The sequence below is a fragment of the Dipteris shenzhenensis genome, chromosome 12 (assembly GCF_047967505.1).
Source record: "Dipteris shenzhenensis isolate YYH24624 ecotype China chromosome 12, Dip_SZ_1.0, whole genome shotgun sequence".
Classification (NCBI taxonomy): Eukaryota; Viridiplantae; Streptophyta; class Polypodiopsida; order Gleicheniales; family Dipteridaceae; genus Dipteris; species Dipteris shenzhenensis.
In genome coordinates, this window is record NC_141607.1 from 56,214,878 (window position 1) to 56,286,966 (window position 72,089).

General features: G+C 43.6%; 1 protein-coding gene and 1 pseudogene across 2 annotated transcripts; both read left to right on the forward strand.

Annotated features, from left to right (window-relative positions):
- The first annotated feature begins 17,944 nt into the window (after positions 1-17,944).
- Positions 17,945-24,527, forward strand: LOC147896438 (pentatricopeptide repeat-containing protein At2g34400-like). Of its 2 annotated transcripts, none has more exons than XR_015541846.1 (3): positions 17,945-18,258; positions 18,385-18,461; positions 24,479-24,527. XR_015541846.1 is itself a non-coding variant. In XM_087382104.1 (3 exons), the coding sequence occupies exons 1-3, from the start codon at positions 18,030-18,032 to the stop codon at positions 20,408-20,410; spliced, it is 2,172 nt and encodes a 723-aa protein (XP_087238230.1). In that variant the 5' UTR covers positions 17,945-18,029; the 3' UTR covers positions 20,411-21,905. The 2 variants fall into 2 exon arrangements, 1 of the variants encoding a protein (XP_087238230.1); XM_087382104.1 differs by lacking the exon at positions 24,479-24,527 and adding an exon at positions 18,545-21,905.
- A 259-nt stretch (positions 24,528-24,786) lies between these two features.
- LOC147896439 (cytochrome P450 716B2-like) lies at positions 24,787-55,597 on the forward strand (annotated as a pseudogene).
- Positions 55,598-72,089: the final 16,492 nt, after the last annotated feature.

The following is a 72,089-nucleotide window of genomic DNA, read 5'->3' on the forward strand; positions in this document are numbered from 1 at the left end:
TCCCAATTACAGTGAGAGAATTCTTATTAGAATATGCTAGAAAAGCTAATTCCAAGATTAGTGGCATTGTCAGGTATGCTTACTATCATATCACTTTGATTATAAAAAGAGATCTCTGTATTGAGCATCAAGAGGGCTAAGGTGGACTCCATTGAAGCTGTGTGCTTGCGTGATAAGCAATATCCCTCAAGCATTATGATGATTGAGGTACACTTGCTTGTACATGTAGTTGATGAGGTTGCCATTGCAAGAACCGCCGTTCAAAGTCGTCGGATGTTTTTCCTTGAACGGTTTATGGAAACTTCGAAGGGATTTGTAAGGCAAAGAGCTAGACCTGAAGAAAGCATGGCAGAGGTGGTATGGCTTGTGTAGGAGTCATTAGTATACATAATAGAGTTTCTGGCATCCATGGATCTCGATATGCCACATGCTTGGAACATCAAGGATGATGATCGTGTCATTGCCGAGGTTCCCCAAGGTAAAGAGATTGAAAGAAAGATGAGCAAAGAGAAAAGGGACATATTCAAAAAGTTCTATATCCTTCATGGTCCTCGATGTAAACATATTTTTGAAGATAGTGATGTGGATATAGAGATGCTACTAGATCCAAATAATGATGCCAATGGATCTGGGGAAGAGGATGAAGATGACAATATGGGCCAGGAGGGAAGGTGGAGATCATGACACTAGGGAAAAAGAGGCAAAATTAGAGGGTGAACTCGAGGATCAAGTCTTAGGTAGACATACAATAGAGGATGATGACATAGGTGATTAATTGTATGTAAACCTAGATATAGACTTATTTTAATTATTTCAAGAACATAACGAGATACAAAGTGCACACTAGTACAATAAGGAGATATCAATTCTACTGCATATCACATACAATCATATGCTTGACTCTTGCATGACTGATGCCAATCTTCTTTCTGACTAAAAGTCCATCTCAGTGCAATGCAGATACCATTTCTACATTTTGAATGATAGGAAACAAGATAGGTTATTTCTTCAGCATGCTTTTCAATTGCATTGGTAATGGCTAAAAGATGATGATCCCCATGTATAAGAAAATATAAAACAACATCGTGTGACTAGATGGTGACTCCTCTCAATTTAAAATAGCTCGTGGATTCTACGTTGTCTTGAGGTTTAAATCCTACCCGGCCTAAACATGACATTGAATTTCTTTGGGTCTAGACATGGCAAGGGGGAACATGATGTATGTGGTGCTATTATTAAGTGAGCTCTATTCAGACACCAACTAGCATTCCCTTAATGAAAGCTCAATGATGCCCATGCTATTGTAACAAGGCTCACAACCAACTTCTCCATGATGGGGGCACAGTCAACATACAATAAACAAAGACTCAAGAAAAGTGTTGCACATAGAGTATTCCATGAAGTGAAAGTGAATGAAGTGGAAAAGAGAAACATAGATGATTGTGAGGCCATTAAAGGAACTCCTACTTTGCATAGTATATGGGATTTTCAAACAACCATGTCCTCAAAACTAGAAAATTTTATTGCTTTGGCAGTGCATGCATCACTTGGGATCATGAAAATTGTGAGGACATTGCAATTGTGAAGAGATGGGAAACAGTTCAAGTTTTCCCTCTATGTGAAGATGGAGTGACAAACAATGTAGAGACAGACGATGAATCACCACAGTTTGGGGAGTCTTTTTGATGACCTCACTGACTGTCTAGAAGAGGGGGATAACTTTGTGGTTGTCGTCGCTAACTTTGGAGAGAATGAGGAAGATGACCCATAATTTGTGTTGCACCATACTAAGCCCAATCACAAGGTTGAGCAAGAATTAAAGGATCATTGGGAAACAAGCTATGAGAAGTAGGGTGTAGTAGTTTGAGCTATCTGTGGTATAAATGAACATCTAAGAGAGGCCATAATTATAAGCTATTACACAAGAGTTTGCAAACATTTATGTACTCTTTTCTCATAAGAGCTATTAAGTTCCAGTTTCAAGCTAGGCCTAGACAAAAGAGGGGAAAGAGTGTCTTCAAAATGGATTTAGACATGCATGAGCACATCATGGGGTGTCTTGGAGTAGCGAACAACTAAGAAAGTACAAGAAACTACATTCTAAGGAAAATGTATTCTAGTTATCCTGGAAAAACAGAAAATGTATTTATAGTGGGCTTGTATTTAATAGTAAATCCAAAACCTAGCATGCTTGTTTTACAACCACTATGCTTCTTTTATTGAAATCCCAAATAGTAAATCCCCCCGCACTTGTTTTACAACCATTGTGCTTGGTTTTTATAGTAAATCCCAAATGCACCATGCTTCTTTTAGTAATCTAAAACAAGTGGATATATTCTAGTCTTACATACCAACATATAGGGCATGCCGATATGGCCCTTGTCCCTCAAGGAAACCCCTTAAGGACCCATAGATTGTATGCGACCAATCACCGCGTTGGTGACCACTTATCCTTTACTACCACTAGGCTAGTTACGATCCTAAAACAGCTTGAAAGGAAGTTTGTATCATGCCTTCCGAGATCCCCATAGAAGATTTTCAAGGGGAAGAAGAAGTGTCCAATAGATAGGCCACCTAGGAGGGTACAACAACAACTGGTACGCCTCCCTCGAGATCAAGAAAGTGCACCTCGGCTCCAATAGTAAGCAAATACAAGGTCGTGCGCTCCCAATTGCACTTAGCACTTCGAGAAACATGGCTCCAAGAATTGGACATGTGCATTGTGTGCTTCGCTTACAAGGGCCATGACTACACCCTCCACTACCATACAATAGCAGCATATGCAACATTGAAGGAGCCAGTGGTGGAGGATGCACTTAGAGTCGCTGGCCTGTGATCAGAGTGGCAGACCGTATCCCATGCCACTTAGACATGAAGCTGTTGGCAGAATTCCTCCAAGCATACAACAGCAACACGAACATCGGCATCCTATGAGATGCAGTAGCCTACCACTACCAAATCAATCAAGATGTGGTACATGCAGCCTTCGGCCTACCGGTCGTCGAGCGAGAAGTACTCCATGAAGAAGCCGGATGCCCTTAGCAAGGTCTGCCACTAAGACCGCTAGAAGAGCAAGGGCCGACTCTAGTTCGCTGCCATTCATAAGATAGAGGTTAAAAGGCTGGCAAGAGCCTTGCAATGGCTCACACAAGTCAAGCACAAAGACCACCATCAGTCCACCGTCGTGCCCAATATCCTGCTGCGCTTGGTGGAGCCCAAGATACAAATTGGGCAGACTACTTTTGCACCCAGATGAGGGATGACCTCAAGACACATGAGGAAGTAATCAGCAACCCCATACTATACATGATGGTTCTCTACTACTTGCTGTAGTAGCAACATCCACTAGTCGGCTTTGGGTTGGCTGAAAAATTTGCCACAGGGCCAGCACAGATAGAGCCCAAAGAGACAGAGGTCAAGCCCAAGCGAGCGAGGATAACACTTAGCGCCACTTGCAGATGGAGTACTTTGGGAATCTGAGGGGCCAGTGGCTTGTGGGGTAGGGCGGGGGCGAAGTCCCAAGTTTGTTTCAAACTCAAAGATCTCATGTTCAGGATCTATCGGAAAGAGTGATGAGGGAGTTGGTGGACGAGGAAGAGCGGGAGGACATAAATAGGCTGTCTAGATGGTAGTGGAAGAGGGCAGGAGGCTGTGAGAATTCTAGGCAAATTTTGCAAGAGTTTGGGGAAAACTGCTATGGCGATGACCCGGCGAGATAAGGCCTATTTATATACATTTTACATCCCGACGGCCGGTGGAATCCTTTTATGACGATGGTTAGTGGGGTAAGTCATTGGTGACGGTCGATGGGGTAATTCTTTAGCGATGACTGGTGTGATACTCGATGGAGACGATCAATGGGGTACTTCTTTAGCGACGGCCTGTGTGATATGAAAAAAAGACCCCGATCGATGTGATAGGGGATGGCGACAGTTCGTGTGGTCTGATGATGGTAGGCAATCGATGGGATTCGGGATCATGACGACCGGTGGGATCCTTCTTTGGTAATGACTGGTGGGATCCTCGATGGCAACGATCAGCGGGATATTCTTTGGCAACAACTACTGGTGAGATATTCTTTGGTGATGATTAGCAGGATTCTCGATGGTGATGGTCGGTGTGATACTGATTATGTAGAGAAAAAGAAGATAGGGGGGGTTGTGAAGGTGAATGGGGGAGGGGGAGTGAGCGGAGTGCATTTGTGTGGTGTGGGACTGATTGTGAGGCCAGCGTGTAAGATGGTGAACAAATGCACAAATGGACGTATTGACCCTAATCACCTAGTGCTGACCATGGATGTGTGTGTGCGTGTTTGGTAATGACTTGTGGGCTACGGGTGCATCAAGTGAGATGCCTACCATACAGACTCATCTAGACCTGGACTTGATGATTATGAGGAATGTGGTGTGGGCAGATGTCGTGTTGCCGCATAGCATGTTAAAAGCCATGTAGAGTAAGAGTCCAGCTTGTGTTTTACCTTGGATGCCAAAGGCACATTGGCATTGTCACAGCATGGTCCGTTTTCTTGGGGGAAGCAGGTTCTTGTGAGATCCCCACCCTTGGCACAGACCCTTGCCTACGTGAGTAGGTCGATATTGTTGAAGGTGGTACGATCGCAATTACTTTCGTGGGTTTGGCTTCGATATCAGAGGGAGGTTCTTGTGTAACACCTCATCCTTGGCTGCACTTGGCAACATTTGCATTGAGTTGTCCTATTCGTGGTGGTAATCATGCATACTCGGTACTTTGGAGCTGGCCTGCTGCATTTGGTTTGTCGTCGGTAGGTTCTTGTGGTGTTGCATCTTGGAATGACACAGGTTCTTGTGTTGCTGCCTTTGGAACCTTCACAGCTTGTATGCTTGTCTTCGTGACCTAGGCGACCTACTTGCTTCGATTGCCCAAGTAATTGGTGCTGACATAGCTATTGGGGGGATGTGCTAGTGGATGAGGTGGATTGGAGCTTGAGGCTTGAAGCACGAGCTAGCGGTGTGGTCTTCTTCTTGTAACGGATGGTTTCGAAAGAGATGTTCCTGAGGCGATTGGGGTCTTCTGTGGAGGATGGTAGTGGCAGTGGAGTGGGCAATGGCATCGCGGAACCTGTAGTTGAATAAGCAACCTAGCTGGCCCTACTATTAGCTCCTCCATTAGTTGCATCTGTTCAATCATTACCTTAAGTAGTGTCATGCTTACGCTGTCGGAGCTTAGCGTTATGGATTATGGCTTCCTCGATGGCTTGGTGTTTCATCATTGCCACCTTGGCCTTGAGTTCTTTTTCTCTATGCACTGCTTGAAGGGTGGAGAGACATAGTATTTTTTTAATTAGCTCCCATTAAGGTAGCCATCCATTTCTGTCCCATCAAGAGTGGCTATTTGGCATGACCCTTGGGGAGTGATCTCAACCACGTGGTAGGAACCCATACCTTGGTACTTTAGCTTGTGTTTGGTATTATGGACGCTGTATAGGAGTGCCAAATCTCCCTCTACCAAGTCCTTATTCTTGAGGTTGCAGTCAAACCACTTTTTATGCCGGGCCTTTTCTACCCAGAGAGAGTTGGCTACATGCAACCTTGTCTCTTCTAACCTTTTGAGGTCAACTAGCCATTCTGCTAACACGTTCTATGTAAGTATTTCTTTAACGGTAAGGCGAAGGCTAGGCACTGCATACTCCATTAGCATCACCGCCTCCACCTCAAAGGCTAGGCTAAAGGGGGTATAGTGTGTGGCCACTTTGTAGGAAGTTTTGGAGGCCCATAACGTTGCTATGAGCTTATGCTCCCAGTTGGTATGACAGGCTTCTACTGTACAGGTGATGATCTTACATCACGTTTTATCGGAGCTCTCAGCCAAGCCATTTGCCCTAGGGTAGTATGGCATTGACTTCCTATGTATGAACATAAACTCACTAGTCAGGATTGCTCTCGTTTCATTGAGGAAGTGGGTTCCTTGGTCTCGTCGACTAACTCCAATGGACATCCAAACCGCGTGATGACTTGTTCATATAAGAATTTCACGGTGGATCTCACATCGGCCTTCACTGTGGTGGCTCTCCCTTCTACCCACTTGGTGAAGTAATCGCTAGCCAGGATGATGTATCGGGCATCGGTTCCCTTAGCTGCTGGGCTTATGGGTCCAATAAAATTGATGCCCCATTTTTCAAAGGGTTGATCGGTTAGGATTCCAGTCAAGGGCATCATGTCCGTTTTGTGTGAAATTTGGATACGCTAGCAGGGGTCACATTGTTTGATGAATTCGACCACATCTTCAAAGAGTGACTGCCACCAAAGACCTGCTTGCAGCACTTTACATGCGGTAACATTAGTGACAAAATGACCTCTTGTGATGCCCGAGTGGGCTTCTTCTAGCACATCGATGTATTCGTGTTTGCACACACATCTTTGCATGATGCCATCCTTGCCCTTATGGTATAGTTGGCTTGCTATCAGTTGGTATGGCATTGCATCCTTAATGAGTTTATGGGCTCAATCCTTCTTAAGGGCCTAGCCCAAAGGTAATTCGTTGGCCAAGTAGTGATCGATTTCTGTGGCCCATTCGGGGATGATGTCGAGGAAGAAGAGAGAAGTGTTTGGGAGATCATTATCTACTCCCGTTGGGGCCTCACCATTTGGGATTCTTGACAAGTGGTTGGCCGGGACGTGGGTTTTTCCTTTACATACAATGATTGTGAAGTCAAAATCTAAAAGGATTAACATCCACCTGGTGATGCGTCCAGTCATGGAGGGCTTGTTGACTAGGTAGAGCAATGCTTGGTGGTCCACGAAGAAGACAAACTTGTTAGCTAACAAGTAGTGCCTAAACTTCTTAACAGCATAGTAGGCCTTCCCTGTTTGTTGTGGTGTAGTTAACCTTAGCCTTGTTTAGTTGGCGGCTCGCAAAGTATACTAGCTAATTGAGATTATGCTCCTTGGGTTGGGCTAACACACAACCGATGGCAAAGTTGGAGGCATCAATATGGACGTGGAATATAAAATTCCAATGAGGTGACCTCAACACTGGTGCGGTGGCTAGAGCTAGTTTGAGGGTTTTGAAGGATGTCTAGCATTCCTCAGTCCACTCAAAGGATACTAGCAGTTTGTACAATGGGCGGGCTATGTTCACGTAGAACAAGATGAATCTCCTATAATAGCCCATGTGGCCAGTAAATCGTTGGACTCCCTTGGCATTGGTGGGGGTGGTAGCTCCAAGATGAGTTTGATTTTATTGTGGTCCATAGAGATCCCATTCCGGTACACTATGTGGCCTAGAAGGACACTATGTTTGACCCAAACTTGACACTTAAGGGGATTCAGGGATATGCAATATAAGTGACATTTCTCAAGGATGAGCCTGAGGTACTTTAGGTGGTCATCCCACTTCGAGTTCATGCAGATGTCATCCAAGAAGACTTCCACAAAGTCTCTCAGATACTCCTTGACTACCGTAATCATCATCCGTTGGAAGGTGGCAGGGCATTAATTAATTCAAATATCATCACCCTAGCTGTATACACAGCCCACTCACTTGTGAAGGCGGTTTTATGTTGATCTTGCAGAGCGATCGACACTTGGTTGTTGTAACCCAAAAATTCATCTAGGAAGCTATAATCTTTCTTTCTGGCTACCCTTTCCATAACATGTTCTGTGAATGGCAAGGAGTAGTGGTCATGTCTAGTGGGAGCATTAACCTTTTTCAAATCCAAGCATACTCTAATGTTTCCACTTTTCTTTAGGACTATTACGATGGGCGATACCCAGTCCGTATGCTCAATCTCATAGATGAATCTTGCATCTATGAGCTTCTGGACTTCTTCCCTCACTATCTGTATTTGGGATTCATAGGGTAGGGGCATTGGCGTACTGGGCTAGCATTGTCTAGCATGGGGATTGTGTGCTGCACTACTTCGGCAGGAACCCACTTCATGTTGGTGTACTTCCAGAACATGTAGTCCTTGTACTCTTTTAGGAGAGCTATTAAGGTGTTCTCCTCGTTGGAGGTGAGATCATCGGCGAGATGAATACGAGTTGGGGGTCTTGCCCTTTAGGGGTTAGGTTTAGCTCCTTGACTCGGGTTGGCCCGTCATACCCTTGGGAGCATCTGTCTTCTCAAGACCTTTTGGCCTATTGGTATAGGATCTTACGATCCTCAATCATGTAGGCTTTGTAATGGGCTGGTACCTGATGTAGGTCCTCTTTTTCTTTAGTTTCCTCCTTTATTTTTGCCAGAGCAGTGGTCCTTTTGGCCTTAGCTGTGCTTTTGGATACAAGGGGTTTGGGACCTAAAGTAGGCTCTTCCATTGCGCTTATAGAGCCGACAGGGGAAGTTATCTTACTCACCTTGGTTTCCCAATTGGAGGAGAATTCCTGGTGAGTACTTGTGGCACCCATGTATGACAGCCAGTGGAGATCTGATTTTACCCTCACAGTTCCCTTGCTTACCTCTCGGGGTTTAAGCATGTTAAGCATTCTTAGGGGAACCACTGGCATTAGACCCTCGAAAACTAGGGTGCTGATCTAAAATCCTACTCTCTCTGGGACATCTATATTGGCTAAGATGTGCATCCAATTCTGCAAGAATTCTAGCTCGTGAAGAGGTGCATACTAGAAGTCATCAGACTCCTTCTCATCCTCTTCCTTGTCATAGGGTTGGAATAGCTTCACGGAAGTGGTTCGGGCGGTGGTATCAGATTTTGCAGAGCAAAGACGTGTCTTGATAAAATGGGTGGGCCTTGTAGGTGTGCAAGTCCACTCTCATGGTTTGCTCCTTGTGTTGCAAGTAGATGTTATCATTATGCCAGTCGTGCACGAGTTTGGTCATTCACAAGAAGGGCCTGCCTAGGATAGCTTCATATCTCGACTGCCGAGTGAAGCCCATGACTACGAACCTGATGGGGTATGTGAATCCAAATACCTTAATGTTTATGCCAGTGAGCACTCCCAAGGGCTCGGTAGTTCCCCCATCGGCTAACTTTACTACTAGATGGGTTTGCTCGAGTGCGGGTTTTCCCCATTTCACCCGGCATGCCTTAGTGCAGACACTCACTCTTGCTCCCCCATCAAGGATGGCTTCAACCTTTTGGTTTTGGTAGATTATGGCTATAGTGGTGTTCATGTCATCACCCTTGAAGTACTGGCCTAGCTTGTTGATGGGAACATTTGGTAGGTTCTACCCCTTTTTTGGCATCGATTTGGCTTAGGGATGGCAGGGACTGGGGGCAAGAGCGGTCTATTCATCCAATTGGATAGATCGTGCCATAGCATTGGATTTCCTCTTAGCAAGGAAGCGATCAACATTTTTACCTCTATCAATAGGAAGGCAGCCAACCTAGCACTATCGTAGGGTTCTTGTGAAGCATATTCTTCCATGGACAACAGGTCCTCGAAGCCATACAAGTCTCCTTCTTCCTAGAGGTTTTGCAACATTAGGTCTTCCTGGAACATTTTTTGCATTAGATCCAGAGCTTCTAATTGCTCAAAGTTGAGGTGTTCCTCTTCCTCCACTCTTTTCGGCACCTTGAGCAATTTTGCCCCTCAGTGGCCCATCAGGTGGGCTAGATGAATAGTATCTGACCCTCTACTTGCCTTAAGTCGATGCTCGAACTTCTCTTGGTAGTCCCGTACCAAGTTCTGGGAATCTTTCACGTATTTCTTTTCTAGGACCAAGGACAGGTCTCCTTATATAGGAGGGCAAGGGTGCTAGGCCTTGGGCCTGCACGGGATTGTTTACCTTTGGACTTGGTGGTACCTTGGGGTCACCTTGGGTGGAAGTGTGTTCAAAATCAGAGGAGGTGGCGAGAGTGGCTGCCTCCTCATTAGAACCATCCTGGATAAGCACCTGGTTGGAGCCGTCACCTACCCGAATGGCCTTCTTGGATCGGGTTTGGGGATGTGGAGGGATCTCAGGGTCAGGCGAAAGGGACCCTTTATCCTTCCTTGCTAGCTTCCTCATTGCTTTGACTAATGCCTTAGCTTGCATCCTCCTGATGACTTGTAGGGGCATTGCGGCCACCTGGCCTTATTCAATGCTAAGCATATTAAGGCTGGTACTCTTTGGCGAGATGATTAGGGTTGTCGGTCTCCTCATGGGATAGTCTTGGAATAGATGCTCGGTCCCACACCCCGCATACAAGAGTGTGGGTTTAGTCATGGTTGGAGCGATGGGGGTACGATCCTTGTATGGATAGTCCTTCAAGAAATGCAGTCCCTGGCATTTGACACCGAAGGGTTTGAAGTACCTCGGTAGGGGCATTCACTTGCTCTATGGGGACCTTGGCAGATGTAACATTGGAGCGGGGGTCTCCAAGCCATTGAGTTTAGTTCTCTTGCCCTTGCGTTCACGGGGGCGATCAAGAACACGAGGATCCTTTGGCAGGAGGTAGTGGATCAGGGTGCCACTTCCCTCCTCATAGGGGTAGTAATCATGAGGTCCGTGATCTGGATTCGTCTGCTCCCAGTCATTGGGAACTTCCTCCACCAACACTTGATTGACTAGGGTTATAGGAGGTAGTGGGGGTTGTAGACCCAATATGGGTGGTGGTAATGGAGCTAGCTGAGTTCTGTATTGGCTAGAACTAGCCACATGGCCACCCTGTGTGATCAAGGGGTTAGGTGGGGCTATTAGGGCTAATGGGGGTCTCATTTGATACATGGGTCAGGGAAGGGACATCAGAAATCAAAATTGGTACGTATCATGGTTTCCCCACCTATGGTAGTGTGCGCAGTAGAGTGCCGGCCTTGCCCTTAGGCGCGGACACTCACTGGAGGGGTGGTTGCCATTGCATACCCCACACCAAATGTTGTCTCTCAGTGGAAACAAGTGGGGGCTCGGTGCCTCCTTGGAGGTTCCTATCCTCCACTACTGGCCTAGCTAATCTAGCAAATTGGAGGCTAGGACACTCATATCCAAGCCCTTGGGCTTGTTGGTCTCCTTCTTGATCACTTCTACACTCAAAGACCTAACCGATGGAGCTAATTGAGGGATATGGGGTTTTATCCGAATTTGCCTTGTCCATCATGTTCACATATGAGGATGGCCACCTTGCTGCATAGATCAAAGGAGGTAGGATTCATCACCATGAGGTGGTTATGTAGCTTTGGGTCTGCCAATCTAAGAAGGAAGTGGGGCAACAGTTGTTCGTTGCTCATCCTCTCGTATGATTCATAGCAAGCATTGAGGTTTTTGATCCTGACAATGTAATCCCTTAAGGATTCCTTATTGTTCGACTTTACCCCGTGCAATGGATTAATTAGGCTCCATTTATGGCTGCTGGAGGTGACCCCACAATGAAGGCCTTTCTCAACATCTCCCAGTTGATTTTCTCTTTTGGGGTGAGAGCCCTATACCATTGGCTTGCTTTGCCATCCAAGCTAAGACCAAATGCATTGGCCATCTCTAGGTCTCCGGGAGCACCAAAAGCTTCGCAAATTTTCTCAAATCGCTCCACATGGGAGACCAGGTCTCGTTCTCCAAGGAACTTGGTCATTAACTTGGAGATTGCTATGGCTCCTTGAGGGATTTGAAATCCCTACGGGAAACATTGGGGTGGGTGGAGGTGGTGTGGCCCCCCTTCCTAGGGCATTCACGAAGATGCACATTGCCTCATCAGTTAACATTGTTTGAGCAACTAGCGGGGGTGGTGTTTCTATGGGCCTGACGGGACACAAAGCTGGCCTTAAGCTTGGCTTGGTGGTGGTATCCACGTACTTGCTAGTACAGGCATTGGAACTGATGTGCCAAGGCCTACATTCATCGATCTGACAGGTATGGATGGAAAGGGATGTACTCTCGAAGGAGGTGGGTCCTAGGGCATGGGAACATTAGTTCCATGCAATGGGCGATAAGGTGGAAACTGTGGTGCCCCATAGTTGACGAAGGTTGGTGGCACTTGGACTGTTGGGGGTTCATAAGGCATCTCTCTCTGGAAATTCATAGCATCCCCTCGACTGGGGTCTTGCCTTCGGAATTCCCTCATCCATGGATTTTCATCATCCATGTGTTCCCATTAGGGACATCTTGCATAGGTGGAGGGTCTTGGGTCTACGAAGGTGGTCTCTGTCCCGGTTTATGGTTTAGGGGCTAGATGTTCTTGACCTTCCCTTCCTGCAGACATGCCGACTAAGGGGCTCTCCATGTCTCCGACTTGAGGGGTCTTGCATTACTTCATCTAAGATCTCCGTCTCATCAAAGTTAGATAGATCTTCCTGTCGGGGTCTTGGGTGGAAGCTAGGAATCAAACTTCCAGATTCCTAGCTAGGGCATAGGGTAGGATGAGCATAGCTCGAAGCACTATCTTTCGGCACGAGATCCTTGGGCGAAATTCTCTCGGACCTCAAGTGCATGTGGGAGACCTCTAATTAGGCACACTCATGCTGAACTGAGGTTCTGGGATTTTTTAAATTCATGGGTTACCTGAGAGGTATCCCAATGATCGTGGGGATCTCTATGGTGACGATCGTAGGGATAGGGTATCACACCAGATGAAGGGATATTGGTATAGCGAACGGATGGTGCAATGGGCGGTGGAGTAGAAGTATCACGCTGATCAGTGGAATAAGTCTTGCCACGTGTCAGCGGGATAAGATGCAAGTGGTATTCCTATGGGCATAGGGATAAGGTTAAGACAACGTACGGCAGGATAAGGAGTCGACAGGATAAGGATCAATGCGCTGGTCAGCTATATAGTTATAGCGATGGTGTGGGGATCAAAAATGGCAACGAGTGGAGTGAAAGGCGTATCGCGATGATTGGCGAAATAAAAATAGCAATGGGTGGCGGAATAAAAATAGTGATGGGCGGCATGATAGGCATAACACGATGAATGGCAATATACGAATATGACCACGGGCATGGGGGTGGGCTCTCCATGCCGGCGGCGAAGTAGCTAGATAGCAAGGATCGATGGAACAGCTCTAAAGCCATGGGTCAACGGTTGTTAGGTCAGCAAAATAGTAACTCTGACACGCATTTAATCCAAGCAATGGGTTTGTCGGATAGCTATGTAACAATGGTAGCAGAGAAACTCCTCAATTGAAGAATGGTTGGCAAGAAGGACAAAGATCATTGCATGGAGGAGTGCATCAATGTACAGGTGAAATGTGTAGTGGATAGTGCAATTAGATATTTGGTCACAGATTAAGATATCCACGTTGGTCAATGCAATATTGACCCTAGTATTGTGAAGCATATAGCCACTTTATCCACAGCTAAGGAAAAGGCATGGGCACATAAGTGGATGAAGAATTAGGAAGATGGGTTTGAAGTAGTCACCTCATTCATGAGAGCCCGAATCCCACCACATGTGATTGAGTATGTTGAGAAGCTTGCGAATGAGCATAAAATGAGAATATCAAGGGATGATGTCAACCATGGCTTTTAATTCAATGTGAACATCACTTTAGAATTTGGAAAGGTTGTAGCGTACAGGGGCTTTTCAGATGAGGACTTTTTACTTGATGAAACAAGTTGGGATACACACTAAGTATTCTTTATTAATGAGGTTTCTTCTAATGATATTCGCCAATTTATTGATAGAATACTATACCACCATTAGTAGAGTTGGAATTTGCAATATTGTCATTTTTGTTAATAAAGAAAACAAGGAAGAGATGCATAGCACTTTGGAGAACGTTTATGCCTCTGATTTCAAGATCTACAATGGTGTGTATGCAACCAAGATAAGCAAGAGAGAATGTGGATTAAAGATCCAATGTCTCAAATCATTCCTCTTATGCATGCAGAGTGCATATCATGACCACTCCCTACAACATAACTTAAGGGGGACTTCCAAGAGTTTGCATCTTATGCTAGAGGAGAAAGAAATCCATAGGTCCTCTCATCATCATGTGCACTCCAAAATCTATGAATGTCCAGCAAAAAGTGAAAGTCTTTTGATTACTATATTGGAATACTTGCAACCCCCTAATTGGGAGGTCACCTTATTATGGATGGGATCTTTTCAAAGATCTTCTAAAAAAAGGATATTCCACTAATATTATTGAAAGAACGGCTTGCATGGCACACTTTTACTTGCAAGTTGATCTAACTATCGGCTAACGAGAAAGAGATGGAACATAAGAGGATCGGAGATGATGACATGGATGACCTTGATGGCTCCCAAGATAAAGAGTATGCAAATAATGACGAAGAGGATGCATGCAATGATGTAGAGATGATCACAGATGATAACATGGATGATATTCATGGCTCACAAGATTATGCAAAGAAATCATGGACGTATATCCTAGTATGACAATTTAATTTTCTTTTACACATTATATTTAACTATAACCTATCAATCTCACAAGCTTTTGTATTTTTTATAGACGATAGAGGGGACGGACGAAGAAATGATTAAACGTGGATCTGAAGTCGGGAAGGCCACAATTTTCCCTTCAAGTTTAATCGATATGGTGATTACTGGAAAAATTGAAAAGGAAATATTTGAGACAGCAAGAGGATCACCGAAAGACTAAATTCCTAACATGGAGAGTCAACTACTTGGCTTATATGGAAACTCACATTTTAACTTACATTTAAAATAATATGAGATGAGATAAGACATTAATGGCATTAAACAACACATGAACATCATGAGTGGCATATGTACAATGTGAGGGATTTGGTTAGTCACATGTTTGGATGTGAGATTGAGGTGTGTGTTCATTGGTTTTCTTTGGGAGATGCTTCTTCTAAAATATATTTGCCATGTGCTTTGGAGTAAAGAAATTCTCATGGAAATTTCCAATCTCTTGGAGATTCTCCCCTTAAATATGTAGTAAAATATCCATTTGCATATTTGAAATATTATCAACCTTGCAAATTTTCATCCCAACCTTTCTTCATTTTTTGCATGGAATTATAATGGTCATTAACATTACTTTTTAGCATGGAAATAATAACTACTAGAGATTATGATTAATCAAATTAAAATTTCAATAAAAGCAATTGAACGGAATAAGGGGAAATGTTCAAGAGATACCTATGGGCAAAAGAGCAAGGAATAAAATTGATTGTGAATCATGGATCTCTACAGTTACCAAGTAAGCTAGCTAGTTGCCCAAAGTTCTAGCCAATGATACACCTTGGCTTGTCATGTTGGTATGCAACATGTACATTACTTTATGTATTTTTAAATTCTTAAGATGAAACAAATTTTAGTTGCTTGTACATATCTCACATGGCCTTTACAATAAGACTTATAAGTGGCATATAATTATGTGAAAGAATTACATGCAAAACATAAACCCTAAGAAACCACAAGAAATTTGCATGCTGTCTGCTCAACCTAATAAGCAAGAGACAAAGCTAGAAGGGACAATAGGAATCACGACAATGTTGTTGGTGAGGATCAAGGAAGATCCCCATAGTCATAACCCACCTAGCCTTGAATTTTTTTAAGCTTCACACCCAAATCTCTCTTATGATAGGGCCAATAATTCTCATGTTTTGGCAACTATGATCATGAAGTGGAGCTAACATGGGAGCTTGGGGCACAACTAGGTCATTAGAGTGGACCTCAAGGGAGTGAGAATCGGGGACCTTGTCTAGTCTTTCACCAAGTCAAAAATTTTGATATGGGATGGGCTCAGAGAATTAGTGTCTTATCTCCGTTCGCTATGCGTTGGATCTCGAGGGCGTTCACCTCCTATACCAACCTGGTGAAGTTTTGGAGAGCATCCAAATTGGGCTTTTGAAGAGCGAGAGAGGGGCTCTCGCAATGTGCTGCAGAGGGGGAGGAAAGATTGTGTGAGGAGCTCCCGGACTGTACAGGGTCCATTACGAGAGGGGATAGAAGTTGCAGGAAGAGTGCAAGGGAGATAGAAATGGTTGAGAGGGATAGAAGATGAAACAGTGAAGGAAATGACTTGAGTTTGCAGTTCAATTGCAAGGGAGAAAGAAATAGTTGAGAGGGATAGAAGATGAAACAATGAAGGAAATGGAATAGTGGTGGAGGCTTGAGATTGCAAGGGAGAACGAAACGGTCGAGAGGGATAGAATAAGAAATGGTTAAGGGAATGGAATAGATGTTTGTGGCCTAACTACACTGTCAAGGTGAGCAACCGCGGTGGTTGTAGCTGGACCATACTGTCAAGGTGAGAGCCACCGTGGTGGTTGGCCTAAATCTTGATTAATTCAAGGTGGCAATACTGACTTGCATGGTAATTAATGATTAGAGGTGGTGGCATCTAAGATTCCCAGCCATGTCTTTGGTGGCGACTACGACACACTGGGCTGGCAGTTAATTACCAGCCACCACAGTGACCCGCAATTACTTAGCTTCCAGTTACCACCTCCGGGCTTGCATGCATGATTACTACGAGTGCAGTAAATTACCAATCATCGGGCTTGCATGCTCAGGAGAGTACTAGAGTGCATCGTAATGCGAGATTAGAGGTGATTAGGCTTCATGATTTACTTTTGTCGGAATTACCGTGCGATGGCGGTGGCTATCATTAGCCACGTCTATCATGGCTATGATTCCACCGGGCTGGCAATTAAAATTACTAGCCACCATCTTCATACATGATAACAAGAATATAGCATAAGTTATGAGAGTGACAAAGAGAATGTATTCGGATCATACAGAGGCTCTGAGATGTCATCCCAGAGAGTAAGATCTACATCTACTTATTACATGGGATAGTCAAAGAGAGGATTGATTCATGTGTAGTGAAGATGCATTCCCTTATAAAGATGGTACCCTGCTAGGACATCAAAAACGTGAATCCATTAGATTCCAAGCATAAAATAAACAAGGATTCATGAGAGACGTATGGATTAGGTACCGCACAAGCAACAGACAAAAATCAATCGAGAGAACGGAAATTGATTTGCAAAATGCCAATCTACATCTACTTATGACATGGATAGTCAAAGAGATGATTGATTCGTGTATAGTGAAGATGCATTCCCTTATAAAGATAGTACCCTACTAGGACATCGAAAACGTGAATCCATTATATTCCAAGCATAAAATAAACAAGGATTCATGAGAGACGTATGGATTAGGTACCGCATAGGTAACGGACGAAAATCAATCGAGAGAACGAAAATTGATTTGCGAGACGCCACAACTGATTGACCATCGATTGAGAGGGAGGAGATTGATTTAGAAGGTGGTGGAAAACCTTGTATATGCCACATGAACGAGCATGCAGTCATTGCTGAAATTAACTCTATGGTTTTGGGAGATTGGTATCCTTCTTCAAACTAATTTGTGAACATTGCCACTCTAGATCATAGCCTTGGGCATCAATACACAAAACTATGAGCTAGGCATTCCCTTCATGAAGAAAGTAGTACACCACAAGATTGACTTTAGGGACAGAATCGGTATCCCGTTGTAGGAGGAGCTCACGAAAGACGTAAGTGCTACTTGAAATATTTATTGGTTTCCGTGAAAATTAGTTGCTTGCAGCAACTCATGTGGCTTTGAAATAGCTAATAAACAACTAAGAGCGCGGCCACATGGAGCCCGCTTAACCTCCAAGAACAGAGCTGAACGGAGTTGCACTACTGTTTGTAGAGGTGAGGCGTATCTGAGGACCAAGGCACATGTAAACAGATGTAGGGAAGCTTTGACGGGCACACCGATCGATGCAAGGGATGGCCAAAGCAGGAGGATGGAGCTTTGGAGGTCCAACAGAGGGGGGTTTTGGGCATCGCCATAACTCCATTCTTTTGAGTGTGTGATAAGGGTGGACTCGAGGCACTCATCAATGCTCTCAAACATGATGCTATCTCTCCTTCGCCTCCAAACATTGAATTTCGATGAGGGAGTTATGTTTTCATGTGACTTGCATTTCACCCACAAAAGAATCGTTCTCCCTCTAAAGCATTGTGCATGTGACCGCCCTCTAAGGTGGTTTACACACTTTGGGCGCCCAAGATGCAATAAATGCATCTCACCATGGGCGGGTGGGTAATCTATATGCATGGGGCAGTAGTCAGGAAATGGATCGAAGAGGCAGCCCCATGAAGCAGGTGGGCATTTTGACGTTCCGAGCTTTGAGGTCGAGAGCCTGTATTTCTCCTTTATGCTAAGCCCTCCCCTTTTCCCAAACGTTCATCCTTCGATGACGACCAACAATTTAACTCTCTCATCTGACAGAGACCCCTGTTATACGTCTCGCGCAACCGCAACGAAACTCCTTAACCCTCTCTTCGCTGAAGTTCGTATCCTTTTGCGGAGGGGAGAACCACACTCCCACTGGATGGCAGCTCGTCTGCGCAGGCAATCAAGCTTCAACTCTCCCATGGCTTCAGGTATTTCTGTCCTCCGTCTATTTTTTGCAACAGTCGTTTTCGAAAAAATTGAAATAGAACCTGATCTATTTCCGAGCTTGCTGTTCTTTTCTGACACTCGAATTTTGTTGTGGTCATACTTCGCAGGTAGGTCAAGGACCGAACGCTTATGGAAGGAGTACTTCACAGATCCCTCCCAGTGGTGGGACAACCGAGAGAGTAAAGTAAGTTTGCGACGAGTCTGGGCTGAAATGATTTGAACAGGTGAAGCTATAGATTGGCTAGTCTGACGAGGCTCTTGACACAGACAAACCCAAGATCACCAGATTTCAAGCATAAGATTATGAACGACTGGCTATGGGTAGACGGCTGGAACAATCCAGGTTGGGTTAAAGACATGCTCGAGAAAAAGGGGAAATTATCCACTCATAAGGCCCAAGGCCGTGCCTTGGGGGAGGACTGTGGCCAGGCTGGCTTCAGGTCTGAAGTAAACGTGACCATACCACAAGAAGTTTGCGAGAAGAGTGGCTGGGAAACCCTCAGCTTAGAGGATGCACTGACGTCTATGGAACGGATGCCTGAGCCTTCAGTGGAGAACCTTACATGCATCTTACTAAAGTGCAGAAGAAGGAAAAATCTGCGGTGTACCAGGCGCTTATATGCCTACATGTGCAAAAATGGGCTGGAAGATCATAGATCTCTTGGGAATTACCTCGTCCCAACGTTGGTTGAAGTTGGAAGCATATGTGATGCTCAGCAGGCTTTTACCAAGTTGGCTGATCGGAATGTCTATTCGTGGACTTCGCTCATCATTGCTTACATTGAATGTGGTTCCCCACAGCACGCCCTCAAGCTTTACCAGAAAATGCAAAAGGATTCTGTAGTTCCAAGCAAGTATACATTTGTGGCCATATTGAAGGCTTGTTCTAATTTGAAAGATGCAGGAAGAGGTCTAGAAATGCATGCCGAGATTGCCAGAATGGAGCTAGAAAGAGACCATTTTGTTGGCAACACCTTGGTGGATATGTATGCTAAATGTGGCTTGCTTGCAGAAGCAAGGGAAGCGTTTGCCAGGCTGCCAGTTCGAGACATAGTATCGTGGACTGCACTAATCACAGGATATGCTGAGCATGGGCTTGGTGAGGAAGCGCCGAACTGTTTCAAACAAATGCAACTGGAGGGTCTCTCTCTAGATGCTGCCGCATTTATTGGCAGCCTTAAAGCTTGTTGCAGCATAGGAGCCATAGAACAGGGCCAGGAAATACATGCCGAAACAGCCAGAAAGGGGCTGCAACAAGAGCTGTTTGTTGGCAGCACCTTGGTGGATATGTATGCCAAATGTGGTTCACTTGCAGAAGCATGTGAAGCTTTTGACAAGCTGCCCATTCGAAACGGAGTTGCTTGGAATGCACTAATTGCAGGATATGCTGAGCATGGACTTGGCGAGGAAGTGCTGTACTGTTTCGAACAGATGCAAGTGGAAGGTGTCTCTCCAGATGCTGTCACATTTGTTTGCAGCTTGAAAGCTTGTGGCAGCATAGGTGCCATAGACAAGGGCCGAAAAATACATGCTGACATTGCCAGGATGCAGATGGAAATAGATCTTTTTGCTGGCAACACCTTGGTGGATATGTATTCCCAGAGTGGCTCAATTACAGAAGCTCAGGAGGCATTTGATAAGTTGCTAGTTCGAGACATAGTCTCCTGGACTGCACTACTCGCAGGATATGCACAGCTAGGAGAAAGTGAAATTGTTTTCCATATGCTTGAGAGCATGAGAGGAGAAGGCATAAAATTAGACAGGGTCACATTATCTATTGTTCTTACTGCATGCAGTCACACAGGGCTAGTGGATAGGGGCCAGAAGTACTTCGAAACCATGAGCAAAGAATATAGCATCACTCCGAGTATTGAACATTACACTAGCATGGTTGATCTCCTTGGCCGTGCAGGCCAATTAGACAAGGCAGTAGTGATGGTAAAGAAGATGCCTTTCTGTCCTGATCTTGTGGTGTGGCTTACATTGTTGGGTGCTTGTCGAAAGTGGGGTAATGTGGTGCTTGGAAGATTGGCCTTCAAACATGCAATGCAGCTGGATGACAAGTATGCTTCAGCTTATGTTTTGATGTCTAACATCTATGCAGAGGCTCACATGCAAGAGGAAGAGAAGTAGGTTGAGGAAATGAGAGTGAAAGAACAAGCGTGGAAGATGCCAGGACACAGTTGGTGGACTGACATGGATCAGATTGTTCATTCTTTTTTTAAGAGGATACATGACATTCTCAAAGCAATAATATATTGTGAAGCTAGAAGATATTTCTATCAAAAAAGTGGTCTTCTAGCGTCACAAAAAAGAATAATCTTTCTAATAAAATTAGGCAGGAAGGGTATAACCCAGATTTGCCACAAGACTTATCTAATGATGCAACAAGAAATGGGTTATATGGCCAGAGTGAGAAGCTGGCTACTGTATGCACCTTAATCAATACACCCAAGGATGTGTTGTCAAGAATCTCTGGGTTTGTAAGGCCTGTCATGCAGCCTGCTCATATCAAAGATAGAGCAGCGATGTGAACCGCATTCATATCTTCAAGGGAAGTGTGCTTATGGGAACTCTTGGTGATGCTAGTGTCTCTAGATTTGCTAATGGCCCTGTTATTTCAAATGTTCCTGCAGAATGATTGTGGACGGTATTCAGACGAGGATAATATTTGAGTTTTGTAATCAGACAGTATGCAACAAATGGAGTGCATGTTGGAAAGGTCACCTCCCCATCTGTAAGCCCCCATATGAAGAGAGCATGGGGAAGGGAGACCTAGGGCAGGATGTGCTCAAGACAAAAAGAAGAGAGGGGGCTGCCACATGGGCAGCACCTCACATCAAAGAACATGGAAGGTACCCGCAGCTAGGATGGATCTGCAGCAGCAAAAGGCGAAGCAGTAGCCAGCACAAGGGACCCATAATAGGAGGCGATCACATGGCCTGGTAGAGGCACAATGATGGCGGGATGTGCAGGATGGATAAGCGCAGATGTGGAGCAGGTTTTGGGCCTGTTTGGAGGCCCTGGTTCAGGGCTGGAGAGGGGGCACCCAGGTGAGCAGGAGCAGCAGCAAGGAGGGCTGCAAGGGACTGACCCTGGGGGGCATATTTATAGCCCACACAGGTCGGCCAGGCAGGCCTGCATAAGGGCTAGGCCCTTGCAATGAGATAAGGGTCAAAGGCCCTAGATATGGAGCCCCACGAGGGGCCCAGCCAGTTGGCCAAGGGGGGGAAAGTGAACCGACCAGCAGTCGGCCATTTAAGGCTGCTGGGACTGTAGGTTCTCCAGCCCTTGAGGGCCTATAAAAGGAGAGGCTTGATGCCTCACAATTCATCCAGCCTTGCAGCTTTTGGAGGAGCAGAAAGGAGCAGCATATACACCATCCTTGAGCCTCTACACAGGAATTGAAGGAGAGAAGTGTTGCTGCAGACTTAGCTCCAGGGAGAGGCTGAACCTAGACTGTCTTCTAGGGCAGAAGGTTGCTGAGATTATTCTGGACAGAAAGTCTACAGACGCTCAAGGTGGAGCATGTGGGCTCGAGTCTAGAGATATCCGGCAGATAGTAGAAGTACCTTATGGTAAGACAAGAGGACCACACGATTGGTGGGACTCTGGATCTATCTCTTTTGTATTGTGTCCATAGCTTTGGACTGAAATATATTATTTTGGTGGTTTCCCTATCTGGCTGGTTCATTGTCTATTGATGAGTGTTCACATCTATGTGATGCATATTAAGTAAAGAAGTTTGTGATTCCACTCCCACACACACACACACACACACACAGAGAGTGTGAGCTCTTGGGCTATCCTATCAGTCTTTCATTGTCTGTTGGTCGATTTCTAACATGGTATCAGAGCCAAAGTAGGAGGCTCACAAGTGTGGGAGCCTAAAGGCAGGGACCTTGCTGAAGGACAACCTTGATTCAAGAGCTCTTGGGAATCGACTTCCACGATTGGAGGATAGTGTCCTTGCGAGGAGGGTGACCTAGGTTCAGTCAGGTACATATTGAGTTCTAGTCTATGGAAGGTTGAGTTTGATTAACTTTGCTGTGTGGTTTAGCAGCAGAGGTGTTGGTTTCAGAAGCCTCTTCAGTCCCTTCTCTCCCTTAGATTTCTTTCTTTTACCATCCCTAACTTTGGAGCGTCTGGGAAACTGGATAGGACAAATTACTTGATCTTGAAGGTGAAGATCTAGAGTCATTAAGTGGCTCGGAAGTTGTGGAAATTGACAACGGGAGTGGAGGCGAAGCCGGAGGATATGGTGGACAAAGAGGGAAAGATACTCATGTCAGTAGATGGAGAGGAGCTCGAAGCTTAGGAAGACAGAGATGCCCATGCTTTGGCATTGATCATAGGGACTACAGCGGACTTTGTGCTTCCCCACATCCAGATGGCCGACATGTTAGTAGAGACGTGGACCATTCTGAAGGATTTGTACGAGACAGACAATACATCCCAGATCTTGCTTTGTCAGCATCAGCTCTATAATTTGGATATGAATGAGGGAGATTCGGTACATGACCACTTGACGAAGGTCAAGGTGGTGAGGGATCAACTAGCATCGCTTGGTCAAAAGGTGGACTCGTGCCATTTGGCCTTGATGGTACTGAGGAGGTTACCTCGGAGCTTCAAAAGCTTCATAACGACTGTGGCATCAAGACAGAGGACCAAACCTTCGATACGTTTGTTACTTCCTTGACTATTATGCTTAGGGCTGTTCCACTCAGTTTTGAGGAGTTAGTTGGCTTGCTGCTCCAAGAAGAAGCTAGGGAGAAGCTCTACAACAACGGCAAAGATGAAAAGGCGTTGCTAGCGAAGGATTACGTTGGCAAAGGGAAGGGCAAGCCTAACGATGGCAAGTCTAAGAAGGATGACTTTGATGACGAGGATACTTTCAAGAGGAAGTAGAAGAAGTGCTTTTATTGTGACATGCTAGGCATTTTATGAAGGATTGCAGAAAGAAGAAGGCAAATTAGAAAAACAAGAGAAAGGAGTCTGACTTAGATTCAGAGGGTGACACAAAAGCCAAAGCTAATGTGGTAATCGAAGAGCTGTTCTTGGTGACATCTTCGTGTGTTATTGAGGTCAGATATGCCGACCTAGAAACCACAGTGATGACGTTTGATATTGAGACGTGGGTCGACGAGGAGTCGGAAACCTTTGTGAAGGTGAAAGACATCATGGAGTGCTTGGTATCTTGCAGGTGCGTGGCTGTTGATACTGACACGAGAGTGGATTTCATGGAGTGCCCTAGGGTTTCATGTTCAGATGGTTGCTGTACTTAAGGAGACAGTACAAGATGACACAGGCAATTGGTATGTGTCTTGATGAGATGCATAGTTTGCTTTCAGAGTAAGCACATAGGCAGTACGACGATCTGGTATGTACTTGATGTTCTTAATTTGAGCCTTTATAGCATACTGTGGAGAGAATGTGCTCTTCATCTGTCTCAGATAATGCGAGATTGGAAGGAATTGGCCTTCGAAGACAGAAGGGGAAGTGTGGGTGCTTCTTCAAAACTCAGACACAGATTGCTAGAAGGTGATGGACAAGGTGTACTAAAACCAAAAGAGTACTTGCTTGAGAGCTCAGTCGCAGACGTTGCCAAAGGAAGGACGGGTTGAAATGGACCCTTAGAGCATGGTGCCTAGAAGACTCCAGGTTGTTCACTCATTTCTAGGGCGACAACTTGAGACCGTGGTGTTTGGATTGCTTGGGTTCGAAAGCGGGAGCATGACTGAAGGTGATGGTGCCTGGAGGTGCTACCATAGATGGACCTGTGTACGAGGATGGTGTGCGGAAGCAGAACTAGACCTGGTAGAGTAGGAGCCACTGGATGAAAAAGCGAGGAGAAGATTTCGACATCGAAATGTTCGAGAGAACTACTACAAGGGAGTCGGTGAGACGGGGTGTTGGAAAGGTCACCTCTCCATCTGTAAGCAGCCATATGAGAAGAGCATGGGAGAGGGAGACCTAGGGTAGGATGTGCCCAAGTGAAAAAGAAGAGAGGGTTGTCACATGGACACACCTAGTTTCATGCATTTGATTTATTCAATGTTTAGGTAAATAGTATTATTTACATAAATAAAATTATTTGCTTGAAAACACGATTTAAGGGTATTTAGTTAGAAAAACCATCATATCGCGTTTATGTGCAAACATTCAAAGAGGGGAACCTAACCCGTCTGTGTGTTTGTGCAGGTGATGCAGGAAGACCATTGACTGTTAGCTTATGTTGTAAGGAAGGAGGAATCTCCTGGTGAGAATTGCTTTTTGAGTGCTTTTGTTTCATTTAGCTACGTGTACAAGACTCAAATTTAATTTTGTATTATGTAGTCAAGAGAAGAGATCCCAATGAGAAGGGTTCAGACAAAGGTGGACATGCAGTTTTGTTAAGGGAAAGGAGGAGAAGGAAAAGAAGTCACTCCAATTGCAGCTTTTTGAATTTTTATAAAAGTCTGAATGTTAAATGTAGTATCACAAATACCATGAGATGTTCAATAAGAAAGATGGATTTGTATTCTCTTTTGGCACAGCACAAGGATTTTCTTAGAGAGGTGTATGAGTCTTTCAACAAGCTGACAGTTGAAGGATTTCAAGTCGTCAACAATAAAACCTTTGTACATATCAAGGACATTATCGGAAATGACAGGATCAGGTATCAAATGCACAAACTATTTGATAGTGTTGAAGACTACAAGGGAATCTGCATTGTGCACAAGGGCAATTGCAGGATACTTGAAGAGCTACTTGCATTTGCAATGTATGTACACTATGCTGATGGATCAGTTGAGGAGACAAAGACTTCACATCAAAGAACATGGAAGGTACCCGGAGTTAGGATGGATGTGCAGCAGTAAAAGGCGAAGCAGTAGCCTGCACAAGGGACTTAGAATAGGAGGCCATCACATGGCGGTGACATCTGCAGGGTGTACGGCTTTGTACCGCGCTGGAGAAGGGTCTGGTAGAGGCACGATGATGGCGGGATGTACAGGATGCAGATGTGGAGCAGGTTTTGGGCCTGTTTGGAGGCCCTGGTTTAGGATTGCAGAGTGGGCACCCAGGTGGGCAGGAGCAGTAGCAAGGAGGACATAAGGACGGACCTTGGGTGGCATATTTATAGCCCACACAGGTCGGCCCGATAGACCTGCATAGGGGCTAGGCCCCTGCAATGAAATAAGGGCCAAAGGCCCTAGATATGGAGCCCCAGGAGGGGCCTAACCATTCGGCTAGGGGGGGAAAGTGAACCGACTAGCAGGTGGCCATTTAAGGCTGCTGGGTCGGTAGGTTTTCCAGCCCTTGGGGGTTTTTCATCCAGCCTTGTTGCCTTTGGAGGAGCAGAAAGGAGCTGCATATACACCATCCTTGGGGCCCCTCTACATAGAAGTAAAGAAGAGAAGTGTTGCTGCAGACTTAGCTTCAAGGAGAGGCTGAACCTAGAATGTCTTCCAAGGCAGAAGGTGGTTGAGATCATTCTGGATAGAAAGTCTATAGACGCTCGAGGTGGGGCACGCGGGCTTGAGTCTAGAGAAATCCGGCAGATAGTATAAGTACCTTGTGTAAGATCAGAAATTAGAATTCTTAGCTCTCTCTCTCTCTCTCTCTCTCGCTTTAGCCCACCTCCACGCTCACCTACCCACCTCCCACCCCTTATCACCTCATGCGTCTATCGCATTGCCCCCTGCCTCTATCGCGACCTCCAAAGGCCCAATCGTGGCATGTTCCTGCATTGTGCCTATGCATTAGGCTCCCTAGGGCCCAAGGGATGCTGCTTGTGCCACGATCTATTCACCAGGCCCTTTTGCGGCTACAGTTGCTTCGTCACCACCATAGGTCTCTAGAGGGGCTGCTGTAGACATCAAGTCCCATCCGGGGCTGTAGTAGCAGCTACAAGCAGCTTCTGGAGCTATTGGCAGTCTCAGCACCACCTGCATCTGCAAAATGACCACTCAAACATCTAGAATCGCCTGTTGTTACCCTCTGAATCTACCAGGACCTGCAAAAACGACCAAGGAGCTGCAAAGACTAGCCAAAGTCAAAGGAAATACCAGGGTGTATCAAGAAGCTACCAAATATGTGAGAATTTCAAGGTACACTAAGAGATATGTTTTTTAAAAAAGGGCTTTCAACTGTCAAGGTTAAGATTTGTTTAGCACAATGCCTACAGGAGGATGTGTAAGCTTTGGAAAGTGTTGTGACAGCATATATGGCAATGAACACCACCTGAGACCAGCTCTAATGTCATTACCCACCTCAACAAATATGCTTGGTCTTGATTGAAAACATAGAAAATCTAGAAGCTACAAATGTGACCCTGTTAGAGCTGAAAAATCACGAGTAGACAAAGTACTATCTAAAGTGAAGAGGTCCCTCTAGGGAGGAAAGATGCAAGAAAAATGGAGGAAAGAGAAGGCCAAGAGAGATGAATGGGAAAAGGAAAAGAGAGCATGGGAAGCAAAAAGGATAGATAAGATGCAGACCATGCTACTGAAATACATGAAACTCAAGAACACCAAAGGGACACCGGAAGGAGGATGCAAGATAATTGATAAGCTGAAATCTGAGAATGAGAAGCTCAAGAAAGACATGGCAATTTTGCAAGCCACCATGCAAGGGAAACATGCTGAGTTCTCGCAGTAAATTATAAAAGGGAAGCATATATACTTGCATGGAAAGAAGTCATCAAAAAAGTCACAGTCGGAACAACAAGGCATTGAATGTGCTGGCCTAGCAGTAGGTGACACTCCCATGGTAGACGATGGTCTATTTGTCAAGATGGGGCTCAACCTTGCATGTTAAGTAGCTTGGAGCGTGGATGAGGTGATGCACCGGTGAGGCCCATGGTAGTGCGACAACGGACAGTCACAGATAGATCCATCCTCATGAGTATGAGGCCAATATTGAAGGATACCATTATTTTCCTAGATGATGATCTCGTACTCCTATAGCAGGTGACGGCACCAAGACAGGAAAGGAAATGGGCAGCCTACAGAGACATGAAAGTGATCATCCGAAGGAGAGCAGATAGGGAAGAAAGGGAGACAGGGGAGTTGGATAGCACATGATGGTGTTTGACTCACAAGATAACACAAAATAGGCTGAGTATGACAGTATGGAACTTTAATGGTACCCTCTTGTCTAACCTAGGAGGTTTCTCAGAGATCTACACAAGTGTGTCCAAAGGAAAGTGCCTCGAATTGGCAATGGGGTGTTGTTTCTCTTTCTCTGAGCCAAGCTTAGAAGGAGCAGGTTTCTTCTCTTTTCCATTAAAACATGTTTACTGCAATAGTTTGTACTAAACTTCAAGCCATTGTTGGCCTTTCTACACTAGCTTGCTATACTGTAGAAGGGCAAGGGTGTGAACCTAGATACGGCTATACCATATGTCTCAAAGTACATTAGTTTTTCTTGAAAAAATAAAAAAAATAAAAAAGTAAATATACTTTTATAAGACTAGAATATATCCAATCTTACAAATTAGTTTTTAAAATATAGAACAAGCAACAAATTTGATAAAGTAGCTGTTAGGGCATAGGCACCCTCGAAAGATAAATCAATGAAGCACCATAGCTCGCCACCACTTGGACAAAAATTCTTATAGAAGTTGCATGACCATAATATCTCCAATCTTACAAATTAAAAATTTTTGTATACAATTTTGTTAAAATAGTTGTTCGGGCATACATACCCTTGAAAGATAAATTAATGAAGCATCACAACTAGCCACCACTTCAATGAAAATTATAATAGATCTTGCATGTCTACCAAGGTGAAAACCATGTTATTAGTTGGCTTTGAGTTGTAGACAAATCCTATTGAGAGAGTTCATCTTCCTACAGATATAGTTGAATTTCGAATGGCCCATTGGGAGTTCAAAAAATCATAAAGGCTTTGATGTCTCACCGAGTGTGGAAATTTCACCTACACTTGACTTTCTAATTTTAGACATGAATCCTTTTATGCAGTTGTTGAGGGTAAAAGCTTTTCCCACTTTGATGGAATCCAACATTATGCTCCAGCTTATGAAAAATTTCTTGTAAAATGAGGGTATCTGTGAGCAAGAATGTAGGGTAGACTCCATAAGCCATATTCCAAATGCTTTGGCCAATTGTTCCAAGGACTAGGATGCATATTCTAAGGTACTTTGCAAGGGCTTGATTAGCATGCCCAAATAGTGGAGTGAATAGAAAGAATGGAGCGAGTTGATGTTGACAAGTTGAGAGAAGTAAAGGTGTTGGAATGGGATGTTGGAATGGGATGTGGGGGGGATGACCTAGAGTCGGGTATGGGGTTCAAGGGAAGCCATGTTGGCCAAGATAGAGGAAGGGGCCACATTTGAGAGCAAAAAGAAAGAAAAAATGCATGCCATACATAGAAGCTATTGGTACAGACCGCTACATGGGCAAATGTAAAGGGATATGAGGGAGCAGATCGAGCAGTTGTGATAAGGCAATAATAGGGCCTCATAGAGGCTAGAATTAGAAGGGGCCAACAAAGGCCTTGGTCATGGCCTTGAATAGATAGCATATTGCTGCAACAGGTTTGCTGAGCGTGCAATAGGTCAACAGAGACAAAGGTAGGTGCGAGCGTATAGTAGGCAGGCATTAGCAGGTCAGGAACACATCATTAAGTGGGCCAACAGGGGTTTGCCACAATAGCAGTGTAGTTAGGAAATAGTTGGATCTGGTGGGTAGTAAACTATACAGAATGGGTTGGCCAATCTAGAGGTTTGGTTGGATGAACCTTAATCTGGGTTGGCTAGATTTGGAGGGCATTTGCCCTATTAAAGGGACCCATTGCAGTGCTCCAGGTGTTCATTTAATGCCTCAATCTTGTGTGCATTTAGAGTAGCAAGCCAGGGATTAGTATTCAGGTATACCTTATAATTTGGCTGCAAGGAGGCAACAACAAGTAGGTCTTGAAGGGTAGAATCTTTGCTAGATGACTGAAAGTCCTTTGGAGCATGCGGGTTCACAAGTTTGGAGGTGCTTTGCGGTTATGGCTTGAATGTCTTGATGGAGGGGCACTTGTAAGTCCGTTCTAGAGGAGATGGATGGAAAGAGGGGTTGTTTCTTGTCTTTGATGGTGGCAACAAGCAAAAGCCATGATTCAGAGGAATTTAGAGGTGTGATGAACTTGGACAAGGATGCAACACGTCTTTTTATGTCCTTGCTCTTTGGCTTAGGAAACACGACTATGATGAGTTGCAAATTTTCTTGCATAAGGGGCTTGAAAAATGTGTTGGAATATAGGGAAAGTTCTTGTTGTCCTTAAGACAAGTTATGTATACACATGGTGTGATTTACCATTGTGGTTGCTTTGCACTTCAATTTAGTTATGTGTTTGAACATTTGTTGATGTGTGGTTTCAAACACTTAAAGGATGTTGATAGGTGCACTGAATTTTGCCAAGGGCCCCGTGCACGTCTGGCTTCATGTGCACTTAGCTGAGGACTATCTCAAAGGAAGTTGATCCATGTATTGAATGCACTTAAGAAACTATTGGATGTCACGCTATTGCCTTTGTGCCCTTCCATTCAAATATTGTGAAAGGAATTGATTTTCTCAAAGGCCCCAAAGAAAGATTGTGTGTGCATGAGTGTCTTGATAGGACTTTCCACACATTTCTTCTTTATAATCCCTTCATACTTTTGATTATTTTTAGGTTTGGATATTTGTGGATGTGACTTAGTTGTTTTAATTTTAAATGTGGGTATTATAAAATCCAAAAGGTAGGCAATCTTTTTTTACATCAAAATGTTCTTGCCCCTACACGGGGGGAGAGCATACTGAAATCTAAGACTTCTATCCAACAGTGATTGAGATGATCTAAGTAGAGTGGCAGGTAATTTAGTTAGTTTCGTGCTTTGGTACAACGTGGGAGACAACTTTGATAACTATTGTGCCTGGTATAAGCAAGTAAGGGCATGGGCGCCTGTGCTGCTGAGGTTTCCCTGGTGATGAAGGAATTGAATGAATTGTTCCCTTGAAATGTTTTCTTTGCGTACTTTAGCCGATGCACTCTCCGAGTTGTGAGACTGGTCTTTTGAAAGGAGGTGGGCTTGGCGTGGCTTTTTGCAGTCCATTGGGAATATCATTTTCTCGAGCTTATGCGGGCATGACATTTTGCATCGCTACGCTCTCTTTTGGCGCGAGGGAAGGTAAGGTAGTAGTGCCAGGAGAGAAAGGGGGAGGAGTAGCGTCATGCATGGGGGCGCACAGTTGCGATGATTGAGGAGTCTGGCTTCTCTACTCTTGGTGTGGCGTTTGTTCTCTTTCATTTGTTTCTTTCTCTACAAGTTCTCATGGTTGAGCTAGCAGATTATTCTCTTCTTGGGCCAAGTCGTCCTCTTTGTGGGCAAACGCTTGAATCTGTGTCTGGGCTGTGAGAATTTTTCGCAGATTGTCACTATGTTCGTGGTTGCATACATAGATTTAGAAAGACATTAGTAGCATCAATAACATTTCCATTAGAAGCTTTTGCACACTGAGAAAACCAAATCGACCAAAGTGCAGATGCTCGGATGGCATTCCAATTGGGGGGTTCTCTACTAGGCGTGTCTCCTAGTAGAAGATAAGCATAATTAAGTGGAAGTCTGGCCTGTTGGATCTACGCGGAGGACCACAAGGTTCTGGAGAGTCTACAGTTGAGAAATATGTGCTGTATATCCTCGTGAGCACGTCTACATCTCTTGCAAATTCCATCCGCGTGATCGACCCTTCGTGCTCTTCTAGTTGTATGGACACCTTTGTGCACGATTAGCCAAAGAAGGCAGGATTGCTTCTCAGAAATATTATTGTCCCACACCTTTTCAAATCTCATCCTCCAAGTTCCACTCGCTCCTGTGCCATTTCCGGTTGAGTGTCCTTATTATCTCTTCCTGCCCTTCCACCCAGATTGGGATACGTGTCATCTGGTTTTGCCCTGCCGATCTAAATGTCCTAAGAGATAGTCTGAGGCGTCCTCCTATCCATGGCAGGATTTCTCTTGACCAGAGTAGCTGTCTCTCATATATCAGTCTCAGATCGAATCTGTTGAGTCAATACTTGGCTATCAAGCTTATGTCTTCCGTCGAAGTACCTTGCTCTCGGTTCCATAGGTCCCCCCAGATTTGTATCCCCTTCTTGTTGAGTCTGAGAGCTCCTTTCAAGTCCTCATCACTTACCTGTGCGTTCGGCCATATTAAAGTGGACCATACTGAGTCTTGGCTAGAGAAGGTACACGTCTTTCTTGAAAAGCCCTTCCACTTGATATACAGTTGAGTTGACTCCCAAGCTTGCCACATTCCCTTCCACAGTACGACCCTTTGGCTATACACGTTTCATTATCCAGCAGCGCCACCTCAAAGGGAATCTATTTCCAGGGGGATACCTGCTTAATACTCATCTATCTACACATTGGTCTCTAGCTCTTACCTTTTTGGTTGAGAGGATCTTAGTCTCTCCAAGAATAGCTTGAAAGTGGGAGACGATTAGTTCCATGATCTGATTAGGGTCCTGCATGAGCCTCCCGTCTTTCTGTAACGCATCTAAGGATTTCTTGGCATGTTTCTTTTGGAGACTTCAATACATTTCTTCATTGGCCCTGTCGCTTTTTCCTACCCACCACTCTCTTGCGTATATTTTGACCTGTCTTGCTTCAATTTCTACCTCAATTTTTAGGTTGTTTCTTGCACTTCTTAGTTGTTCCTGTCCCTGAGGTGAAGTATCCTCCTCAAGTCTCTTGATCACGTCTTCTAGAGCTTGCTGCCTCTTTAGCCTAGCTTTATCCGATCTTCGTTTAATCACTTTCAAGAAGCACCATGTGCATTCTGTGGCTCTCATCCATTTGTATGTCATGCTAGCTGTTCCACTGAAAGCCTTTTGCCAAATTCTTGCAATTTTAGTTTGAACATATGGTAGCTGAAATAAAAAAGGGTTGGCTTTGAACCAGGATCGGAACTTCCTCCCTTCTATCTTTTCCAAGGAAATTAAAATTGGCTTATGGTTAGAGAAGGGGAGGGATAGAAGAGCACCGGCCTTGTGACAAAGAGCATCATCATCCAGGAGTCTTCTAGAAAAGTAGGCTCTATCCAATCGAGCTTTTCTATGGTTCTGTCCTAACTAGTTGTTAGTCCCCTGCTCTCTCCCTCTCTCTCTCTCTCTGTCTGTCTGTCTGTCTGTCTCTCTCTTTGGCTGACCGCTCCCTAAAACTACTCCTATAAGGGCTTTAGCCCTTAGTAAGGGCCTAACCCTTGCTTATTGCAAGGCAAGGCCCGATACGCAAGGCTCGATGCAACACACGTGGCCCGTTGTGCAAGGCTCGATAGGGCACACGTAGTGCCCGCCTACGTGACGGTGCAATCGTACCGCCCGCCTGCGATTGCGAAGCCACCAACGCGGTGATGCATCCAACGGCGCCACCCGCTCTGCCCCACCTCCTCCTGCTTGCGTGATGGCGATGCTCGCCAGCCTGGCCACCCTCTGCTGCCATTAGGCCTCTAAGACCTTAGCCCTAACTCCCTCCCTCCAAAACCTTTTACCCTCCCACCCCCTCTCTCCGTTCGCAAACCCCCCCCTCTTCGTTCTCATTCCCCTCCCCCTCCTACATCTCCAAATCCGTCGCTACCCACCCCCTTATCAATATATATATATATATATATAAAATTAAAAAAATAACCGTAAAATTACCAACCGTAGTTAGGTTAGTTGAACTTAGGTTAGGTTAATTGACCACTGGTTAGGTTATTTGTCCATAAGTTAGGTTAATTGACCATAGGGTTAGATTAAGTTAATTGTGGATTAGTTAGTAATTAACTTTAGTTGGTTGGACTAACTACAGTCACACTCACTGATATAGTCAGATAAACTAGGCTAGGTTAATGACCAACTGAGTCCAAACTAACTAGCAGTTAGTGTACAATCCTAGTTAGGTCAAAGGTCTAGGACCATTCACACAGCCCTAAAGACAAAAGGGCCCCTAAAATCCACTAACTTTTAGGATCCATATCTTGCTCGTTTGGGACCCGAATTGGACCCAGATTATACCGCAACTTCACACACGAAACCATTGGACTACGAGAACTTTTTCTAGCCAATCCCACACCATTTAGGCATCTGTAACACACATCAATTTGTGCCCCCGTGTGGGCCCCTTGTTCGCACTATTTCGCTCCCATTTTTCGCACTATTTCGCTCTAATAAGATTCCACCGTGACCTCCGATTGACAAACCGTCTGTAGAAACACATTTTCCTACTCACGTGGAACAATCCAAGGCACACTTTTAACACGACGGTCCCTACGAGACTAACGCATCTCTAACCCCTCTAACAATTGTACTCCTTTAGGAGCTCGTATCATGGCCATTTGAAGACCAAATTGCACCCAAATTGAACCTAGATTTCACGCATGTAAAGATCTACTATAAATGAAGTTTTTCAAAGTGTTTAACCATCCATTTGTGAGGACACAATGGAAGTTGAGAGGGATCTTGAGAGACAAGTTTTGGTGGGTGCAGAACACCCTAATCTTCTATTACATATATATATATGTGTGTGTGTGTGTGTGTGTGTGTGTGTGTGTGTGTGTTTGAGTATTATACATAACCGGGGTTAAGGTACAGTGGCCTTTAACCCCCACAACCTCCCACTTAAAGGCCAATGTATCTTTAAGGGAGAACAACCAATGAGCATACTATCCAATGCCCATCAATACACGACAATGCTCAAACCGATGACTAGGTAGACTCTTTGTCAGCATATCTGTAGGGTTATCATATGTATGAACCTTGACAAGCTCTTTGCGCTTGTCCTCAAGTACCTCCTGATAAAATGGTACCTGACCTCAATGTGTTTGGTCTTTCCATGAAAGACTGGATTCCGTGCTAGTTGAATAGCACTCATGGAATCACTATGCAATATCGGTACACCTATATGAATCCCCAAATCTCTCACTAGCCGATCAAGCCATATAGCTTCCTTGCAACCCACTATGGTTGCAACATACTCGGCCTCTGTGGTAGACAAAGCAATGCACTTCTGTGCACGAGACATCCACGACACTGCACCACCTGCAAAGATGAACACATAACCATAGTGGATCTCCTGCTATCCACATGCTCTGCATAGTCGGAATCTGTGTATCCACATACACGCATCTCTCCTCTGCCAAAGCACTTTGTGTAGAGACCCAAAAGGTTCCCCCCGTGGAGGGACTCCTGTCCAAAAGGTCTCCTACAAAAGGGATCCCACCACGGAGGTACCTACGTATTGTGTAGAGACCAACATGTATAAATATCTCTCAATGGAATGAAGCTCTCACACTTTGGGGTTCAGTGTTCAAGCTCACTATTGTGTTCATGCGATTGATCTCCATTGCATCCATGCTCTCTTATACTATCATATTCTAGAGTCCTTACCCTTGCACTCTCTACCCTTGTACTCCCTCCTCCTGGCATGAAAAAATAACCAAACATTAGCTCATTAGATTTTAATCAATATATAAATACTAAGACAAGATAAAGAAAATAACCAAACATTAGCTCATTAGATTTAATCAATATATAAGTACTAAGCCAAGATAAAATTTGTATTAAACTTGAGGGAGGCCATTATAACTTTATCATTAATCTCTTTCCCTCGATATCTTAGGATTTGAAACTCTTCTGTACCAAATGATAGACATTGAGGTTGCTGTCCAATCACAACTTGAATATCAAAGTTGCTTCCTATTTCTTGTAGCTTGGAGCTTCAGAATTCTTAAGCATGAGCCGCACCATCATCATATTCTCTAACTTCCCATATAAGCAAAGTAGTTGACTCTCTATATCAGAAAAGTCTTTCGGTGATTCTTTTACTGTCATAAATATTTCACTTTCAGTGTTTCTAGCAATCACCATATCAATTAAACTTGAAGGAAATATTGTGGCCTTCCTGACTTCAAATCCACGTGAACTCATTTCTTCTTCCTTCCCCTCTACCATCTGTAAAAAATACAAAAGCTTGTGAGATTGATAGGTTATAGTTAAATGTAATGCTTGTAAAAGAAAAGTAAAGGGTCATACCAAAATATGTGTTTGTAATTTCTTTGCGTAATCTACACTTGATGATGAGAGGACCTGTGGATTTCTTTCTCCTCTAGCATGAGACGCAAACTCTTGGAAGTCCCCCTTATGTTATGTTGTAGAGACTGGTCAGGATATGGACTCTGCATGCATAAGAGGAATGATTCATAGAGGGACCTCTAAAAGTGTAGGCTTTTAGTCTTTCTCTCTCTAGATTTAGTCATTCTCTCTCTAGATCCTGATTTTGCAAGTATCATTGGATTTTTTCTAGAGAGGATTTTGGCTATCCTCATCCTTAAAGATTTATCATACCATCTTTGAGGCTCAAGATATTACAAGCAGAGCTTTGCCGCTACTCTACACACACAATGCTCTTAAAGTTGTTGTCCTAGACTTCACTTCTGGCTGTTGTTGCCATAGGGTTAACATTCGTTTTGCAAAAATATCATGATTCAGTCTTTCGGACTCAATCAAATATTTTGTTGGATGCTTAAAAATGCATATTGTAGACATATAAAAATTGAAGGGAAGAACCTTTGACATTTGCTTTGCAGTGAGTCTTCTAGAGTACCTTGCTTTTCTGGCAAGTTCATTACATGCATATGCATAATGCTGACTATCAATTAGCTCAAATTTACAATGCAGCAAGAAATTTCTCTTTGCCTCTTTTCAAAAATTTCTTGGAATTTGCCTCTTCACCCTGTTCATGCGGAATTTGTCGAAGGCTTTGTGTGAAGAATTTGTTGAAAGTCTCCTCAAAATGGTAGGTCCTTTAAACATAACTCCATTGTCACGGCTACCTATATTTGGACAGAACATGATTGGACATAAGACTACATTAGAGACCATGGGTTTCTTGCCATCCACCAAAGCCTTGAATATTTGCATCGCATAAGATATATCAAGATTCCTATTATTGGTAAAAATAGTTGCTAACTCCACATCTCAAGCATTCATAGCATAGGGCTTTTGTCTGCATATATATCTGACATCATCTTATGTGATCATCTCATTGAGACGCAGATTGAGATTCTTTATTAACATGAGCTCATCTTGATCTTCCTCAACCTCTTGATCTGACTCTTCTTCCTCTATATTTTCTCTGTCCTTCTCTTTCTCTTGTACCTAAAGTTTTTGAGCAGAGGAATGTTGCCTTTTTTTCAAAGTAGCCTTTGGAATTTTGTCATCTTTACCGTTTACATGTACTTTTTGAAATGAGGAACGTTGTCTTTTTGTGAAAGTAGCCTTTGGAACTGGGGCCCTTGTAGTAATAATCTTTTCTATTTTGCATCTTTCTTTTCCTTTGATAGGTTGCACCAAAGTGGCCGTGGATCGTCCTTCCTCTTCCTCTATCTTTTGTATTTCTTTAGGCTGCAATGGTTGTGTCTCTTCTTCATTTTTCAGTTTAAACATAACATCTGCTTTTGCTTCTATCTCAAAGAGTTTGCGTGCAGATCAAATTATGGTGTTGAGAGTTCACGCTTAACATCATGTGATCACGTGTGCATAGCACCATCATGTGGTCATATGTGCATAGCACTAACCTTATAGAGTGCTACAAAGGAAAGGGTTAGATCCCCTAACCCTAACCCTAAATGGGTTTGTATATATTCTATTTTTCAACTAAATCTAGTATACAGTTAGTCATTTGTGGTGTGCTCTCTAGCTGTGCCCTCTCCTCATCTCCACTCTTCTCCTCTCCCCTCTTCATATTTTGTCATGGTATCAGAGCTCCCTTGCCTTCCTTTGAGGCATTGCGATCCATGTGAGAGAGAGTGATAGATTGAGATTGATTAATTGGCCAATAGCGTGTGACGTGTCACAAAAATTTATGGACCATTCACATGCCACCATTGTAAAGCCTATTGAGCTATCTCAGGGCATTGTGCACATCATTTTAGCCTTGTAAAGCCTCTTGGCTATTCCCGGCATCATTGCCACAAGCCTTGTAATAAATATTAGATTTTATATATTGCAATTCTATCTTCATTTATGGTTTAGAGATTTCACTTGGCACGGTTAGTGTATTTGCAGCTGATTCATAGAGAGATTTTCACGACACTTTTGAGTACATTTCTTGCACCATTTCTACGACTAGCAACCTCAATCTGGAGGCATTTACTAAGTTAGACAACTCCAATTATGGTACATGGAAATACCGAATGGAGACCATTCTTGTACTTTAGGACAAATGGGAGTATGTCGATGGGTCTACACCTAGACCATTGGACAATCCATCCACCAGTAGCTCTACTCCACCTGTTGTCATAGCACCAGCAATGGGATTTACAACGGGATCTATAGCTACACAAATAGTGTTCGCATCAGTAGCTGCATTGCCTGAGCTCAAGTAGAATGGGATAAGAAAGACAAGTACGCCTATCATCTGATCAAGCAGAATGTGCAAGATGTCACGCTAGAACAGCTCAACACAATCAAGACATCAAAAGAAGCATGGGATATGTTCACATCTCTCTACAAGTCCAAGAACACATCTAGGATTCTCACACTGAGAAACTAGATCAACCAAAGTTTCCACAACAACAAGAAACCGGTCATGCTTATGTACTCTGCATAAAAGACTACAACAATCAACTTGCAGCAGCAAGAGAGACTATGAACCCCGCAAAAATGGCTCGTCATTCTGAATGGACTACTAGAGGGATACGAGAATCTAGTCCAGAATATTGCCATTCAATGGCAAAGTCTGACACTGGAAGAACTTCACTCAGTCCTACTTGGTGAAGAACTCAGGACTCAATCAATTTAAACACATAAAGTTCATTCTAATGATTAGGCATTTATAGCTTCAGATAGAAGCAAAGGTAGAGGCACAGGCAGAGGCAGAGGTAGATCATACCAGAAAAGTGGTGGTCATCAGCAGGCTAGAATCAGCATCAGCATCAGCACACATTTCAAGGATGGATGTAGAGAATTTTTGCACCATACCTCACTACTTTCATGAGAGTGTTCTTAGATGATTTTAGTGTGTTTGGTAATAAACACAAACACATCCAGAATATTGCCATTCAATGGCAAAGTCTGACACTGGAAGAACTTCACTCAGTCCTACTTGGTGAAGAACTCAGGACTCAATCAATTTAAACACATAAAGTTCATTCTAATGATTAGGCATTTATAGCTTCAGATAGAAGCAAAGGTAGAGGCACAGGCAGAGGCAGAGGTAGATCATACCAGAAAAGTGGTGGTCATCAGCAGGCTAGAATCAGCATCAGCATCAGCACACATTTCAAGGATGGATGTAGAGAATTTTTGCACCATACCTCACTACTTTCATGAGAGTGTTCTTAGATGATTTTAGTGTGTTTGGTAATAAACACAAACACATCGAACATCATTGACTCTACTTCAGAAAATGTCGGGGATCTCGATTAAGCTTGAAATTTGAATCCAATAAAATACTCATGTCAAGTCCGCCAGGGTGTTTTACTTGGACACATCACTTTAGCCAAAGGAATGGCCATTGATTCAAGGAAGGTCACTGCAATCAAAGAGTCCAAAGAACACAAAAAGGCCAAAGAAGTCTTGAGATTCATTGGGCAAGTAAAATGGCACAATAGATTTCTCAGGTATTTGTCCTATGTTTGTCAACGTTTATAAAGATTGGTTAAGCCAAATGAACAATTTATTTGGAGAGAAGAGAAACAAAAAACATTTGATTTACTGAAGAAAAATTTGATACTAGCACTTATTCTTATCCCTCCAGACTCAGACCCAGGAATTTTATGTTTTTGTTGGATACATCAGACATCGCCATAAGGGCAGTTTTAATGCAAACGTTGAAAAAGGTGTGGCTCCAGCTAGTTTACTATGCCAGCCATACCTTGTCACCAATCAAATGGAATTATTCAGTTATAGAAATGGAAGCCTTGGGCATGATATATGCCTTGTAGAAAATTTGGCACGATCTTTTGGCTAATTCATGTCAACCGCCTGGCATTATTATATTTGGTTAATAAGACAGAACCATTTGGAAGGAGATCAATATGGATTCTACTCTTACAAGAATTCAATTACATAATAATGCACACTCTATGAAGATAGCGCCTCATTGTGGATTACCTGAGCGACTTGGATTCTAGAGAACACCTAGGGCAAGAAATTTTGGCTGACCTCCCAGATGCATCATTATTCCAAGTGGAAGCCATTCACATTTCTAATAGATGGAGTGTTTCCTAAGAGTCTTACAAGAGATCAGAAGTGTAGAATGGCTCTAAAAAGTAGACCATTTATGATTATTACAGGAGCACTACATAAAAGAGGTATAGATCATATACTCCAATGATGTGTTCTGGACCACGAGCAGCATGCCATTTTGTAGGAAGTCCATCAAGGGACATTGGGTGGTCATTTTGCGGGTGATGGGACAGCCAAAAAGATTTTTCAAGCTGGATTATGGTGGCCAACAGTAATTAAGGATTCACACAAAGTCACAAAGAAATGTTGGTACTACCAAAGAGATGGGCAACCATCGGATGCCGATAGATTTCCACTAAATCCAAATTTACCACTGGAGCCATTTCAAAAAATGGGCCTAGATTTTGTGGGACCATTTAAACCAGTTGCAAAACACACTAGGAACAAAGAAATTTTGGTAGCTATAGATTATTTCACTAAGTGGGTGGAAGCACAAGCTTTGCACAATAGTTCATCAGACAACACTATAAAGTTTCTATACCACAATATCGTTACATGATTTGGATGTCCGATAGAGTTAGTATCGGATCAAGGAGGATACTTCCTAAACAAAATCATTAAAAATTTGACAAAATTTCACATGAGTTGTTCACAAAATTGTATCAACATACCATCCACAAGCAACCGGAGAGGTAGAAAGTTCCAACAAAATCATGAAGTGGATTCTAAAACTGACAATTTTGAAAAACAGAATAGACTAGGACACAAAGTTGGATTTAGCATTATGGGCATTTTGAATAGCATTCAAAGTGAGCACAAGAATGACACCCTTCAATTTGGTCTATAGAGTTGAGCAGGTAATGCCCATGGAAATTTTGACCTGCTAATTTACGGGTCTTAGAAAAGTAGGAGTCGGTGGAATTTGTGACCCGCCAGTTTATGGGTCTCAGCAAAGAGTAGGAGTCGCTGGAATTTCAACAGCAACAATTGAATCAATGAATGGAAAGTTAGTATACTACACAAGTCATCCAAGAGCAGAGAAAAGCCTCGGTTGATAGAAATATCAGATTTAAATTATTCACAGAAGGAGATTGGGCACCGATGTTCAATACCAAATTGGGGAAGTTCCTTGGAATATTGAAATTGAGATATGATGGAATATTCAAAATCGTGAAGGATTTAATAGGCCAAGGCACATTCCGACTGGTTGATATGCATGGCAATATATTAATGAAAGCAGTTAATGGGTTCTGATTGAAGACCTTTGTTGGATGAGGGACAAGTATGGTCTAACTTTGAATCAATTGGTTAGACATTGGACTTTTTAAAATCCAACACTCGGGTACATTGGGCCTTTAAAAAGTGAAATCATGCAAGGAAGTGATGATAGTGACACTTCACATGTGTAGGCATTCCAACACATTAAAAAATCAGCATTTTCAATTTGCTCACAACAATCATTCCAAATTTCCCATTATCTTGCACTCGCTTCAACTGTCAGAAAATCATCCTCCTTATTCCCATGAGTTTCCCAGCATGTAGGCCAATCTCAAACCCATCGCAAAGGAATATATAGCATGTGAAAGAGCTGCAAGTAGCTCAAATAGATTACAAGTAATGACAACTTAATACAATTTATTAGCACGCAAGCAGAAGGGGGCACAAGCATCATGGTGGTCCCTATGTAGCCAAGCGAGTGCTAAGGTGGTAGTGGAGTCACCTATCACCATCCTAGACCTTAGGTGCATGTGTAGCCTACTCTTTCTTGCTGCCAAAATCTCTTTGTGTCTTTGTTTTTTTAAGTAGCAAAAAAAGAGTAGGCTACCCATGATCCAAGCTCATTTATTACTATTTTTAAGTGAGATGTGACACCACATACACTTTAGCAATCATCCCAACTAGCTATTCCTACAATGTAAACAAAAAACACCAAAAAATAAGCTCAAACATGAAAATATTCTATGGATAGAAGTGGTATTTTTCCTACACCAAACTCACACTTTCCACCTTCTAACCGAGCCTATACTCCACTAACAACACTTCTAGATAAGCTAGGAGCATCATGCAATGGGTGGATGATGATATAGGGCTTGTGTGATACGAAAGCATACCTCAAACTCCTTGACAATGGTGCCAAAAATATGTAATCTGTGCCTTAACTCACATGTCATTAGGATCTGGGAATAATTCTATCAAAGCTTCTACTCTTGGACAACTTCTTGTGGGATCTTTGTATGCGCAAGCCTCACACTTGTGTCCTCCAAGCAACTACCAGATTATGTGTGAGTGATTCCATGAGGGGGAAAAGAGAGAGGGGAAAGGGAAGAGGGAAATACAGGAATGAGAGCAAAGGGGACGGAATGGGAAATGGGGAGAGTGGCAATCACAAGACAACACATTGAAGATTTAAGTCAAACTTTTGGCCTTATATACATTTCCACCTTTTGAAGGGAGGACTATCACTTTTATCCTCATGTACCTCTCACATTCTCATTTTACAACCACTTGGTCCCATTCAGCTCCAAGGCAAATATCATATACAAATCCTCACACTCTCTCCTAAATCTCTGCTTACTTTGCATGGTACATGAATTTTTAATCGTGGTGGCAGTTAACATCTTGGTATCATGCCCTCTACACATTGGCATTACTCGATTGGGATCATTCAAGAAGTGCCATAACATTCTTGTAGATGAGCCTATATATTCTTGATGGTAGATGTTGCATCTGCAACAGTTGCCAAATAACATCGTAATATAGTTGCATGCCACTCTTGCAGCAGCTAGGGTCCTCTTTGGGTCCATGCTGTGCTGTCAAAGTAGGGAAAAAATAACATAGTTACTTAAACATATTTCATAATCGTTCAAACTAATTTAGAGCTTCCAAACTTCCTTGTAGCATATAACATCTAGCGTTGCAACATATAAGTAGTACTTTAACCTTACTAGACATCATGAGAGAGAAATCATCCAATTGTCTTGCCCCCTTCTGACGTAATTGGATGATTATGAACGTGGTGATATACCTATTAAAATAGGCATGGGATATATATGTGGGGATTAAAGGTCACTGTGTCTTTACCTCGGTTATGTACAATACTCAAACACATATATAAATAAATGAAAAAGAAGATTAGGGTGTTCTACACCCACCAAAACTTGTGTGGCTCTCTATTTCTCTCTCTCCCTCTTCTGTTCTTGCTTCCGTTGAGAGCACTCTCAACTGGTATCAGAGCCCGAGTGATCTAGCTGAGCGTGCGTGAATGCCTGGAAGCTTAGTAGCTCTGTGGAAAGCTTTGTGGATGACTTTACTTACATCCGAGTGTGCAGAGACCTTGGAGGAACCTTTGGAAAAGTCACTTTGGTTTTGTGAAGTGGTTTTGAGAGCCTTTTTAGTGTTTTCAAAGAAAAAGTCATTTTTTAAGCTTTTGTGTGTTCCGTTCGATGACAGAGACTTCGTATTGACTTATAGAAGTAACTATTGCTTGCTTTTGGTATCCACTTCACTTCATGAGCTTGGAAACACCTTCATTCTTGAATCTGGGATCATTTCATTGGATTTCTGACTCACTGTGTCAGTTCTTACATTTTTCTGCTCGAGTGTTGGAACTCAAGTTTGGAGCAACCATTTGCAGATCTGTCAGTTCCGGTGGACTCAAGACGTCCTAAAACTTCTATGTTGCTCATCATTCACATTCCGATGGAGTTTACAAATAGTTCTGTTTTCAAAAACGTTTTCCAGTCCATGTGTTGGACCCAATGATTGAGACGGTTTCCAAAACCGTCCGTCCCATTGCATTTCGGACGCCTAAAAACCCCTACTTGTTAGTTCTTGCGTGATTCGGTGGAGTATTTTCAGAGTTAGAGATATCTATGTATTGGATTTCGTCTCTTTGTTATGCATTTTTCATTCTAAGGTTTTGAAACCTTAGATTTATGCCACATGGCAATGGATAAGTGTTGACTCCCATTTCTCACTCATCGGTTGGGATTTTGGAGTTTCAGCAGAAGAGAGATATTTGCAAATTTTATTGCTGAGTTCGATTATGCAATGGTGCCCATGTTTTGAGGCATCTCAGGTTCTATTTTTAGTAGTGGTCATTGCCGTGGGACCATGATTTCTTGAGCATACCTTATGCAGATCACTCTGCTTGCAGTTTGAGCCATGTGCGCTCATTTGTGGTGTGCATTGGGTTGTAGTAAATGATTTATAGGCCATTTGGATGCATTGCGATCCTTATTGGATATGCTGATAGGCCCAGATTGCCTTTAGGGATGCTATTTTTATGGACTCTTTACACATGGATGCTATTTTATGCTGATGGCTCGGGGGGGTCACTATGTATAAACCCTCTATATCACGTGCGTTCAAGGCCTATATTTAAAGTCCCTTATCTGTAAAAAATTTCATTAATAAAATGTACCCCTTTTCTATACAAATCTGTAAAATTTTCCCAAAACTATTTTAAATAGTCCCTTATGTATATTTATTTCTGTAAATTTTAGAAATAAAAAAAATCCTTCTGTTGAACTCACGTGATAGGGTTACATATGATGAGTGACCCCCCCGAGGCTGATGGACAGCTTTGATACATTGCAGGTGATGTACTAATAGTGTTATGCTCTCTTGGATGAGATATTATTGATGCATATGCCCATGGATGGTGTTTATGCTTGAGCCATTTGACACTTATTTGGCATTTTGGATTGCCATTGTAGTTGGCATTTTCTTTTGGGCCAGATTTGCTCATATAGTTGCATAGTACATGCACATAAGTCAGCTGTATCTTTTGATACTTTGAGCTTTGAGTTTTGGTGATATTTCACTCTATTGTGGCATACACATTTGGGTGCACCTAGTATTTGGTGTGATTCTCTCTTGCAGGCACTAGCATTTGGGATTTTGCTTTATTTGCATCATGGCATCCTCTTCCATGTCTGAAAAGGAGTTTTTCAAAATTAAAAGGTTTGATGGGACAAACTTTTCTTTGTGGAAAGAATAGATAAGGGATGTGCTTATTCAAAAGAAGCAGATTAAACCCTTGGCAGGGATTGAAGCTAAGCCTGCAAATATGTTTGAGGATGATTGGAATGAGTTGGATGCATTAGCAAAGTCTACTATTAGACCATCTTGCAAAGTCAGTTTATTTCATAGTAGTAAATGAGCAGACTATGAAAGATTTGTGGAAGAAACTGTGCGCCACTTATGAGAAGGAAACTACCTCTAATAAAGTTTACCTCATGAAGAGGTTGTTTGAGCTGCAGATGAAGGAAGGGGTCTCCATTGCCTCTCACTTGAATGAATTCAATATTATTTTCAGCCAACTTCAGGCTCAAAAGATGAATTTTGATGCGGAGACTAAGGCAATATTTCTCTTATGTTCATTCTATCCTCATGGGATACATTTCGTACAACTGTCAGTAACTCTGCACCTGGTGGAGAATTGAAATTTGATGATGTTGTATGTAGCTTGTTGGCTAAGGAGATTAGACGAAAGTCTATGAATGGCAACAAGCAGGATGCAGCCTTAAATGTGCAAAGGGGCAGATCACAGTTCAGGGGAAGTCCCAAGAAAGAGAGAAGTCTCGTAGCAAATCCTGGGCACGAAACATTGAGTGTTACCACTGTGGCAAGAAGGGCCATATGAAAAAGGATTACTACAAGCTGAAAAGAGAGCAAAAGGATAAGAAAAAGAATGCAAATTGGGGTGCAAATAAGAAGGAAGAGAGTCCAAGGGAGGACAAAGGAAAAGTAAAGATTGAGGAGATCAATGCAGTCACACATGATAGTGATAATGACATTCTCTTCATGTCTAGTTTATCTGTAGAGTTGCTTACCACTTCAGATGATGCATATTTCTAGGATTGGATTTTGGATTCTGGTGCTTCATTCCATGTTACTCCCCATAGGGAATGGTTCTCCACTTATGACAGTGGAAAGACAGGTTGTGTGCATCTTGGAGATGACTATGCATGTGACATAGTGGGAGTAGGTGACATAAAGTTTTGTTTTGCAAATGGGTCTGCATTTGTTTTAAAACATGTGAGACATGTGCCTAAGTTGACCAAGAGTCTTATTTCAGTGGGTCAGCTAGATGATGCTGGTTTTCACACACTTTTGGCTTTTAGAGTTGAAAAATTCAGAAGGGCTCTATGCATTTGGCTAGGGGTGCCAAGTGTGGGACTTTGTATCCCTTACATGTATCAGGGGTGTTTGATCATGTTGTTGCAATAACCGAGTAGCCAAGAACTTCTTTATGGCATTGCCGGTTGGGCCATATGAGCCAAAATGGATGAAACTCTTATGCCATTTGAGTTATGTACCGCATTTGAGTTTCTCTGATTTTGAATTTTGTGAGCACTGTCTCTATGGGAAGTAGACTAAATCAGCCCATAAAAGAAGGGGAAAGAAAGAGTTTGAAAAGCTTGATTTAGTGCATTCAGACATTTGTGGTCCCATGCCTTCATGGTCATTAGGAGGGGTTGAATACTATCTGACAATAATTGATGATGCAACTAGGAAATAGCTTGATAATCCTGGCACTATATATGGATGATATGCTATTGGCTAGCAAGAATACTTATGAGCTAGATGCATTAAAGGCCAAGTTTTATGAGGCCTTTGATATGAAGGATTTGGGACTTGCAGGTCATATTCTTGGTATGCGCATCACGCGTGATTAGAGTAGGAAACTCCTTTGGCTTTCACAAAAGGAGTATGTTACAAAAGTATTGTAGGGTTTCAATATGGAGGGGGGGAAGGCAATGAGTACTCCATTGCCTCCATATGTGAAACTCAGTCATACATATAGTCCCAAATCAAATGAGGAGAGGGCCATGATGGCCAAGGTTTCTTATGCATCAGCGGTTGGGAGTCTTATGTATGCTATGATAGCTACTAGACCAGACATTGGATTTATAGTGGGAGTTGTTAGCCGGTATATGGCTAATCTAGGAAAGAGGCATTGGGAGGCAGTTAAAAGCATCATGAGGTACCTGAAGGGTACCAAGGAGATGTGCATCTGCTTTGGTAGAGGAGACATGCGTGTACTTGGGTACATAGATTCAAACTATGCAGGGCATGTGGATAGTAGGAGATCCACTTCTGGTTATGTGTTCACCTTTGCAGGTGGTGCAGTGTCGTGGATGTCTCGCGCACAGAAGTGCATTGCTTTGTCTACCACAGAGGTTGAGTATGTTGCAGCCACAAAGGGTTGCAAGGAGGCTATATGGCTTAAATTTGGGGATTCATACATGTGTACTGACATTGATAGTGATTCCACTAGCACAGAATCCGGTCTTTCACGCAAAGACCAAACACATTGAGGTCAGGTACCATTTCATTAGGGAGGTACTTGAGGACAAGCGCATAGAGCTTGTCAAGGTTCATACAAACGATAACCCTATAGATATGCTAATGAAGAGTCTACCTAGTCAGCGGTTTGAGTATTGTCGTGTATTGATGGGCATTGGATAGTATGCTCACTGGTTGTTCTCCCTTAAAGGCACATTGTCCTTTAAGTGGGAGGTTGTGGGGGTTAAAGGTCACTGTGCCTTTACCCTGGTTATGTGCAATACTCAAACACATATATAAATGAATGAAAAAGAAGATTAGGGTGTTCTGCACCCACTAAAACTTGTGTGGCTCTCTATTTCTCTCTCTCCCTCTTCCGTTCTTGCTTCCGTTGAGAGCACTCTCAATATATTACCTTTTCTCACATCTATCTCTCTCTCTCTCTCTCTCTCATAAGCACCTATTTGCACCATGATCATTCACAACATTATGCTCTGCTTATCATCGCAAATGTCAGTATTTCACACACACTAATGCGCAGTAGCAAGCATTACTTACGTAAGCACTTATAGGAGAAGCGATTTCAATTCTTTTCAAGATAAAAACACATTTGTAGGTTGTGAAAGTTGAATGGCAAAAGTTTTCATGGATCATAATGCAACCAATAATAGGAGTATCAATACTATTTCAAGTAGCATGACATTCATCGGCAAATTTTAAATGACATGATTTCTCATGGGTCATAATGCAACCACAAATGAGTGTGAAAACTATTCCAAGTAGAATGACATTATACATCACACAGTCTCTTCATCTTCATCATTGCTAGAGCTTGATTCAGCTTGCACTTGCCCAACAATGGCAGGATCATGCAATGGATCTGGGAGATCACAATGTACATACTTTGCTAGATCTCCGGTTCATTACTCTCTACCTTAACATCATCCAACACTCTACCAGTTGCATAAACACATACAATTTCTTTACTCATTTCGATATCATAAGATTTCTTATGACAGAATATGCAAACTTGTAATTACTCCAATTTTGTTCATTGGAGGAATTGTTGAAGGCTGGGATAGCACTTTCAAGGCTAAGGTCTGCAAATGAGGTGTCAATTCCCCACACCCTTCCCACCATTTTCATGCAGGCATCTCTTCTGTAAGGTCTTGTATTCTTGAATATGCAAACAATCCTTCCTTATTTCAAATTGTGTACAATTCCCTCATAGCAGCATCATGTTTAGCTTTATTCCCAAAGAATTGTCCTAGGAGATTTTGTGAAGGCTGCATTATCTACTCTAATGTTTTTGTACGATACTCCCACCATTGGGGATCTAAAATATGTCCAGCATAGTGAAGATCATTGTGGGCATGATTCCATCACTTTCAAAAGCTCTTATGTAGAATTATGCAATGACTGGCTCTGTAGCCATTGTAACCATCTTGTATTTTTCTTCAATAGGTTGCACTTAGCGGTCCATCAAGCCATGTACCAGGAAATGCCCAAATTGGGTCCCTTTCACACCTAGTATTTGGATGGCAAACCATATCAATCTCATTACATAAGCCGCACCATCCATTTTCATCTAGAAGTTAGCATTTTGATTGAGATGCTTCATCTTGCGAAAATCAACAAGGGTGTTTTGTGAAGTTGACTTAGCTATACACTCGTGAGCTTCTACACTGAAAAATTTCTTGGTTACAGTTCCTTGTGGCTTGAGCAAAATGCTCCAACATTATATAGTTTGTTCCAAAATGTGTTTTGTCAGGATTTAGAAACTCAAGTGTCTTATGAGCAGGTTGGTGATTTCTAAATAAGCTCAATTGTCTCTTGTGACAAAATATAATACCATTCTTTGACCTTCATCCATAGCTTTGAACCAATGGGTCTCCGTTGATTTATACCAATCTTTAAGAATAAGGCCAAGACAATGGAAAGAGAATGGGGATGCCCCAAATAGTCGAATATTCTCTATTTATAATTCTTCTAGCTTTTTGATAATTCTTTTCAGTATCAGTGATTATATGAACAATGTTATAATGCCCAATATCTAAAATTACTCTCTCCAACTGTTCAGTGATGTATTCACCTGTCTTGGCTGCTTGTGTCAATGGATTTACAAAAGGCCTCTAATTAATGGAGAGGCCTCTTGCTGAAAATTTTCCATCCATCTTTGACAATGGTACAACCTGTTCTCTTGATACCATCATATCCTACTTGTTCCATCTCTGGTTTCATCCTATTATAATTATATGCACCTCACTAGTTGTGGCGAATGGCATTGCAACTCAGCATCATAAAAAACCGGCCCTTGCTATTATGAACACCATGGCTCTTTTCCCATTTGGGTTTCGCACCATGCTTAGTGGATACCTAGTGCAACAAATGTTCTCGCAAACGTCTTGCTACACTTTCTCTATACGTTGCTATTTGAATGACTCTTCCAATGACCTTTGTTGTAGGTGCACACGTGATTTCGAACAAAGCCACATCACTGCCTTGTCCACTCTCCATATACATCATGGAGCAACTTGTTGTCTATGTCATTGAACCCAGCCACTACTACGAGCTGCTACATTATGAAAATTACTATCTATAGCGCTTGAGTTCCTTGAGGTGTGAGTATCTCATTAGATATGGGTTCATGGGGCTAGGATTGGTGGAATGCTACTATGTCATCCACCTTAGTGTTTGTACTTTTAGGCATTTCTCCACCTAGAATGCTATAGCTCTCTAGATTCCTGGGCCCTTGCATTTTCCAATTTGTTTCTGAGGATCACTTAAGAACTGCCTTTGCATTCTTGTGCTAGAGCTTGAGTACTCCTCCTAGCAAATTTTGCATTCCACTTCTTACTATTTAACATCATAACATAATCCCAAGTCTTTGTCAAGTTTTTCCCTCACTTCTTTGGAGGCATATTTGACCTCAAGGGTGTAAGAGAAACATAGGCAATTTTGTATAAGTGACATCTTCATTTACAAACATTTCCATGTTTACATTTCAAGACATTTTTACCATGAAATTTAAGACAAATAACAATGTTTGGATTCATTCACAATTCTACATCCAGAAATTGATTTGGCACATCTAGCTTAGAATATTTCATATAAGCTTGCTCGACCTCAAGAGAGAGAAATCATCCAATTTTCTTGCCCCCTCTTGACGTGATTGGGTGACTAAGAATGTGGTGATCTATCAATTGAATTAGGCATAGGATGGAATGTTGCCTTTTTCCACATCTCTTTCTCTGCTGAGCAAGCATCTATCTACACCATGATCATTCGCAACATTATGCTTTGTTGAAAAATGTCGATATTTCACATAGATAGTGTAGTAGCTAGCGTTACTTACACAAGCACTTATAAGCACCTTTTCTACTAGAATCTAAGCTAGCATACTTTGTAAACCTTAAGATATCTTTTCTACATAAGTGTGGCATCATGGACTATAAATTATAACATATGCATAATCATATCTATATTTTCCCACCTGACAACACGTGAAAAAGAAGGATCATAAACCTATGTATACTATGATCTATCCACACACGTGCATCATAATTTTGTGAGTTGCTACTAGCTGCCAATAATGTGAATAGTATATATAAGCACGTGTGTGGATAGATCATAGTATATATACTATGATCTATCCACACACGTGCATCATAATTTTGTGAGTTGCTACTAGCTGCCAATAATGACTATATCGACACCCATCATGACACACATATTGACTTACATACCAACAATTTATATCGACACTCATAATGACACACATATTGACTTACATATTGACTTACATACTAACAATTTACTTGACCTATAAATGTTTTTGAGCTCCATTCCCAAAAAATTTTCAAAGGCACAAACATCGTCAAGGGTAGGCATAAAATATTAGTTATCATGTTGTGGTAATACAACAATGCTCTGATATCATGAACAAATATGAGAAGAATGGAGATGATGAGAGAGCCCACAGCTAGAGAGCACACTACAAATGACTAACTATATACTATATTAGTTGAAAAGAATCAATATACATAATCCCTTTAGGGCTAGGATTAGGGTTTTCAACCCCTTGTGCCATTTTAGCATTCTTTGTGTTAGTGCTATGCACATATGAACACATGATGTTGAGATGAATCCTAAAAAATGCTTAGCATTAGGAATTGGTTAATGCACCACACACACATAATCCTTGAAAGATTTGCACACTCATGTTTATTGTCGATACACATGAGATTAATGAGCGTTTTGTCTTATTTTTAAATCCATATTGATATATTTTACCAAAATGCATGTTGTTGACATGGGCTTTTTAGTTGCATGTAGGTTCAACGTTTGAAACCTTCAAAAATATTTCTTTCTAATGTGTTTTACATTGGTTTATCCTTTGTTTTGCATTGCATGGTGGTATCTTAAATGTTATTTCATTGTGCATGTTCTCTCATTAATTTCTCTCTTGTAAGACGGCTAATTCTTTGATTGAAATACTTTTTTACCTTATCAATGAATGTTTGTTGTATGAGGTAAATCATGGGAAGAGTATTGGGGTTTTGAAGGCAAGTTGCTTTTTTAAATCATTTGTCTTGAAACATTGGTTTTTGAACTTTTCTTCCAATGTGCTAGACTTGCATTTACTTAATCTTGCATCTTGTGGGTTTGTTGACTTATAGCATGGGTTGCATTGGTATTTTATGTGTACATGATGATTCTTGTTCATGCACTAAATTATTACATTGTGTGGGTTTGTTTATTTATTGAGCAAGTTACATTGCTATCTTGTGCGTTGTCTTTCAACTTGGGCACATTATAGTAAGATGGGCAAAATGGATTGTCTTTCAGTTTATACTTTAAAGCCTTATTGGTGGCTATTTTGTTGAAGCATTGTATGTATCTAATGTCTTGTGAATCATTTTTCATGTAGGATTTTCAATTATTATGGAGCACTCTTAAGAGATTAGAGCTTTTGTCTCTAGCACCATCTTACATTTGAATGGGAAGTGGACTCACATGCACATGGAAAGAGTGTGCCCCTGATAACTTTGAAGGGAAGTGGACTCACATGCACATGGGAAGAAAATTTTGGTTTCTCATTCAAAGAAAAACTAAGCTACATCTTATGATGTCGAGGAAAGATATGGAGCAAAATGAGGAGCCATCAAATGCAAGCCCATATAACCTCATATTGGGGGCTATCATTTCATCTTATCAAGAGGTCTAAACAGGTTTGCAATGCCACCTCCTCCACCATCAAACTTTACATAATTTACAAACTCCATTAGAGACTCTCATGGATGAATAGAGTACATTTCCAAGTGCAGAGGCAAGTAGGTTGCGTCAAAAGATATGGTGGAGTACTTTAAGACATCTTCACTCAAGATAGACCATGGATTCACAGAGAGGGCACAAGCAGAATGAGAGGGATGCTAGTTCAGTTCAAAGGGATGCTAGTTTGGTTTAGAAATAGAGAGGGCACAAGAAGGATCATATGAATGCTATTTTGATTAAAAAACAAAGAGGACACAAGCATGAGAGGGATGCTAGTTGGTCTTTGAAGATAGAAGTTTTGAAGAAGAGAGAGAAGATAATCAAGGAGACTCAAAAGCTGATGACTCTAGTGCAAGTAATGAGGAGGTGGATAGCTCTTTACCTAGTGGGGATCACATGCTTGAACTACGCATGAAGAGGAAGAGTGATTTTATATCAAAGAGAGCAAAGGAGGTTCCACTTGTCATACGAGAGGGCTAGAGGCAAGAAGTAGTCCATGACGTCGAAGCCAAAGGGAAGGATATGAAAGTGGAAAGTGTAGAGAAATTAAAACCCCGTAAGCCATCCAAAGTCTTAGATGAAGGCCAAAGAAGTGGAGTAGCTAGGATCTTAAGCAAAGAGACTGAAACTAGAAGGGGGAAGACTGGCGAGGATCCCAACCCTCAAGGTTAAGAAAGTGGAGCAGGTGGGATACTAAACAAAGAGCCTGAGCCTGAAAGCTTCAAGAGTGGTGAGGATCCTAATCCTCCAGAGTAGACTGGTGAGGATCCTAATCCTCCAGAGCACCTAGAGCAGCCTATTATTCAAGACCCTGATAGTCAAGGGCCTGTGCTTGGTACTCAAGAGCAAGAGCTTTAAATATTCATTTAAAAGAGATTTTGGAATAAAATAATGTATTTTGTATTAGTCATAAGCTTCAAAAAAAGGACCTTTGCTTGGTACTAAGAGCAAGTGCTTTAAATATTCAATGTAAAAAAAATTTTAGAATAAAATAATGTATTTTGTATTAGTCACTTTGATCTATAATGTGATTATTAAGAAATATTAAATGAGTGATGAGCAAAATATATTTGTAACCTTTCACTTCCAAGTATTGATTCCCAATGCTCCACTCACTAAAAGTACAACATTCACTTTCCAAGTATCGATTCCCAATGCTCCACTAACTTTATTATGAACCTTTCACTTTACACTCATCCATCCTCATCTCCTCTATGTGAATTCACTTGAGTGCTCACTAATTCTCTCATCCTCTCTATTTATTCTCTCCACACAAGTTCATCTTCTCCAATGAACATAAGCTCCGCTTGAGAAGCGCTTGGCCAGCGACAATGATAAAAATGCTGGGCGAGTCGAGTCCTGTGGCTAAATTAGTTGCGGAGCACAAACGATTAAGGCAGTTTATGGGGACTTGCCTCTACCCGGAGCCACTTCGGAGGGTTGTGGACAAGGTCGATGAGATTACGCAGACACATTTTTTGGAACACTGGGAGGGTCACAGTCGCGTGAATCTGTTCCCTTTGGTGAAGCTGCATGCCTTCACCGTCGCTTGCAGTGCATTCTTGGGGCTTCAGGACGAGGCATTGAGAGCAAAACTGCTAAAGGAGTTTGTTCATTTCGCTGTGGGGTTAATGCGACTTCCCATGAACATTCCAGGAACCCAATATCACAGGGCCAAAGTCGCCAGGGCTAATTTGGAGCGAGAATTCGATCGATTGATTGACCAAAAGAGAGACGAGATGAGCATCCTCAAGCAATCCGACGACAAAGAGTTGATCACTGCCATGCTGAAGGCTAAGGACGAGAATGGAGGGTCGCTAACGCGCAACGAAGTGCTGGATGTTCTGCTTTTCCTACTATTTGCTGGGCACGACTCCACCACGGCCACCCTTACCTTTCTTTGCAAATACTTGGCCGAGAATCCAGAGTCGTACGATTGCATAGCCAAAGGTATGCAAAAACAAAGTGTACAGTTCTCGTGATCGTGCTCTGACGAAACAGGTGAGTGCACTAGTAATGAAGATGATGTCTTTTTCCCTGACTATAGAGCAAACAGAGATAGCGGCACAAAAGAAATCTGGCGAGAGACTAAGCTGGGAGGACGTCCTGAATAGGAAGCACACGTGGAGAGCGATTCAGGAGACCCTGCGTCTGAAGCCTGCGTCGTAGGGTGCGTTTAGAGAGGCCTTGGAGGATCTGAGCTTCGGGGGCTACTCGATTCCAAAGGTGAGTATTATTGTCATTCTGGCTGATATGTACTGAATCACGGCACTTCGTCAGACCAAGTTCCATTCAAACTTCAGAGATTGTGACAGAATAGCCCTCGCATGTGCCATGGACCAGTGTGTCAATGAGCTCTAGTTTTTTAGGAGGCAGTGTGTCAATAGCCGATAACTTTTACATTCTCAAGAGTTGAAACCGTTGATCTATATCATGTCATTGTAAATGCCAACAAACCTCGTAGGGTTGAGGCTCGTTGTCTTTAGGGCGAGGCTCGTTGTCTTTAGGTCTTTTACATTAGCAAACAATTGATTGTCTCTCTGTCATTGAAGATTTTTGAGGAGTCTTCTCATGTTGATCATGTTCTCTTGTCATGTGATGTTTCATGAGCATAGTAATGATTTCTTTTCGTTGTTTTAAGGTGATATTTTGTGCAAGATTTAAGGAGTTTTTTGTGACCTATTTCCAGCATCTTCGAGACTACATCACGAGAATCAAACACTTGAGCTCGTGCTGTGAACCTCATGAGATAATGAGTGATGTAGAACTATTGCCATGTTTCCTCATACGATTGGAGGACTGTAAGCTTCATGACCATCTTTTTACCATGAATCCCACGTCATTTGAGTACTATGCGCTTAGATGACAAAATGAAAGAACATGCCCAAGGAGGGACGACCACATCTGCATCTTTAGAAGTATCCCAGACTTTGAAGCCCACTACTTCAAGTGAAGTCAAGGAGACAACTCCCCCCAAGGGTGTGAATATGGAGGAGCTGGGCTAATAATTTATTGAATCTGTTAAGCCAAAAATTAGAGGGAGGGACGGCCAAGGAAGCCCCTTGTAACCAATACCTATTCCCAAGGCACGATAATGTGTGGTGTCGGATCTAGATCGGGAAACATCCCACCAATGAGTGCCCTCGCCTTCAGGCAAGGCTAAGTAATGTATTGTGCCCATTGCACATGATTGGGGAACCATGATACATCCAGGTGTGGCTATCCCACACTGATGTACCAATAGAGGCCACCTCTTACCTTACCTACACCACCAAATTCATCCAGGCATGGACAATTAGTAATACAAGGAGCCTCTCCTGCCATTCCAGGGTTATTTAGGGCTTAAAATCTCCAGTTACCACTACATATACTAGGAGTTGATGCTGTTACATCTTCAGATCGAGTACAGCCCATGATGATGTTCAGGCCAATACAATGGCCTACCGCCTCTGGTTTCCAATCCACTTCTGATGATGGCCAGCTCAAGTCTATTCATGCGCCATATGCATTGGTGGATAAGGCAGCTGACGATAACGATATACCAGTCGAATAGCAATAGCTCAATTGGTGCAATTCGCACAATCTTGCAATCCAAGACTGTCTGGATGCCTGCCATGCCGCTTTGTATGATCTCCAGTTGGCAGTCGGCAAACTTGACCGCAAGGTACATCATATCTTAAACAAATTGCAAGCATCTAGTCCTGCCTCTACTGCTCAACAGTTAGTATATAGTTCTTTTTCTCGAGCATTACCTCCTCCATCTACTAGCCCTCTCGATCCCTCTTTGCATCTTGTACATGCCCCTACTTTCATGCTTCTTCCTTTAGATATTTATGATTTTGAGACTTCTGATGATAATACTGATGAGCCTGCATAGTGGATAGATCCAGCACATCCTATCATCAGAGCTTTTCGATGGACCTGATCACACCCATGGTGGATCCATGCATTTGATTAGCATCTGTAAGCAGTTCCCAGCAATAGGCGGGAAGATCATTATATTTACAGATATTAAACCCAGAGCCAGTGTCAACAAGAGCTATCAGGGAGTATGGAGGGACACCGGGAGGACGGAGAAGTACAGAGATCAACCATGTCTTCATCGGATTATGCACCAGAGGAGCTGGGGTAGTGAAGAAGTCATGGCAGGAAAAGGTAGCCGGAGAAGCAGACAGAGAACAAGCATGAAGGTGTGTGCTGACTTTTTGGTCTAAAGAGTTAAGGGTGGATGTCAGATTTGTACATTGAGAGAGAATTTTCGCAACATGGGTTTTGAGGAGTGCGATATTCTACTGGAGGTGTTGGAACTGGGGAGAGCAGGAAGATACCGAGGGAGGAATGGATAGAGTATGAACAGGGTGTTGCCAGAAGGGAGGAGGCAAATGGTGAGGACGAGAGATACTGGGTTCATGGACAGTGTGAGGGGGCAGAAAGAGAGAGGGTCCATGATACGAGGAAGGTGTAGCAGGTGGAGGATGTGGAACTATAGGGAGAATGATAGGAGGACGATGTGGTCGAACAGCGGGAGGAGAAGGAGGAAGAGGGAAATCAGAGATGTCAGTGGGTGTGTCAGAATCAGCAGAGTCTTCAGAATCGAGAAGATCAATGATGTTTGGTCGATTCATAAAAAGACTCACCTCCGGAGGACCTAGAAGAGCAAGCTGACAGCTGAAACATTCGGGGGTGTCAGATTCAGAACACTCATAGAGGGATTCGTCGGTGACCCCTTGAGAAACTACTTTCCACTGATCGGGAGTATTTACAAGAGCAAAGAACCCCTTCAACTGTTTCTGCTAGGGCGTTTTCGGTTGCTGAGGACAGTCACGAGCATAATGACCTTTTTTCCCACAAATAAAGCAACCGGATTTACTCGAAGCAGTAGAGGCAAATCGACGGCGACGGAGAAATCGCTGTGGGTGACTTTGGTAACGGCGACGCCACCGGATTTTATGAAGTCGGGGAAAGGTTGAAGAACCGCCACAAGAACACGTGGAGGGTCGTGAAGAAGCTCGGCGGGACACTTTCCGGGACGAGGAACGAGGCCACTGACCATAAGAATGTAATGGAGGGCAAAAGTCATGGTGCCCAATAAACTGCTGACAAATGGCTGGAGAGACCAGGCGGATTTCCTTCAGCATATTTTTGAGGGTGAATTTAGAGCACTGGCGCCGGATATACACTTGTACGAATTGAAACAAATTGGCGAACGTATAATCAGCCAGAGTCTTGTGGACTTCGGTGGCTTGATTATCAATGTTAATGATCTTCGTTTGAGCCTCGATCAGTGCATTGACTGCTTCACCAAGCTTATGGGGCAAGCTGAATAAGTAGTGGCGTTTAGCAGACACGTTAGCAAAAATCCCAGCACGATAGACTAGTTGCTGGGCATGTGCATTATAAGTGGCCAATTGAAACAGGTCACAGAGCTTAAGAGAAAAGAATTCGTTAGATGCTTGAGCTCTGTCATCTGTAAAAGTCGGCAAGAACTGATTGGAGATTGCCGCTATCAATGCATCGGGGGCATTGGCTTGGTGGTTGCTGTCATGACTATTGAAAATCTGCTCCTTGGATTCCTGACTTAGGAATTCCCACCAATTAGCCAAAATGCCGATAAAGCCTTTCGTGGTCTCAACTGCAGCATCCCTTGGATTCCAGCGATAGACTGTAACCAAGGACATCATGTGGCCATAGAATATCTTCAAAATATCTTTGATGGCCTGAGGGGATGCACCATCAAGGTTGAGAACATACCCTGGGAAAGACTTATGTTGAAGTCGTACGCGAAGCTCTCCTGCTTCGTCCAGAGTACCATCAGTGTATTTTGGTTGGTGAAGGAGTTCACCACGCATGAACTGGGAGCCTAGAGCATTCGGAAATGCAGATTTACGTCCACGCCAAGTAGAAGTTTGAGGATCGTCTTCATGCATGGGCTCAGGTTTCACTCCACCATCGTTCATGAAGAGAGGACAAGGAAGAGGAGAGGAAGAAGTAGGAGCAGGAGGAGGAACGGGAGCTGGATGAGGATCAGGCTCAGAGTCAGAGTCGCTATATTCAGGAGGATCCACACCAACTGGTCCAGGGGCAGGAGAAGGCAAAAGAGGAAAGAAGAAATCAGGATTAAGAGGTATAACTCCTTCAAGTGGAGGCCGGACAATAGTAGGATCAGTTGCGGATTCATCCTGTTCTGTCCACCGGAAGGCTCGAATGATCGGATGTTGAGGGTCAAGCCACTGAGCAGGGTGAACAGGTGCAGAACTAGGAGGAGGACTGTAGGCAGGTGCTGACTGACAGGGCTATCAGTTATGGACGGATGTAACCAGGCAGCAGCTTTGGCGGCATCATACGGGAGTTTAGAAGTTTCTTCAAGGTGATGAAAAGAAGGGAACATAAGAGCAAGAGAAAAGTTAAACTGTAAATGGGGAGGAGCAGCAGAGGAAGGAGGAAGAGTATATAGTACAGAAGGGGAAAAGGAGGACGAGGACTGTACAGGAAGAGGAGACAAAATTGCAGAAGTCAATTTGTCATCCAGTTTGGCAAGGGCAAGCTGCAAGTTGTAAAGGGCGAGGCGAGAGGCATCCAAACTAGCTTGCACCTGGAGATTATGCGCATTGCACCAATTTAATTACTGTTGCTCGACCGAAATAAGTGAGACATGAGTCGATGAAGGCACAACAGCATAAGGAGAACAAACTGTCTTACAACCATCCTCAGAGGAGATATGGAAGCCGTCAACCGCAGGCCAATCTGTAGGTTGGAACATCAAAACAGGAGCATGGCGATATGTAATGGCTTCAAAATTGGAATGAACCTGAGGCTGATGGTTGACTACAGATTCAGTCCGATACTGTAAGCTGGTGTCCGCTGGATAGTGTTGAGCAGATGTGGTAGCAATCCAATCACGAACAGCAGCAGCTTTCTGAGCCGAGGAGTTGGCAATACTAGGAAGATCCGAAGCAGAAGTACTGGCAATAGAAATGTGAGATGATGCAGGAAAGGAAAGCCGCATCACCTTCTTGGAGTGATCACCGAAATGTCTGCGAATGATGGCTTTGGAGGAGGAGTCCTCAATCTGATACGGGGCTTCAATAGCAGAAGCTTCATTTAATCACATGAGCATAATCCATTTCCCATTCGGAAGGCATAGGAAGAGCCTCGAAAGGAAAACGGGTAACCTCTGCATTAGTAGCTCCATACAAGACACATTCATCCTGGGAATGAATGTTATGGGTGATCGAATTAATAGTAGACACAAGATATGTAATACTACGGACGTGTATGGCACAATGTTCGGATCGTGGTTTCATGCTAAGACCTTTTACATGTACATAGAGGCATAAAGCAGTACAGAGATGGGGATCGGACAAAGACATCTTGAAATTAGGATAGACAACAGTATAGACAGGTTCACGGTTAAGAGAACCATGAACAAGACCAATACGAGCATCTTTAAGAGTGAGATGTCGAGTGTTGACTAAACTCACCATGCATGTGGCGTTCACGCCAGATCTGAAGAGAGGCTCGATGGCTAGAACAAAGCACCCAAAATGTATGTACTGATAGCCAGAACGGGTGAAAGTGTCTATCTCAGAGGGACTGAACAAAGGCAAATAAACACTAGAATTCCCTTCATTTGCAATATTGATGCAGACTTCGGAAATCTTGATGTGGCGCAAGGCCTTGTATTGAAAAGCAGAAAACTTATAGGCTTCTTCGGGGTTGATTCCAAGAAGCCTTGGAATCAGAGAGCTCGGTTGTGGTAGAAGCAGAGCGAGGGGTGGAAAGATGGGCGGAAAGGGCACGAACAAACTTGGCCATAAGGAAAACAAAGACAAAAACTCTCTTAGCAGGTTCCTGCGTGACTACAACCTCTCACAGCACTCTCTGGCCTTCAACAGGGAGTCGGTCAGCGACTTCTTCGTGCCAGCGAACAAGCAAGAAATATACTTGGCTCTGATACCAAATGGACAAATGTGCTCAAGCTCTAGATGTCGTATGTGTATGAATGGCCTATAACGATACCAAGTGGAAGGGAGAAATGGAACTCGGGTGAAGACACGACAAGAAGGAGGATATAACGAGGATATGTGGTCTGAGGGGACGAGCGACAGGAGGGAGACTCAGGGGATGAAGCGTACATAAGAGAATACGAGACCCGAAGAGGAGAATCTACTTGTGTAAGGTCGAAGACAAGAGAATGCATAATAGACAAGAAGGCAAGAGTGGAACAAGTGAAGAGGGCTATAGATTACAAGAGGCTTGTATACAAGAAGGGTGTAGGCAGACTCTGCCTCAAGAATGAGAATGGCTCCTCTTATATACACTTATGAGACGTGAGGAGACTAGGGGTATGAGGCAATTCAGGGGATGCCATTACAATATCAGGGGCGTTGCTTGTTTTGAGAAAGTGAAGGTCTTATCTGGCAAATGCCAGACAGTGTCTAATCATTGTGTCTAATCATTGTACAGAGGAATGTGCGGAACTATTGGGGCGGACAATATGAAGTGGGATGCTAAGCCCAGTACGGTGCTCCTTCGCGGGAGAGCATGTCCGGAAGGATATTGGAACTCCCTTTCTTCCATTCGACTGGAGAAAAACTCCTGCCAACGGGCTAGTCTACCTCGACCAATCTGTTTATCGATTTTACAGGTGCAGAAGGTGCGGAAGTTTTGATTATCGGTACGAACAGTGAAGGGCTTATTAAGGATGAATAGTTCAAGCTTTTGTATGGCCTTCTTGACCGCCAAGATTTCCTTCTCAATCGAGTAATTACCATTCGATTGAGAAGGAAATCTTGGCGGTCAAGAAGGCCATACAAAAGCTTGAACTATTCATCCTTAATAAGCCCTTCACTGTTCGTACCGATAATCAAAACTTCCGCACCTTCTGCACCCGTAAAATCGATAAACAGATTGGTCGAGGTAGACTAGCTCGTTGGCAGGAGTTTTTCTCCATGTACGACTTCCAAGTCGAATGGAAGAAAGGGAGTTCCAATATCCTTCTGCACATGCTCTCCCGCGAAGGAGCACTGTACTGGGCCCAACATCCCACTTCGTATTGTGCGCCCCAATAGTTCCGCACATTCCTCTGTACAGTGATTAGACACTGTCTGGCATTTGCCAGATAAGACTTTCACTTTATCAAAACAAGCAACGCCACTGGTATTGTAAAGGCATCCCCTGAATTGCCTCATACCCCTAGTCTCCTCACGTCTCATAAGTGTATATAAGAGGAGCCATTCTCATTCTTGAGGCAGAGTCTGCCTACACTTCTTGTATACAAGCTTCTTGTAATCTATAGCCCTCTTCACTTCTTCCGCTCTTGCCTTCTTGTCTATTATGCATTCTCTTGTCTTCAACCTTACACAAGAAGATTCTCCTCTTTGGGTCTCATATTCTCTTATGTACGCTTCATCCCCTGAGTCTCCCTCCTGTCGCTTGTCCCCTCAGACCACATATCCTCGTTATATCCTCCTTCTTGTCGTGTCTTCACCCGAGTTCCATTTCTCCCTTCCACTTGGTATCGTTATAGGCCATTCATACACATACGACATCTAGAGCTTGAGCACGTTTGTCCATTTGGTATCAGAGCCAAGTATATTTCTTGCTTGTTCGTTGGTGAAGAAGTCGCTGACCGACTCCCCGTTGAAGGCCAGAGAGTGCCGTGAGAGGTTGTCGTCAACAAGCGTGACGCAGGAACTTGCCAAGAGTGTTTTTGTCTTTGTTTTCCTTATGGCCAAGTTTGTTCGTCCCTTTCTGCTCGTCTTTCCACCCCTCATTCTGGTTCTACCACAACCGAGCTCTCTGATTCCAAGAAGCTCTTGGAATCTGCTTGTTATCGACCCCGAAGAAGTCTATAAGTTTTCTGCTTTTCAATACAAGGCCTTGCGCCACATCAAGATTTCCGAAGTCTGCATCAATATTGCAGATGAAGGGAATTCTGGTGTTTATTTGCCTTTGTTCAGTCCCTCTGAGATAGCCACTTTCACCTGTTCTGGCTATTAGTACATACATTTTGGGTGCTTTGTTCTAGCCATCGAGCCTCTCTTCAGATCTGGCATGAATGCCACATGCATGGTGAGTTTAGTCGACACTCGACATCTCACTCTTAAAGATGCTCGTATTGGTCTTGTTCATGGTTCTCTTAACCGTGAACCTGTCTATACTGTTGTCTATCCTAATTTCAAGATGTCTTTGTCCGATCCCCATCTCTCTATTGCTTTATGCCTCTATGTACATGTAAAAGGTCTTAGCATGAAACCACGATCCGAACATTGTACCATACACGTCCGTAGTATTACATATCTTGTGTCTACTATTAATCCGATCCCCCGTAACATTCATTCCCAGGATGAATGTGTCCTGTATGGAGCTACTAATGCAGAGGTTACCCGTTTTCCTTTCGAGGCTCTTCCTATGCCTTCCGAATGGGAAATGGATTATGCTCATGTGATTAATGAAGCTTCTGCTATTGAAGCCCCGTATCAGATTGAGGACTCCTACTCCAAAGCCATCATTCGCAGACGTTCCGGTGATCACTCCAAGAAGGTGATGCGGCTTTCCTTTCCTGCATCATCTCACATTTCTATCGCCAGTACTTCTGCTTCGGATGTTTCTAGTATTGCGGACTCCTCGGCTCAGAAAGCTGCTGCTGTTCGTGATTGGATTGCTACCACATCTGCTCAACACTATCCAGCGGACACCAACTTACAGTATCAGACTTTTCTTCTTTCCTCTTTTGCCTTCTCCTGCCCCTGGACCAGTTGGTGTGGATCCTCCTGAATATAGCGACTCTGACGCTGAGCCTGATCCTCGTCCAGCTCCTGTTCCTCCTCCTGCTCCTACTTCTTCCTCTCCTCTTCCTTGTCCTCTCTTCATGAACGATGGTGGAGTGAAACCCGAGACAATGCATGAAGACGATCCTCAAACTTCTACTTGGCGTGGACGTAAATCTGCATTTCCGGATGCTCCAGGCTCCCAGTTCATGCGTGGTGAACTCCTTCACCAACCAGAATACACTGATGGTACTCTGGACGAAGCAGGAGAGCTTCGCGTACGACTTCAATATAATTTTTTCCCAGGGTATGTTCTCAACCTTGATGGTGCATCCCCTCAGGCCATCAAAGATATTTTGAAGATATTCTATGGCCACATGATGTCCTTGGTTACGGTCTATCGCTGGAATCCAAGGGATGCTGCAGTTGAGACCACGAAAGGCTTTACCGGCATTTTGGCTAATTGGTGGGAATACCTCAGTGAGGGAGCAGATTTTTAATAGTCATGATAGCAACCACCAAGCTAATGCCCCCGATGCATTGATAGCGGCAATCTCCAATCAGTTCTTGCTGACTTTCACGGATGATAGAGCTCAAGCATCTAACGAATTCTTCGCTCTCAAGCTCTGTGACTTATTTCAATTGGCCACCTATAATGCCCATGCCGAGCAGCTGGTCTATCGAGCTGGGATTTTTGCTGACATCTCTGCTAAACGACATTACTTACTCAGCTTACCTCATAAGCTGGGTGAAGCAGTCAATGCACTGATTGAGGCGCAAATGAAGATCATCAACATTGATAATCAGGCCACCGAAGTCCATAAGACTGTGGCTGATTATACCTTCGCCAATCTTTTCCAATTCGTGCAAATTTATATCCGGCGCCAGTGCACTGAATTCACCCTAAGAAATAAGCTGAAGGAAATCAGTCTGGTCTCTCCAGCCATTTGTCACAGCAGTTTGTTGGGCACCATGACTTTTGCCCTCCGGCGCATTCTTATGGTGAGTGGCCGCGTTCCTCGTCCCGGAGAGCATCCCGCCGTGCCGCTTGTAGACCATCCCCATGCTCCTGCGGCAGCTCTTTGACTTTTCCCCGACTCCAAAAAATCCGATGGCGTCGCCGATACCAACGTTGACCACAGCGTTTTCTCCGCCGCAGACGATTTCCTTCTTCTTCTTCTTCTAAGTCCGATTGCTTCATTTGTGGCAAAAAAGGTGATTATGCTCGCGACTGCCCTCAGCAACCGAAAACACCCCAACAGAAGCAGTTGAAGGGGTTCTTTGCACTTGTAAATACTCCCGATCAGTGGGAAGTTGTTTCTCAAGGTGTCACGGATGAATCCCTCTATGAGTGTTCGGAGTCTGACACCCCCGAATGTTTCAGCTGTCAGCTTCCAGATTCTCCGGAGGTGAGTCTTTTTATGAATCGACCAAACATCATTGATCTTCTTGATTCTGAAGACTCTTCTAATTCTGACACACCCACTGACATCTCTGATTTCCCTCTTTCTCCTTCTCCTCCCGCTGTTCGACCATCTCGCCCTCCTGTCATTCTCCCTACGATTCCACATCCTCCACTTGCTACACCTCCCTCATATCATGGACCCTCTATCTTCCTTCCCCCTCATACTGTCCATGAATCCAATCTTGCCCGTCCGCACTATTTACCTCCTCCCTTCTGGCAACACCCTGTACATACTTTATCCATTCCTCCCTCAGTATTGACATGAGGAGACTGGGGGTATGAGGCATTCAGGGGATGCCTTTATAATACCAGGGGCGTTGCTTGTTTTGAGAAAGTGAAGGTCTTATCTAGCAAATGCCAGAAAGTGTCTAATCACTGTACAGAGGAATGTGCGGAACTATTGGGGTGCACAATACGAAGTGGGATTATAGGCCCAGTATGGTGCTCCTTCGCGGGAGAGCATGTCTGGAAGGATATTGGAACTCCTTTTCTTCCATTCGACTTGGAAGTCGTACATGGAGAAAAACTCCTTCCAACGGGCTAGTCTACCTCAACCAATCTGTTTATCGATTTTATGGGTGCAGAAGCTGCGGAAGTTTTGATTATCGGTACGAACAGTGAAGGGCTTATTAAGGATGAATAGTTCAAGCTTTTGTATGGCCTTCTTGACCGCTAAGATTTCCTTCTCAATGGTAATTACATTCGGCACCCTGAAAAATGCCAGACCGGAAGGCACAAATGACTTCATCATTGTTGGCTGTGCGTTCCAATAAGACAGCGCCCCAAAATTGGTCTCATGCATCCGTTTCAATGATCAATGAGGCATTTGGAGAGGGAATGCTGAGCGGAAGTAGTTGGTTAACTTGCTGCTTAATGTTGGCGAGGGCTTTCGTTTGCTCGGGACCCCAGTGAGGTCCATCTTTTCTGAGACACAATTGCAGGAGGTAGCGATCCTTGGCCAGATGCTTGTAGAAAGGAGAAATATAATTCAGGCATCCCAAGAAGCGCTACAGCTGCTGTTTATCCAGGATTTCCGTAGGGAATCCTAGCAAGGCTTTCAACACATGATCTTGCAATTGGATAGTGCCTTTTGCAATAATGACTCCCAGGAAGTCAATAGAGGGTTTTCCAATATAGATGTTTGAAGGGGAGAGAACCAAACCCTTTTGCTGCAGGAGGTCATGGATCACTTGCAGATGTTGAAGATGCTGGTGTGGGTTTTTACTATAGATGAGGATATCATCGATATAAACAAGGCAGAATTCATTGTAAGGGGCAAATACAGAATCCATGAACTTTTGGAATTCAACAGGGGCCATTTTCAGGCCGAAGGGTAAGACGGTCCATTCATAGAACCCCTGGGGGACTACGAAGCCGGTTTTATGCCAGTCTTGTTGTAGAAGACCAATCTACCAATACCCAGCTTTCAAATCCAGCTTGGAGAAGATTTGGGCTCCACTAATTTTTTGCATCAAATATTCCTGGTTAGGGAGTGGATAAGAGATTGAGATCAAACATTTGTTGAGCGGTTTGTAATTGATTACCAATCTCTTTTTATTGGGTGCATGACCTGGTTGCTCAAGATCAGGCTAAAGCTCTCCGCCGGCAGAATTATACTCTCTTCCTTTGTGACACATTACAACAGATGGAACAACAGTTGCTCACTAATTGTAGCAGTGATTCCCCGCAAGCATTTAAGCATATCTTCCAACACCAGATCAGCTTGCCACTCAAGGATGGCCAAATGGACAAACGTGCTCGAGCTCTAGATATCGTATGTGTATGAATGGCCTATAACGATACCAAGTGGAAGGGAGAAATGGAACTCGGGTGAAGACACGACAAGAAAGAGGATATAACGAGGATGTGAGGTCTGAGGGGACGAGCGACAGGAGGGAGACTCAGGGGATGAAGCGTACATAAGAGAATACGAGACCCGAAGAGGAGAATCTACTTGTGTAAGGTCGAAGACAAGAGAATGCATAATAGACAAGAAGGCAAGAGCGGAAGAAGTGAAGAGGGCTATAGATTACAAGAAGCTTGTATACAAGAAGTGTGTAGGCAGACTCTGCCTCAAGAATGAGAATGGCTCCTCTTATATACACTTATGAGTCGTGAGGAGACCAGAGGTATGAGGCAATTCAGGGGATGCCTTTACAATACCCGAGGCATTGCTTGTTTTGAGAAAGTGAAGGTCTTATCTGGCAAATGCCAGACAGTGTCTAATCACTTGTCTAATCACTGTGTACAGAGGAATGTGCGGAACTATTGGGGCGCACAATACGAAGTGGGATGCTGGGCCCAGTACGGTGCTCCTTCGCGGGAGAGCATGTCCGGAAGGATATTGGAACTCCCTTTCTTCCATTCGACTTGGAAGACATACATGGAGAAAAACTCCTGCCAACGGGCTAGTCTACCTCGACCAATCTGTTTATCGATTTTACGGGTGCTGAAGGTGCGAAAGTTTTGATTATCGGTACGAACAGTGAAGGGCTTATCAAGGATGAATAGTTCAAGCTTTTGTATGGCCTTCTTGACCGCCAAGATTTCCTTCTCAATCGAATATGGTAATTACATTCGGCACCCTGAAAAATGCCAGACCGGAAGGCACAAATGATTTCATCATTGCTAGCTGTGCATTCCAATAAGACAGCACCCCAAAATTGGTCTGATGCATCCGTTTCAATGATCAATGAGGCATTTGGAGATGGAATGGTGAGCGGAGGTAGTTGGTTAACTTGCTGCTTAATGTTGGCGAGGGCTTTCGTTTGCTCGGGACTCCAGCGAGGTCCATCTTTTCTGAGACACAATTGCAGGAGGTAGCGATCCTTGGCCAGATGCTTGTAGGAACGGGAAATATAATCCAGGCATCCCAAGAAGCGCTGCAGCTACTGTTTATCCAGGATTTCCGCAAGGAATCCTAGCAAGGCTTTCAACACATGATCTTGCAATTGGATAGCGACTTTTGCAATAATGACTCCCAGGAAATCAATAAAGGGTTTTCCAATATAGATCTTTGAAGGGGAGAGAACCAAACCCTTTTGCTGCAGGAGGTCATGGATCACTTGCAGATGTTGAAGATGCTAGTGTGGGTTTTTACTATAGATGAGGATATCATCGATATAAACAAGGCAGAACTCATGGTAAGGTGCAAATACAGAATCCATGAACTTTTGGAATTCAACAGGGGCCGGTTTTAGGCCGAAATTTAAGACGGTCCATTCATAGAACCCCTGGGGGACTACGAAGCCTGTTTTATGCCAGTCCTATTGTAGAAGACCAATCTGCCAAAACCCAGCTTTCAAATCCAGCTTGGAGAAGATTTGGGCTCCACTAATTTTTTGCATCAAATATTCCTTGTTAGGGAGTGGATAAGAGATTGAGTTCAAACATTTATCGAGCAGTTTGTAATTGATTACCAATCTCTTTTTACCGCGCCGTTGCTCAGAGTGCTTGTTGACGTAAAAGGCTGCGGCAGCCCATTCAGAGCGAGATTCCTTGATGAGACCTTGTTGGAGAAGGTCTACAATTTCTTTGTTGTAGAGGGCTCGATCTTCTTGGGTGAATCTATACGGACTCTCTTTATACAGCTTGGAGCCATCCTTGAGTGGCAAGCTGATATAGTGTTGGAAGATACCGAGGAAGGAATGGATAGAGTTGAAACAGGGTGTTGCCAGAAGGGAGGAGGCAAATGGTGAGGACGAGAGATACTGGGTTCATGGACAATGTGAGGGGGCAGAAAGACAGAGGGTCCATGATACGAGGAAGGTGTAGTAGGTGGAGGATGTGGAACTGTAGGGAGAATGGCAGGAGGATGATGTGGTCGAACAGCGGGAGGAGAAGGAGGAAGAGGGAAATCAGAGATGTCAGTGGGTGTGTCAGAATCAGCAGAGTCTTCAGAATCAAGAAGATCAATGATGTTTGGTCGATTCATAAAAAGACTCACCTCCGGAGGATCTGGAGGAGCGAGCTGACAGCTGAAACATTCGGGGGTGTCAGATTCAGAACACTCATAGAGGGATTCGTCAGTGACATTTTGAGACACTACTTCCCACTGATCGGGAGTATTTACAAGTGCAAATAACCCCTTCAACTGTTTCTGCTGGGGGGTTTTTGGTTGCTGAGGACAGTCACGAGGATAATGACCTTGTTTCCCACAAATAAAGCAATCGGATTTACTCGAAGCAGAAGAGGCAAATCGGCGGCGACGGAGAAATCACTGTGGGCGACGATAACGGTGACGCCACTGGATTTTACGAAGTCGGGGAAAGGTTGAAGAACTGCCACAGGAACAGGTGGAGGGTTGTGAAGAAGCTCGGCGGGACACTTTCCGGGACAAGGTATGAGGCCACTGACCATAAGAATGTGTTGGAGGGAAAAAGTCATGGTGCCCAATAAACTGCTGACAAATGGTCGGAGAGACCAGGCTGATTTCCTTCAGCTTATTTTTGAGGGTGAATTCAGTGCACTAGCGCCGGATATACACTTATACGAATTGAAACAAATTGGCGAATGTATAATCAGCCACAGTCTTGTGGACTTCGGTGGCTTGATAATCAATGTTAATGATCTTCGTTTGAGCCTCGATCAGTGCATTGATTGCTTCACCAATCTTATGGGGCAAGCTGAATAAGTAGTGACGTTTAGCAGACACGTCAGCAAAAATCCCAGCACGATAGACCAGCTGCTGGGCATGTGCATTATAAGTGGCCAATTGAAACAGGTCACAGAGCTTAAGAGCAAAGAATTCGTTAGATGCTTGAGCTCTGTCATCTGTAAAAGTCGGCAAGAACTGATTGGAGATTACCGCTATCAATGCATCGGGGCCATTGGCTTGGTGGTTGCTATCATGACTATTGAAAATCTGCTCCTTGGATTCCTCACTGAGGAATTCCTACCAATTAGCCAAAATGCTGGTAAAGTCTTTTGTGGTCTCAACTGCAGCATCCCTTGGATTCCAGCGATAGACCATAACCAAGGACATCATGTGGCCATAGAATATCTTCAAAATATCTTTGACGGCCTGAGGGGATGCACCATCGATGTTGAGAACATACCCGGGGAAAGACTTATGTTGAAGTCATACGCGAAGCTCTCCTGCTTCGTCCAGAGTACCTTCAGTGTATTCTGGTTGGTGAAGGAGTTCACCTCACATGAACTGGGAGCCTGGAGCATCCGGAAATCTAGATTTACGTCCACGCCAAGTAGAAGTTTAAGGGTCGTATTCATGCATTGGCTCGGGTTTCAGTCCACCATCGTTCGTGAAGAGAGGACAAGGAAGAGGAGAGGAAGAAGTAGGAGCAGCAGGAGGAGGAATGGGAGCTGGACGAGGATCAGGCTCAGAGTCAGAGACGCTATATTCAAGAGGATCCACACCAACTGGTCCAGGGGTAGAAGAAGGCAAAAGAGGAAAGAAGAAATCAGGATTAAGAGGTATAACTCCTTCAAGTGGAGGTCGGACAGCAGTAGGATCAGCTGCGGATTCATCCTGTTCCGTCCACCGGAAGGCTCGAATGATTGGATGTTGAGGGTGAAGCCACTGAGCAGGGTAAACAGGTGCAGAACTAGGAGGAGGACTGCAGGCAGAGCTATCTGTCATGGATGCATGTAACCAGGCAGCAGCTTTGGCGGCATCATATGGGAGTTCAGAAGTTTCTTCAAGGTGATGAAAAGAAGGGAACATAAGAGCAGGAGAAAAGTTAAACTGTAAATGGGGAGGAGCAGCAGAGGATGGAGGAAGAGTATACGGTACAGAAGGGGAAAAGGAGGACGAGGACTATACAGGAAGAGGAGATAGAATTGCAGAAGTCAGTTTGTCTTCCAGTTTGGCAAGGGCAAGCTGCAAGTTGTAAAGGGCGAGGCGACAGGCATCCAAACTAGCTTGCACCTGGAGATTATGCGCATTGCACCAATTTAATTGCTGTTGCTCGACCGAAATATGGGAGATAGGAGTCGATAAAGGCACAACAACATAAGGAGAACAGACTGTCTTACAACCATCCTCAGAGGAGATATGGAAGCCGTCAACCGTAGGCCAATCTGTAGGTTGGAACATCAAAATAGGAGCATGGCGATTTGTAATGGCTTCAAAATTGGAATGAACCTGAGGCTGATGATCGACTGCAGATTCAGTCCGATACTGTATGCTGGTGTCCGCTGGATAATGTTGAGCAAATGTGGTAGCAATCCAATCACGAACAGCAGCAGCTTTCTGAGCCGAGGAGTCTGCAATACTAGCAACATCTGAAGCAGAAGTACTGGCGATAGAAATGTGAGATGATGCAGGAAAGGAAAGCCGCATCACCTTCTTGGAGTGATCACTGGAATGTCTGCGAATGATGGATTTGGAGGAGGAGTCCTCCATCTGATACGGGGCTTCAATAGCAGAAGCTTCATTAATCACATGAGCATAATCCATTTCCCATTCTCGAGAGGCATAGGAAGAGCCTCGAAAGGAAAACGTGTAACAGAAGGTCAACATAAAACAGGCTTCGTAGTCCCCCAGGGGTTCTATGAATGGACCGTCTTACCCAAATGGACAAACGTGCTCGAGCTCTAGATATCGTATGTGTATGAATGGCCTATAACGATACCAAGTGGAAGGGAGAAATGGAACTCGGGTGAAGACATGACAAGAAGGAGGATATAACGAGGATATGAGGTCTGAGGGGACGAGCGACAAGAGGGAGACTCAGGGGATGAAGTGTACATAAGATAATACGAGACCCGAAGAGGAGAATCTGCTTGTGTAAGGTCGAAGACAAGAGAATGCATAATAGACAAGAAGGCAAGAGCGGAAGAAGTGAAGAGGGCTATAGATTACAAGAAGCTTGTATACAAGAAGTGTGTAGGCAGACTCTGCCTCAAGAATGAGAATGGCTCCTCTTATATACACTTATGAGACGTGAGGAGACCAGGGGTATGAGGCAATTCAAGGGATGCCTTTACAATACCAGGGGCGTTGCTTGTTTTGAGAAAGTGAAGGTCTTATTTGGCAAATGCCAGACAATGTCTAATCACTGTACAGAGGAATGTGCGGAACTATTGGGGCGCACAATACGAAGTGGGATGCTGGGCCCAGTACGGTGCTCCTTCGCGAGAGAGCATGTGCAGAAGGATATTGGAACTCCCTTTCTTCCATTTGACTTGGAAGTCGTACATGGAGAAAAACTCCTGCCAACGGGCTAGTCTACCTCGACCAATCTGTCTATCGATTTTACGGGTGCAGAAGGTGCGGAAGTTTTGATTATCGGTACGAACAGTGAAGGGCTTATTAAGGATGATAGTTCAAGCTTTTGTATGGCCTTCTTGACCGCCAAGATTTCCTTCTCAATCGAATGGTAATTACATTTGGCACCCTGAAAAATGCCAGACCGGAAGGCACAAATGATTTCATCATTGCTGGCTGTGCGTTCCAATAAGACAGCGCCCCAAAATTGGTCTGATGCATCCGTTTCAATGATCAATGAGGCATTTGGAGAGGGAATGCTGAGCGGAGGTAGTTGGTTAACTTGCTGGTTAATGTTGGCGAGGGCTTTCATTTGCTCGGGACCCCAGCGAGGTCCATCTTTTCTGAGACACAATTGCAGGAGGTAGCGATCCTTGGCCAGATGCTTGTAGAAAGGAGAAATATAATTCAGGCATCCCAAGAAGCGCTGCAGCTGCTGTTTATCCAGGATTTCTATAGAGAATCCTAGCAAGGCTTTCAACACATGATCTTGCAATTGGATAGCGCCTTTTGCAATAATGACTCCCAGGAAGTCAATAGAGGGTTTTCCAATATAGATCTTTGAAGGGGAGAGAACCAA

Excerpts from the sequence above, each read along its gene's own strand:
- LOC147896438 (XM_087382104.1), top strand. The coding sequence starts at position 18,030 with ATGCTAAGCCCTCCCCTTTTCCCAAACGTTCATCCTTCGATGACGACC. Across the intron at positions 18,259-18,384 it reads CAACTCTCCCATGGCTTCAG|GTAGGTCAAGGACCGAACGC; the intron begins GTATTTCTGTCC and ends CATACTTCGCAG. Across the intron at positions 18,462-18,544 it reads GGGACAACCGAGAGAGTAAA|ACAAACCCAAGATCACCAGA; the intron begins GTAAGTTTGCGA and ends CTCTTGACACAG.